This window comes from Tauraco erythrolophus, chromosome 4, assembly GCF_009769465.1.
Source record: "Tauraco erythrolophus isolate bTauEry1 chromosome 4, bTauEry1.pri, whole genome shotgun sequence".
In the NCBI taxonomy this organism is placed as follows: Eukaryota; Metazoa; Chordata; class Aves; order Musophagiformes; family Musophagidae; genus Tauraco; species Tauraco erythrolophus.
Genome location: NC_141468.1, coordinates 40,260,160 through 40,332,248, shown reverse-complemented (window position 1 = coordinate 40,332,248; position 72,089 = coordinate 40,260,160).

Below are 72,089 nucleotides of genomic sequence, written 5' to 3'. Positions count from 1 at the left end.
GCTGCCATTTGGTTGATTTAGCAGGCGGGTCCATGCCCGTTGGCCAGGTTTCAGAGCTCACTTTGCAGAGAGCTCCGTGCCACCACATCACGGCACTGCGCTCACACTGACAACTCGCCCTGGCTTGCAAGGCATAACAGAGTCTCTAGGCAAATCTGCTTTGGTGGGGACGGTGGCAAAAGGCACGCTGGTTTCTCCCCTTGTCAGATGGTGGCAAACCCATTTAGGAAGGGAGAAGATAAATGGAAAAGAGCACTTTGGTGAATGGGGCAGGAAGAAGAGGGCAGGTGTAGAGGGGAGGAGGAAGGAGGGAGAAGGTAGCAAACCATTGGTACAATGAAGGCGATGTCCTGGGAAGAGCTGAAGGTACCTTTTGGGACATCTCATGGGGAAAACACTGAAGCAAGGATGGGGAGGGGGCTGCAGCCACACTCAGCCATGATGGCGAGAGCACATGCTCCATACTGTGGAAAAAGGGTACCAGGGGGGAAAATCTGGGAATGGAAATTTGGTACCGCAAGGAATCTGGCCTGGTGTTATCTGGAAAAGGCATCAGTGCCCCTTTCTCTTTGCTGGGATTGAATTAAAGCCAACTTGTATTGATCACATGAATGGGACGGGGCAACAAAAGCTATGAAGCATCCAAAGTTATCTTCTCACACAATAAAATATAGATAAATAGCACAAGTCTAATACTTCTTCATTGGAAAGTTTCTTTTAAGGAAGCCACTGTGCTACAGATACTGACAAGCAGCTGGAAGGAAAAACTTCCAGTATCGTGGAGGCCGGTGGGAAGAGGGGCCAAGCTCCCTGTCAGAGCCTCAACTCCATATGCCTTTTCCGTTGAAATCTGCAAAAACTTGGTAGGAAGAACAAGGGATTTATTTATAATTTCATCTTGCAATTCTAGCAGTTTGTCCCCTTTTTTCATTTTCTTGCACTCTTTTAATTTGTTTGCTTATTACTGATAGATTATTTTAATGTCATTCATGACCAGAATACAAAGGATCACATAATTAAATTTAAACAAAGTAAAACCAACTACGGTTTTCTAGTCTGAAAAGGGGCATGATTTAGATTATTTCCTTGAACTAGGACCCAAAGTCCCCTTTGATGAAAGTTACAGAAAAGTTCTCAGCAGCAGCTTAAACACGCACTGCCAGGCTCATGACAGAGAAGGAGCACTCGCACACTTTCAAGAGGATGTTTTGCATCTTGTTATTCCATCAGCACGCGGCATTGCTGCTATCATGGAGGCCGAATGCTGCTTTTCATGGGAAACCTCATTTGGAGATGGGCTATAATCGTCTTTTCTGATGCATACATCGCACAGGGCTGGGACTTGCTACAAAATGAAGACCTAATCCAAAACCCTCTGTAACCAATGGTAAACTTTCTGTGATTTCTTTGGGATTTGGATCATTTTTTCTGTCTGTAATTGTTGATATGGGAGGAATGTTATTTTTGCTGTGGTGCTTGCATTAAGAATCAGAGCTATCGTTTGATCGAGCTTGTTGCAATATGCTTGCTAGCAAGGCTTAACTTCTCTGAAGGCTTTAAATCTGCTAAACCATCTGGGAAAGCAAAGATAATGCAAATGTAATTTTAATCTATGTAAATGTAATGCAAAATGTAATTTTAATCAATGTCAGGAGTGAACCACTTTCCACAATCTGATTCTCATCTACAATCCTTACGAATAATGTACTACAGCTTTTACATTTCTTGTTTTAGGACAACTACTTCCCAATGATTTTCCTTTTAAAAACATTTCAGGAGAGAGGCAAGAAAAAAAGAAGAGCTGTGATAATACACCACAGGGTACGCGTTATGTTCCTGATGCCTGCCACATTCAGCTTATTTCTGTGTGTGCCCTTCTGTGGCTGTGCTGGATAAGGTGTTATCCCTTCAGCTCAGCCCCTGCAGCTCATCACTGCCCTGCTGCAGAAGGCAACTCCAACAGATGAGTGTACCTAGCTTTTTCTTAACTCAGCAGATCTAATTTTGAGCAATTTTGGGTTGCAGGTCCTGGCTAGTGTGGGTTTTTATACAGAGCGGCTTTTTGGAGTTGCCTCCTGCAAGTGATGAGGGTTTTGGTCCCATGACCTCGTGCTTTGCCACCCCCATGAGCACCTTGGCCATGGGTTGCCTGCATGAAGCGTTATCCATCCTGGTGCTCACTGGCAAGACCAGATCCAGCTGCTACAGCTGCAGGCAGGGCTATGGTGAGGACCACTGATCAAGCTGAGCTTGGGGTGATCTCACCAGACAAAAGGTCAAAGGTGCCAACAAACTGCACCTTTTAGAAATCACTGAGATACCTAATCTGTGCCACCAGAGAAAAGTTAGATGTGAAAAAAATCTCTTGGGATCCTCACAGGGATTTTAACCCTCTACATGAGTTGAGGCAAGCGGCTGTATTCAAGCAGGGTGCCTGGAAACTAAGGTTAGAAGAAAGAAGCGTTAATTTAGGTAGAGGTTGTCAGTGCACGGACAGGCTGTAGGGTAAAATTGACAGTGCCTCCCAGAAAGAATCAGTTGCTGTATAGTGGTAGAAACCGGGGAAGGTGGAAGTCTCCTGGGAGGGCAGGGAAGGAAACTCCTGCAGCCTGCAAAGCGCGCCAGGGCAGGGAGCAGGGGAGCACCTGGTCACTATTTACTGCTTTCCTGTGCTCTTCTGCCCTCTGCTCTGTTTGGCTGTGAGCAGCGGTGGTGTTTATCGCTTTTCAAAGATGGCATTTCTTCTGCATGACACTATTTACTCTGGGTGTAGGAGGAGGTGACCCACTGATTATCCTAACGGACCGAAGGAGCAGAAAGTCAAGTTTCAAGCTATTGCTGTGACTTAAGAAACATGCAAGGCTTTTGCCTCTGGACATAATCAAGTCAACGTGTTCAGTATTGGTTTATGCTTAAAAGGCAAACTAAAAGCAGATGAAGTGTATTTATAGGTTCATCAGCCAATGAATGGATGAAAGGGAAAAAGAAATTAGTGGGAAAATGTCAGCCAGGATAGAGGAGGGACTCACTGTGAAGTTCATGTCCAGACCAACAATTTGGAGTTAATTCCAAAGACCAGGGTATCTTGATTTACAGTAGGATAAAAATTGACACTTTATCAACTCTGAATTTAAAAATAAACCATTAAAAATAGCCTAGTGCAAAGGAGATCCTTCTGCCAGACTACCTTAGGCTGGGAAAGGCTAAGGGGCACTTAGGTCTGGGCACTTGCAAATGCGTAGCTTTGATTTGAAGCTCAAAATCTTAACTAAAAAAGGGAAGAAAGCAACGTTACAGCAATGAAGCCTAGGCTCCTTTGCACTCCCCAGCTTCAGATAAATCTGGGTATAACTCTGAAAACAATGAAGAGGAAAGAAAAGTGGAGGAGTAAAATATTGTTTCTCTCTGTCTCTGTGCTTTTCTGCTCTGCAGAAATTGCTGCTTTTTGTGTAGGCAAAAAACTCATATTTAAAAGCTATTTTCGGCAACATGAAATACAGGGACAAGCAGAAAGAAACAACAGCCTTGTTAATTGAAATGTGAGGGCAGGCTAGTAACACGAGATACGATCACTGAACCATCCCTCTTTTAAAAATTATTTAGGGAGTTGAGAAGAAAACTTTACATTTCATAAAAATCTCGTTGTCTAATCTAGTCCAGTATTTAAGAGAAAGGGATATGAGGAAAGCAAGCATAATGAAACCCAGCCCAAGGAGGCCAGACTAGAACAAAGGAGTTGCTGTTGATTTCGTGTCAAGCTTTGCCATGGTTTGACTGTGTGCTCTGGAGCAAGTCTTTATGTCCATGCTGCCATCAAAGGTGTGATTGCAGCTCATATAATCATGCCCTCGAGCTCTCTTTGCATCAGTTTAGCCATCTGTACCAGAGCCATCATACACTTTTACCTCTTTTAAGGGCTGTAGCAGTGACTGACGTAATCCAAGTTCGCAAAAGCTTTTGTGGTCCTCTGATGAAAAGCATGGAAATGTAAGATGCTGTAATATTTCTGCTCGTTGAGCCTACTGATAGAGGCATGTGTCTTGCCACTGGAGGAATCCGTTAATAAAAAAAAATCCATTGCTCATCCACTTTTGTCTGGCTGCAAAACCATTGCTGTGAATTGACGCAGGCTTAAAAATGTAAGCCAGAGCACAGAACGGAGCAATAATACACATATATATGTTCTTGGCAGTGCCTTGATGCAGATCATGACCATGATCTGTTTAACGAATATATATTATTTAATGGTCTCATCCGGTGTTGATTTAAAAAAGAACAAATTGGAATATTTGTGCTCAAATGGCAACTAGGGGAAGATGACTCAAACCCAAACCATTCCCTTCATTCTAGTAGAACTCACGGCTAGAAACAGCCCCTTGAAATGGCTTTAAATGAGCCCTAGTGGAGTTTACACACCGGTGTTCATAATACAATTCATGTTCCAGAAAAGTAATAACGGAGAACACACGCACAATAGAGGCTCAGTGCACAAAACTTGTAATGTATTATTTGCGAAGAATATTTCTTTAAAAATGTAGAGCAGGAGTATCACTTATCGTTCCCACATGGACCAAGTGGTGAAAAGGTTGTGGAAATCATTTTTATTGTTATCATATGTTTTCGCTAAATGTTGCTATAGGAGTAAACTTTTTTGGATATTACTTACAATATACTATTGTTCGACATCCAACATTACACTTATGTTTAAATAGCTTACCCTTGTAGCATCCTTCTTATCCTTTGTTGATTAAGTCTGAGATAAATATACCATTGTTTTCACGAAGACTTAAAAACTATTCAGTTTCCTGCTGGGTAGCTGAATATTAAAAGAGTGGCAGGAGCAATCAGGAGGGGGAATAACCCACTCAGTAGATGGTTTTCAGACTGAGGGATCTGGGTTTGATGCTCCGATCCAGTTTCCTTCAATTCCTGTGCCCCAGGATGGTGTACCCAACTGCTAGAGTCACTGGCTGTTACCCGACTCCTTCAAGAAGGGGGAATCTGCAGTCTGAAGTGCGTCTACAGGATTTGGGGATGAGTAAAACTTTCTACAGTTGGTTTCATCTGACTTGTGTGGTCAAAATTAATCATCATGGGTCTTCTATGAAAGCTGATCAAGAAGGCTGTGCTGAAAACTGTGTGTGTAAATCTCTTGCAGAATGTATTTCAAGTTTTGGGAAAACGCAAGCAAGGGATGTAGGGGAGGATGTAGCTTTCAATGACCCATTTTTCCGATTTTCAGGGGAACACCTGAAGGTTCAGAAAAATAAATACGTATATTTTGATTTTCTGTCCATATATTGCCACTTCCATGTGAAAGGCATAGCAGGTCACGGTTTTATTCTGTGTGAAACAGCTGCAATAAGCCAGGCAGACATCCTTCGCTACATCTCAGCTGCCGAGAAAGAGTTGAGTTCTACTAATGTCGATGGATATATGATACCCAACTATATTTTTATATAAATTCACCTCTATCAAATGTTAAGTCTGGTATCACCTGACAAAACTCCTCATCACTCTTGCCAATCTGGGAACCAAAAGTGATTTTCCTATGCTTAAAGATATATGATGCATAAATACAAAGATAAACAGACATTGAGATATGCAGATATGTAAAGGAATCAGTGTTTTAAAAGCTCTGTGAGTCTCCAAGGGCTTCAATAGAAGCTGGAGCTCTCAAGATACTGGTGGGATCACAGGATGATTGAGGTTGGAAGGGATGTCTGGAGGTCATCTGGTCCAACCCCTCTGCCCAGGCAGGACCACCTACAATTGGTTGCCCAGGACTGTGTCCAGATAGCTTTTGAATATCTCCAAGGATGGAGACTCCACAACCTCTCTAGGAAACCTGTGCCAGTGCTTGGTCACTCTCACAGTAAAAAAGTGTTTCCTGATGCTCAGGAAGAACCTTCTGTGTTTTGGTTTGTGCACATTGCCTCTTGTCCTGTCACTGGGCACCACTGAAGAAACCCCGGCTGTCTTCTTTGCACTCTCTCTTCAGATATTTATATACGTTGATAAGATCCTCTTCTCTTCTTCAGGCTGAACAGTCCCAGCTCTCTCAGCTCTTCCTCATAGGAGAGATGCTCCAATCCCTTCATCATCCTTGTGGCCCTTTGCTGGACCTGATCCACTAGGTCCATGTCTCTCTTGCACTGGGGAGCCCAGAACTGAACCCAGCACTCCACGTGTAGCTTCACCAGTGCTGAGTAGAGGGAAAGGATCACCTCCCTCAATCTGCTGGAAACAGTGTCCTTTTGTTTTATTGCCATCAATATACCTTTTGATGTAATTCAGCATCTGGAGGGTTTGCAGTGTTTCATTGTTCTCACAGGTGGCTAATTCTCTGATTTGATCCGTTGATCATGCCTAGAAAAAGAACATGTCCTGGACCCACTGATACTGGTTTGCAAGTCCACCACTGGCAAAAGAAGTACCTCTTCATCTAGAAAACTTAACCAAGAGGGGAAAGAGAAGCAGAATTTCTAGATAATCTTCTAGGGGAAGCCCAGCCTGCGCAAGAAGATGGGCAGCATCCATCATCACACACAAAAAAAAAAGAGTCCTTGATTGCTCAACACCGGCTCAGCTCAGGCCAACCATCACTGGAGCACAGCTGAGACCCCCTCCAGCCTGGCAGCTGCCAGGATGTCCCAGGCACTGGGGATCAGTGCAAGGCCCAGAAAACTTTAATAAACTAGTCCTGCTGGAAAGAGCGAGCGGAGACGAGGTGATAAATATTTTCACTGGTCATCTCAGAGAGAGGCAGCGCAAGCCAGAGGAGAGAGTGATCTGTTGCATGGCCCTGCCGAGGTCTTTTTTTCCTCTCTAGCCATCCTTCTCCCTTCACACACCTCCCTTGCCCTGTGTCTGTACAAAATCCTTAGTGCCCAGTGTGCCGACGTAACGCCAAGAGTTCCACTTGGGATTGCCTGTATTTGCTGCAATTTGCAGCATTTCTTCATAGACCAGGCCTGGTAGTACAAAAATGCAAAATAGCAGGAAAAATTCCCTGGAAACTGCCCTGAGACTGCTACTTCCGCACTTTGAGGGGCACAAAGTAACTTGGTTTGGGGGCCAGCGATACAGAAGCCCACATCTCTGCAGAAGGAGCTCGCTGTTAGCTGTGAATTACCTGCTGCTCTCTGCTCTGTGGGCTACCGTCCACCGAGAAAAGGGCTCAAAACCTCCCTGAGCCCACAATCCCGTTACACCTAGCTACACGTCACGCCCTCTGAGGTCTGACGCGGATATTTGGTCAGAAAAGCAGCCCCTTGTGTTGAAGTGTATTGATTCAATAAAGTTACATCAGCCTTTAAAGGCAACTTGCTTTCAAATAATGTCAAAAATGTAAGTTGTGTAGCTTACATAAAGTTTTCATCTCATTTTCAGTAACGTTTAAGCAGAAATGTTTCATTTTAGGTAAACGTTAACATTACGTTAAGCTGTATTCTACTTCTGTGTACTAACAAAGGTCATGAATAGAGTAATAAGTGTTTGAGGTTTGTAGGATTGCTTTGATGTAAATTCTATTTGCCACTGGTATTCTCCATTTACCACATATATCCCCGGAGAACGGCTTGCCTGCATAGCTCATAAATTTGTTATAAATCATAATGCTTCTATTACATCATTTCCAACCTATCCAAGCTAAAAGCACAATGTGATTTTTTTTTCTTCCCTATGTGAATTTTCCAGTTTGGTGGCATATCTGCTCCATAATAAACTCCAGACAGTCATTCTTTCATGGTATATCTAACGTCTGTGTTTGGGACCAAATCATCTAGTTGATTATTGAAAACTGTGGGAGTTTGCCAACGGTTACAGCAGGAGCAGAATTGGGTCCTCTCTGTATCTAACTTGCCTTTGTTGGAGCAGCATGCTGGTTTGGCATCAGCTTTTAATGAGAGTGTTATCTGGAGCTGCAAATATCAGATGTGCTAATTGTCTGCTGAAATGCTGTTTTCGGTGCCAGCAGTAAGCATTGGGTTTCTAATTCAATGCTGTTTGTTTTCTCTTATGATTTAGTGCCACAAAATTAATCTGTTACACTTGGTAACAATGGCAAATGAGGAAAATGTTGGCTTTCCATGAACAGTTCTGCAATATGGCAAAATAATGACAGCAATACACCGTATTTCTGCTATGTTCCTGCTGTGCACACTCTCACTCCAAAATAGGGAAGGGAAGAAAAAAAAAAAAAAGTGATTTTATGTCACAGTATTAGCAACACTAGGTATTAAATCTTGTTGAAAGATAAGTCTGTCAGCCAAGCAAACTGTAAAGTGTAAGCCACCATTTGCGAGCATTTTCATACACAAGGTAGTCTCCAGAAATGCATATTCCATTGAATTTAGTGGAATTATCCATGTGCATCCACTTATTCAGTTGTGTGCCTGTAGTACTGGGACTTTGGTAGGAAGCAGAAAGCTGAGATAAAACTTCTGGTTTATAGTATTCAGAATTACTTTAGCCTAAGAATACAAAATGCATCAAAGTCATAGAAATCATGTGCTCTGCTTTTGACCAGGGACAGAATTTGGTGCTTACGTGTCAGTTTACCTGTTTTCTGTTTATCTCTGACAACAATATAATGAAGAATAAAACTCACTAAAACTGCCTGAATGACAAAACAGTGTTAACAGAACAATCTCGAAAAGCGAACAGATGCAGCAGAACTTGCATCTTTCATCAAGATTTTTGTACAGCTCATTAAGAAACAATCGGATTCGGGGGGGGCTTAGTTGTTTTGGTGGTAAAATGGTGGAAATCTTTTCACAGTGCTATTTATGAAAACGTCTTCTGAAAAAACGTTGACATACTAATTTTTAATTTTGTTATCTCTTCTTGTTCCATTCAGCCCCTGCAGTGCAAATGCAAAATCAAGAAGTGGGACAAGCTGCCTCAGGTAGTGAATGAAACTAGGGAAAAAACTATGACGACGGAACAAGAAGGGTGTAAAAGGCAAGGCTTTTTAATTAATCTTGTGAGGTGGTCAGGAATGTGCAAGACCTAGAGATCTTCTGGGTTTCAAGACGAGGGCAAGTTTGCAGAGCGCTCTCCAGAGATGAGTCTCTGCAATGCAACCATCAGCAGAAGGCTGCCTTATGCCCAAGGATTTTCCAGTGGACCCAGAGCGGCAACACAATAAACCATGGGGAATGCTCGTCCCCTTGTGCAAAGCATTGAAAAGATACAAGGAACCCCAAATAATCCCTTTTACACTCCCAAGAAACACCTTGCAGGAGAGTGATGTACCTGCAGAGCTGAAACAAGTCTTAATAAGACGTACGCAACAATGGGTCGGTTAGGTACGTTTTTGCCAACAATTTCCCATATATACCCAAGCTCCATTTAAAACAGAAGTCTCCTATCAAGCAATCCTTTGAAATTATTACTCTTTTATGGTTGCAAAGTATGGCAACATAATACCTTTAATGGAAACCCAAATAAACAGCATGTGCTGTGAAGTGTCTATGAACGGACTTTATGGGCTTGAAGTCTTACGTCACATGCTGGTTACAATTATGACTCCAGCAAATGCCTTGGGGATGTAGAAGAGCATATATAGAGTTTTAATGAAGGTATAAACTGATAATGTTTATTTTAAAAGTATATTATCACGCTGAGAGAGAAGGGGGGACACACGTCATAAATAATGAAAAGATTTATTGTTGCAAAGTGCTTTACAAGTGTTATAATATATTAAAATATAGTGGTCCCCAATAAAGACATTGGCTGCACAGGGCAGTCCCACCGGCTGGGCAGCAAGCACCACAAAGTCCCCATGGACTGGGGTTAAGTGGCAACGTGATGATCTTCAAGCTGACATCTTGTGATAGTGTGCACCTACCCTTGAACTATCTGTTCCAAAGGGCTGACACAGAAGTTCAGGGATTTGTGCAGATAGGGACATACGGAGCACGTTTGGGTGTATCCCTGCACCTTGTTGGGACAAACTGTTATTAACTGTGGTTACCCAGACCATGACATCCTTTCGAGCATGGTTGGTGCCAGACCGTAAGCAGTTGTTAGCCCTTGGTGGGAGCCATTTTCTGCACATATTGTCAAGTTGAGACAACAGTATGTGACTGCTTCAGCTGGAAATGTTTTAAAACCAACTCTAGTATGGCTCAGTGTTCTCATCCTTTTCCCATCCCATACTATGCTCATCTCCTTTTTTGTTGTAAAATCTTATTTTCACAGTACCAGAAACATGATTTATTTTTCCCATTAACAGTTGAAATGAAATTCCTTTACAACGTAATAACTATCCCATGTCTAACCTTCCTCTTCCCAAAACTTTAAGATCCCACACTGTTATGAGACTATTCCACAACTGACGTATTTATGATCAAGCATTTCTTGGCTATATTTGGTGTGTGTTTAGCTGTTTCAATATGTGTTCAGTCCGGATATATGCAGCAATCAAACAGTTGTTGTACGTGAAGAGAAATCACTTTATGAACAGCTTTAGTGGAGGCTTTCCAATGGCGTGAGAGAGTCAGACCACCGCTGTTTCGGTATCCTGCCCTGGTCCCACCCAGCAGAAGATGTCGGGAAGGTGGGTGAATGCTTAGGCACATGGAGATCAGGATTTACAAAGTGTCCAGAGGAGACACCAAGTAATTAGCGAGTCATGGGACGAAAAGCAGAAGTCATCTAGGACCTGAATCCAGATCTAGTCCAGGTGAACGCCATAACCTTGCTACCAGATCATATGTAGACATGTCTATGTAGACCCGTACATGTCGCCTGAGCTGTGCAGCAGCGGCTGAGACTCCACGCCACAATCCTGCTTATGTCCCCAGCAGGTCTGAGCCCCTCGGCATGACTCACTGCAGCAGGTGAGTGGGGACACACTGGGGCAGCTCTGTGGCCGAGGTAGCCGCTTTGCAGCTGGGGAGGCGAAAAGGGAGAATTTTCTCCTTCTCCAAAAGAAGTAGTCTGGCTGAGCTCGTCACTTGTCCCTGGTAGAAGGCTTGTGATCCTCACCCAGGAGGGTGTGGGCTTCGGACAGGGCGTGCGAGCAGCAGGAGAGCCTGGCAGCAACTGGAGATCGTAAAGATCAGTGCCTTCCCCTGCAGCGTAGGCTCCTAAATCATCCGGGGAAGGCATCCCACAGCTTTACCCTAACCCACCACATGTGGGATACGGCACGTGTTTCCCCAACTAACACTTCATAGGAAATACACACCAGAAAACGTTGGCCCAGTCCTGCTCTGTGCTTCTACCACTGCCCTCCCGAACGGTGCTGCCCCATGAGCCCTCGCGCCAGCCCGGCAGCCCACCGCTTCATCCCCCTGGGTGCATGAAGCACCAGCTGGCCCTGCTAACAGCACGTTTAGGCTCCCGTCACCTGGACAGTTGCAACAAACACATCCACTCCATCCTCACATGGTGAGGGTGGAGGGACTGCGTTTCAGGGATGGGCAGCTGGCAGTCCTCTCCTGGGTTTCTGAGCACAGAAGTAGGGAGAAGCCCAGGGGAAAACGGCATCCAGCACCCTTTCTTATAGCACCTTCCAACCCTGCCCGCTTCCTGCCATGCAAAAAGGCTCCCCTGTTCACCCTATATTTGGGGCTGGGCCAGTGCTCAGAACCGCTGGTGTAACGGGTACCCTTACTCTCCGCAGGGAAGGAGGAAATCCTGGCTCCGGTGAACTTACAGGCAAAACTCAGAGGCGTTTGCTTTATTCTAACAGCACTTAGCAGATGGGTTTCGCTGCTTGTACTGGAGCGCTGCACCTCCTATCAAACTGCTCTGTGATATGACTGCTGAAGTACTACAAGACCAGCTTTTACTATAAAGCTGAAATGTTAATATTTATATGCTGTGTCCATTGGGATGGAGTAACTCATTTTTTATCAAGAAGCTATTAAAGCATTTTTCTAAATTGCCCCAAATAGGTTTCCCACCTAAAACATGCTGTTCTTTTTTTCCCCATAAGTTCTTTTTCTTTTCAGCGTATGGCTTTGATCTTTTGTTTGACTTGTGCTTCACAGAAAAAATGCTCATAAACCTTCACAGAAAGATTCTCTTGGCTCATAGCTTTATTTAAGAAATACAGTGGATCTGTAGCAAAACCATTTTAGGAGCACTTAGGAAGAGAAGTCTACTTGCTGAGTACCAGAACAAAAAAGGTTTGCTTTCCCAAAGGTTTAGAAAGATGCTTCTCAATATAGAGAAGTCTATTCTGATTTTGGTTACAGATTGTACCACACTTTGTAAAGGTTGGCCCTTTAAAGTATGAGATTTCATGTACTTCAATTCTTAAAAAGCTTTCAAGAATACCACGGCAAGTCCATGCAAGTCTTTCTGAACACTTCCCTAGTTCAGACAAGCATGAACCCTGTGGCTACAAACAAGTTTCCGCCTGCCATAACTCCATGGTAGGAACCGACCGCGGAACAGGAGGGTGAGAGCAATTTGCCCTAATCCAAGATTACTACAGTTTTATTGCGTGTCTCCACAAATTACAGATGGATGTGGAACTAATGGTTTTTCTCAGTGTCGATACATGCTCTTCTCAGGGGTATGGAATTAAGGGTAGAAAGATTATTCCTCAACAATTAGCATTTAAGCTGCTATTACTGCAGTTTACTAATAAAATTCAGGAAAAGTTCACTGTATCCATATTATTCTCTCTCCCTCCTGTGCTGTTTTAATCCCTTTTTTTATAATTTCACTTTCTTCTGCTCGAAGCAAATAGGATGAAAGTAATAATGAAAACTCAGCATGTTACAATGCAGATCTGAAGCACTGTTGCTCTTTGCATTATAACTTCTAAGCTTCACAAGAGATTCTGTTTTCAGATGCAGGAGAGGGACTCACCACTCTGCAAGACCAAACCAGAACTCTGGCAAGGATAGGTGGAGTTTTTTTCTTCACTTTTATCCTACCCTAAAGCCTTTGAATCAAAGTTTGACTCGTGTCTCTGAAAGCTGAGGCGCAGCATGTCCAGGGAGGACCTCACCAAGTGCCATGCAAGCCAGCCCTCAGCCTTCCCCGCTCACAGCTTCGGCAGCTCACATTGACTAGAGAAATTAGATGTGAGAATCTCATTTGGTTGCAGTACCTAATGTAGGTTAGGGGATATAGGTGCTAAAAGGGTGCTCTTGGCCCAAGGATGAGCACCTATTCTGGGAAACACGCTGTCAAAAAGGGGCTGAAGAAAGAAAGGAAACAACCTTTAAAATAAAGTCTTCTCTTTCCCATGCAACAACTCTACGGGGTGAAATAGAAAAGTCTCTTTCCCATGTAAAGGCTTTACAAGATGAAATAGAAAAGATCTGTGTTTTTGGAGTTCCCTGGAGTTCAGAAATATTCTTCTGGAAATTAATAGAAACATTTGTGCCTCCCGCTGAGGGCCATAGTCTAATTCACAGGCACTGGAGAATGTATCTCTCTCCGTGACACTCAGCAGGTTTGCACAACACCAGGGTAAGGGCGATCTGGAGATGTGGCTATTAAATTTTGCAGGGTGCCAACACTGGTGACTTCGGGTATGTGCACAGCTGTGTGTGGTTGTAGGGGTTGTCCATGGGGGAGCTACACGAGTGTGCGAAAGGGAGCGAAGTGATCGTAGAGCACAAGTTCCTCACTGGGAAAATCCATCTCAGTGCCTTCACCCAGGAGTCAGTGCACTCAAACGTAAGGTTTGCTTTTCTCATTAAAGTAGGTGCCAACTAAGATGGGCTTCTCTAAACAGTGTAGTGAGCCATGGCAAGGTCGTGTTCACCCATGCAGGAGTTATCATTACAGCCCTGACTGCTCCTGGGCACTCGAATCCAGCAGAGATCCATCGCTGCTCTCCCAGCTCCCACCTCCCACTGCTGGTCCCTTTAGCTACTGCCTGACTGCACAATCCCTTCCATGGCTGCTCCTGAACTGCATCACAGGATGGCATCCCTACTTCTGTTGTTTTAGTTGTTTCTGATGACTACAGTGACTTAAGTCATTTCATCCAGCTCAGATTGAACAGGAAAATGGTGGAAAAGTTCAGATCTAACTTGCCTTTCTTTTCCTCTGTTTCACGTTTCCTTTCTTGCACAGCTTCCATTACTCATGCCTCACCGTTTCCTCTGTAGCCTTCACTTCCATCTCCTCTGTCTGGCCCCATCTGCTGGGTGCACACAGGGTAACCTGTTTGTGGGCATACAACTGAGCGTCTCAGCAAAGCCCAGCTTGGCAGGTGAGTCCATGGCTCTGGACGAGGCGCAGCTGTAGAAAAATATTTCTACTCTGCCTCTTCAGGCTGCATAGTGGAAAGAGCTGAAGGAGAGAGACAACAATCATTGGCAAAACATTGTGATTCATGCAGTGTGTAATCCAAAATGCCTAGAGTTCAGTGCAAATCTCTGCATTTACTCCAAGTTTTGGCCTGAGAATTGCGGGTGAGACTTGGGCCCATGAAACTCGATGGGAGGGCTCCCACTTTGCCCTCAGGCTGTTTGCTTCATGAAGAAAGGGTGCTGGGACCGGGATATGAGCCATAATGAAGCGCACAAAGAAGGCTGCTCAAGACTTTTATGTGCCCTTTGCTACACTATGTGAGCAAGGAGAAAGGAAGTGGCTGGAGATCTAAAACGGATTAAGAGAAATACATCCTTGTTTACCCTCTGCAAAGATTGCTCAGTAGGATAAAAATTTTAAACTCGTGGAAAATAGTCATATCTGAATTGCTGATTGTCCCAGTAGAGTTACAACATCTTCAGATGAAGTGTTTTCAGTACCTTGCAGCATACATGCTGACCCTCTCCCTCCTCCCCAGATAACTCTGATCCTATAAAATGAATAAGATACATTTTAGATTTGCCCTGGAAAAGTACTATTGTGCTATCCTAATGTTCGGAAGAGAAGTTGTGTTTATTTAACATACGAACATTAGCAGCCAGACAGGACATTATGATTCATGGAGATCTGCACTTTTAAACTCAGGAAGTACAAACCAACTATTTCTCATTAACCTTATCTCAAAAATCTAGTCGATGGGACATACTCTTAGTTTACTCCTTTTTCAAAAAGCCTTTCCCTCCTCCAGGACTGCTGGTGTTTGCTGCTTAGATCAAACTGCCCAAGTTGTCCATCAGGCTATCTGCTAACTACTTCTTGGATTAAGACATTCTTCTCAAATTGGTTATAGGCTGCTCCCCTCCCTTTCTGCTCAAGTCCGGACCTCCGGTTTTTAAATTACATACCATGTTAGGCATCTTATCCCATCAATCCATGAGATCTTTTCTCTGCCCTTCTGGTTTCCTTTTATTCTGAAATAGGTGGGTGCCATCCCAGCACAATTCATTTCTTGCAAACCTGTATTATTTTAGTGGGTTTCTACTGCACCTTTCTAATCTTAGCAGCATTCTTCCCATAACAATAGAGCCAGCTTCTCGCGCGCGGCGCTCAGAAGGGCTCTCATCAGTGCGCTTGACGCTGCTGGAATAGCTTCAGTGGATTTAAACATCAGGCCTCTATACCCAAAGAGCTCGCTTGGCTTTCTGACAGCTGCCTAGCATGGTGCAGATGGTTTTAGTTTATTCCCCATTTACCACCAAATGATTTCCCCCTTAAAATTAATAGAAGAAAAATATTTGGAAAGTGATAGCTGGTTGTTAGATATTACTTTTAGTGTTCCTGTTCATATTTTTCTTTTCTTTCTTTTCTTTCCCATATGCGCGTGTTCTTGTGATCTTGCAGGGTTGTAAAGTTATGATTCAGCAAAGTGCTGAAGGTGAGAGCATGGCCCCACCGATGCCATGCCCACCGCTGCAGCTGGGACCTCCTCCCTGATGTGTTTTCTGGTGGGGAGCTCAGCTGGGTCACCTCCACAACAGCGCCTCGGCTCTGGGGTCACCATTGCCTTCAGGATGCGGAGGAGGTGGTACACACGGTGCTGGGAGAACCACAGGGATGGGCTGTAGTTGGGGAGCCGGCACCGTCCCCGTGTTTGCCGCGGACATGGTTTTGGGATGCAGCATGTCGATGAGGGAGGCTTTCAAAAAGGTTTTCAAAGGGGTGTACAAAGAAACCACCCGTTGTCTGTGTTTATTGCTTTTGGGGACATCCAGCCTCTCAATCCAGACCATCCCGAGGCTGGAGAGAAGAGGAGGCTTTTGATTCGTACAGAATTGATAGCGTCTATTGAAATTAATTCCACATGGGAAAGTACACACTGTCTCTGCATAGTAACACCCAGTGTGGAGCATACTGCCGAGTGCAGGCTCTGACTCCGAAAACACTTGAAGGCAGAACATATGTTTCAGGGGGTTTTGAAGATACCACAGCCCATGAGATATCTAAGGCAGCATGAACGTGTTTGGTATAACCCATGAATGTAAAAAAACTTAAAAAAATCTCAGAAGGCTTGAAACTTTTCTCAGACATATTGTGCTCAAAAAAGTGTAACTGTGGTTCTTGCAGGGTCACTCCTCATTTATCCTCATATAATGAGAATATGCCTTCAGCTTCTAACTGGATCTTGTCGGGATCTAATCTAGGGGTTCAGATGGGCCTTAGAGCACCTGCCCCCAGCTCCAGGGAAGTGCTGTTAGATATAAGATCTGCTGCACCTGTGCACCTCCCCTCTGCTCCCTTCAGCCCTGGAGGCTCCGAAAGTGTTTTGGCCTCAGTTTGATAGGCCAGCTTCTTCAGTGGCACAATGTAGAGTGGTTTCACTGATTTCCCAGAGTTACACAGATTCACACCATCTGGGAAGCTGACAACAAAAGATTTAAAGTGAAAAAGGTACATCATGCTTTTATTATGATGTAATATCATAATAATACTATATAATAATATTATTCTAATAATAAAATAGCATTAATAATAGTATTAATAAAATAATATTCTGATATTTTATTATTAGAAGCTCAACACGAGCCGGCAATGTGCGCTGTCAGCCCAGAAAGCCAACCGTATCCTGGGCTGCATCAAAAGAAGCGTGGCCAGCAGGTTGAGGGAGGTGATTCTGCCCCTCTACTCTGCTCTTGTGAGACCCCACCTGGAAGACTGTGTTCAGCTCTGGAGGCCCCAGCACAAGAAGGACATGGAGCTGCTGGAGCGGGTCCAGAGGAGGGCCATGAACATGATCAGAGGGTTGGAACACCTTTGCTATGAAGACAGGCTGAGAGAGTTGGGGCTGTTCAGCCTGGAGAAGAGAAGGCTCCAGGGTGATCTCATAGTAGCCTTCCAGTACTTAAAGGAGGCCTACAGAAAAGCTGGAGAGGGACTTTTTGCAAGAGCATGTAGTGATAGGACAAGGGGCAATGGCTTTAAACTGAAAGAGAGTAGATTTAGATTAGATATAAGGAAGAAATTTTTTACATTGAGGGTGGTGAGGCACTGGAACAGGTTGCCCAGAGAAGTTGTGGCTGCCCCATCCCTGGAAGTGTTCAAGGCCAGGTTGGATGAGACTTTGGGCAACGTGGTGTAGTGGAGGGTTTCCCTGCCCTTGGCAGGGGGTTTGGAACTAGATGATCTTTGAGGTCCCTTCCAACCCTAACCATTCTATGATTCTGTGATTCTATGATTATTTCCTGATGTTGTTTTATTGTTATGACATCACATTCTGGACAATGATAATTCAAAAGCCTCCTTTTATAGCTTTTTTACTGGGCTGCATAGATGGAGGTTTCAGCTCCGTTCAGTGGCTCCACTGTATCGTTTTCACTCAAACTCAACCCAGCATGGGTAGAGTCGGTGCAGCAGGACCGAGCCTGACAGCAGTGTTGGTAGAAATTAACATTGACTTTAACAAAGCAATCTGAATCCCAGGAAGTGTCTGACATATTTTGATATGTTTAATTGTGAGATTGTCTATAGCTGAGGGGATCTGATCAGGTTTGGGCTTGCAGTGTCTCATGCCCTGATGCTGTCATCTGCTCTGAATCAGGAAGAGGAGCGTTGATAAACTTTCCAAGTCTCAAAAAAGCTGCTGGCTCGTATTTGAAATGTTTGTCCTTGCTATCTGTGACACAAGTGTGTTCACTGAGCAGCAGGCCTCTGCTGAGATGGTTGTTTTCCATCAGAAATTTAAAACTTTGAGCATTTTTCCTGTCACATCTTCAGCCTACAAGGAACGTGACTGAACAGAAAGAGCCTGAAGTGAAGTCGTGTAGATGCTACATTTATTGCAGTGAGACTTTTTTTTAGGGAAAGTAAGGAAGTTTGTCTTTTGTAGAAACGTGTTTTGGCAGGACTACTTGTGACACTTAGATCTTTTTAGTCTACACCTCCGATTAGACTTCCTTATTTAATGAATTGTTCTAGGTGATTTCAAGCAGAAACTATTTGAAAGAATGGAGAAAACAGATGAAGGAAGACCAGTGGACAATTATTTTACACTACACAAAGCACTTCTCACTGACTCGTCAGCTGGTGCAGCTCACCTGGCCCACCTATCCTTTGGGAGACACTGCAAGCTTCGCATTAGCTCTGGTATTTGGTGTGACCGTTGACGCTGCTCCCCCCACTTTCTGATTGCTGTACCAAGGACTGGACAAATCATAAGGAAAACATACAATGATAAAGTGTAGTGATAACATGACACTGTTTTTTTGCCATTTATTTCCACGTTTTAGATGTAGACTTATGTTTGAAACATAAGAAGTACATGGAGCTGTTGGAGCAGGTCCAGAAGAGTGTCACAAAGCTGACCAGAGGGCTTGAGCACCTCTCCTGTGAAGACAGGCTGAGAAAGTTGAGGCTGTTCAGCCTGGACAAGGCTCCGAGGACATCTTCTAGCAACTTTCCAGTACCTAAAAGGGGCCTACAAGAAAGCTGGAGAGGGACTTTTTACAAGGGTGTGTAGTGATAGAACAAGGGGAAATGGATTTAAACTGAAAGAGGGGAGATTTTTATTAGATCTAAGGAAGAAATTTTTCACTGTGAGGATGGTGAGGCACTGGAACAGGTTGCCCAGAGAAGTTGTGGATGCCCCATCCCTGGAAGTGTTCAAGGCCAGGTTGGATGAGACTTTGAGCAACCTGATCTAGTGGAAGGTGTCCCTGCCCATGGCAGAGGGATTGGACCTAGATGATCTTTAAGGTCCCTTTCAACCCAGACCATTCTATGGTTCTATGCTTCTATGTGAAGAAGACAACTGGCTTATCTCCCTTTGGAGACACAGCTGGAAGAGGAGTGCAAGGGTTAGAGCAGTTGCTCATGAGTAGGAGCTCTCAGCTCAGCAATGTAATTGGAAACGACCCATATTCCCATGTTTTTTTGAGCGAGGTTAACATCACTGTCTCAGCTTCCTGAACAGTCAGTGGGGAGGGATCAGTGATTCATCCCACCCAGCTTATACCCATATGCTAGGAAGGAATGAATTGCCCTCTGGCTGATGAAAACCTTAGATGAGACATCTAACTTTTAAATGACTAAAGCCTGGTGACACAGATCTCCTTCTAAATGCAGAAAACCTGTTTAATTTGGCTACTCTTCTGACCTTTATCTGGAAAACCCCTCACTAACTTTTCATAAACATTTAAGTTTACTTTTTTGTTTTCTACTATCCCACTGCTTCCTGGGGTCAGCCCTCCTCAGCCCATGGGTGTTTGCCCTCAATTGAAATCCTGGTGTGGCTGCTGTAGTACAATCCACTACACCTCCAAGACTACGAGGGCACCCACTCTTTTTACTGATGCTGCAAAACGTCTTTAACTGCTCTTGTGCACATGGTGGGCGAGAAGAGCTGATCCCAAAGGTTTGCACTGCTGACATTATTGCAGGCCTCTGACACAGAGAGACTCAGTCCCCTCGGAGCAGAGAAGCTTTTGGACTTTTTTCACTAGGAAACAGAGAGAACCACACACCCAAGGTGTCTGTAGCCTTACATCTCTGTGCATCGCCTTCCTAGCAGTGCAAAATCACATCTCTATCTGTCAATCACCCATTGCAAAACTGTGGGGATGGCACAGGTGCATTGAACTCACAAAAATAAGAAGTGTTTTGGAAGCTTCTCAGATGAAGGTTGGCTTTTCTCTGCTTAGTCACCACTGGATAGTTTTACTGAAACCCACAACAATGGGTGAAAGGGAAACCTCATGTAAATTGATTTAATATTCTATCATCTCAGATCCCAGAGGCAGGATGATCAGCATCATCTAGAAAGAGGCTCCTAGACTGTATCATGCTTGGTCAGCTTTCAAAGGCGCTTCAGAAGAAGTCCTGATCTCACCAGTGAGGATATTTCAAAGTGACTCCATTGTAGAGCATAATGGAGTCAGTGTGTTAGCTGTGATAGCGTGGAGCAGGCAGGGAGCACTTACTTCTGAATGGTTTATTGATCTGTTTCCTCATTTTTAATTTTCTAGAGTAACTCACAACTATGCTTAAGTAAACAGCAGAATGTTAAGTTTATTACTCACTTCCATGAGAAGATTAATTGTTGCTAACACTCATTGCCATAAGCAACTCCAGTTGAGATTTCACCCAACTCCCCAGCACTGTTTTCTTCACTGTCTGTGTCATTTGTGTGCACCCTCATCTGTGCCTATTTAGCCTCATGATTTTGCAGGTTTTGGTGTTACCAGAAAAGTCATTACTTATCCACGACAAGTTACTTTCAGGGCTGCATGTCCTAGAAGTGTTTTTAAGACCTTGATGTTCCCCATCGTGTAGAGTTCAGAAAAGTACAAAGGTAAATCTATGCTCTACAAGCTGATCTAAGTCAAGATTTCATGAGAAAAAGGCAATAGCAGAGGTCATCCTTTCCAGGTCAAGGCTAATTACTGAAAGGAATGGAAACAGCCTTGAAGTTGTTAGGGGAGAGGAGATAGACAGAAGATTATGAATGTTTCCTGTGTTCCATAGGAAATGAAAACTTCCTATTTTCCTTTCTTAAGCCTATTTCCTACCGAAACCAGGAGCTACACCATTTAATGGTGTGTATTGGTTAAGAACGATGGGGACTATTTTCACGTAGCACACTCATATTACAAAACTGAGGTGTGTTGTCTCAAATTCTGACAGAAGGAATCCAGCTTCCATTCCCAGCACGGATAACTAAGTGCTAATGAAGCAATTTAATTCTAAGGATTTTAATCAGAAATTGTGAGTTTTACCCCTGTAAAACTGTGAATAACGATGCACTGAAACTTATCTATGAAACAAATGCCCCTATTGGTCTGGATAAAACAAGACTTCTGACATTTGTTCTCATCTCACGTTTTAAATACAATAGAACTCTTTGCCGAGTGTGCCAGAGGCACATGTGATGGAGAATCACCAGAAACCTTTGACAAATCTAAAATATATATATATTTTTTTAAAGTGTTAAAAAGATACAGTCACAGTTATGGTCCTGATGTGTAGTTTCATGCACCCAAAGACAAACAGAGATGATTGCAAAGGTGAGAGTGGGGTTTTTGTTACGGCCTCCTCAAACACAAGTTCTGTGTCATGAGCTTTGCCACATTCAGTGTTTTTTAGGGCAAGACCTTGCAAAGAAGTAAAGTGACTTGTTGACCAGTCACAGTGATACCTCTGAGATCTATGGCGGCGGGACTATAACTGGACAGTGAGGTGGATCTCAAGGGCATTGCTAGTAACAGAAGAACAGCCATACGTGGTCCTGCTTTTTTCCCACTCCAGGGAGACCAAAAGCCTGGATCATGAGGAGGGGAGACACCAGTGGGTGACATTCCCCAAGTCTTGGATCTCATTGAAGTTACTGTGTTATTTGTTGGGATGTAAATGCCAAACCTAAACCATCCCAAACTGAGCATGTTGTGAACCTTTGGCAAAAATAGCCTTGCAGCAGCACCTTAGATAGAGATTAATTTGTCTTGGCCCCAAGCTGCAGTCTAGGAGTGGTAATTCATTGTAAACACCTCTAGAGCATGTCAGGCCTCATAAAACCCCTGTCTTAGACTATGATGTAGCTTTAAAGACAATACTCTGCAGTTATGTAGGGCCAAAGTAACTCCTATGCATCTGCTCAGCTGATTTGCTTTCAAATGTTGATTTAAATTTTAGGTTTTATTATGTGATATTGCTAAAACTATGGGTTTATGGCAAATGTGTTCCAATGCAATAAAAATGTGCTTATTTTTCTGCCTACTCCCTGAACTAAGAATAAAATGCCTTAAGGGACTATATATATTTAATAGATTTTCTGAATTAAAAACCCCTATGATTAAAATCATAATCTTTGGTGGTCCCACATAATATTTTGTAGCTGACATTCGTATATAATGTAATGTAATCTTGTTTTTCGATGGGACTTCTGCCTTTGCTAAGTTTCCTCTTTGGCTAATTAATGTTTCTGCCTGCCATTGATTTTTCAGATCCACCCAGCTTTCATTTGTTATTTTCTTTCACTGATTATTTTAATAGAGTGACTTAATGTAGCATATGTTTGGATTCCAGCTCCACTTTTACCCTATCCATTATTAACAATGTAAAGCTCCTCCTTTATATGACAATGTTCATGTTTTTAGCTGTGCTTGATTAGCCCCATCTTAGTAGGGGAGCACCGTTGAGGACTTGTGTCTTATCTCCTAATGTTTCAATTTCCCCTTTTGCTAGCAGATAAAACCTGACGACAATCCTGTGCCAGGTCTGGGGCACAACCATCTGCAGCCTTATTTTACAGTGTAAACAGACAGATTGCTTCCCACTTAAACTGCTACCACATTGCACCGTTATCTTCAGGCTAATCGTAATTACGTTAATGTATCTTCAGAGGATGTCAATTACAGGAAGATGCCTTCTTTTGCTTGAAAACTGGAACAAGTGCACTGCAAGTCTGAAGCAATAAAGAGGGAGGAAAGCATTAAATCACAGGTGAAAAAATTTCCAAGAGGCCAAAAGGTTGTTTAGGTGGCAAAGGGAAATAAAAAGTGAGAAGAAAAAAAAGACATAGAATCATAGAATCATAGAATGGTTTGGGTTGGAGGGGACCTTAAAGATCATCTAGTTCCAACCCCACCTGCCACAGGCAGGGACATGTCCCACTAGATCAGGTCGCTCAAAGCCTCATCCAGCCTGGCCTTGAACATCTCCAGGGATGGGCCATCCACAACTTCTCCGGGCAACCTGTTCCAGTGCCTCACCACCCTCATTGTAAAAAATTTCTTCCCTATTTCTAATGTAAATATTCTCTCGTTCAGTTTAAAGCCATGGCCCCTTGTCCTATCACTACATACCCTTGTAAAAAGCCCCTCTCCAGACACATTAAACCTTGCTGTTCCATGGAGGTGAATCAGCCTGGAGGGTAAGAGCCACAGCACAGCTCATCACACTGACTGAAGGACGTGAGGACGGTCGGAGCAGCAACTTGGCTAGGGCAGGAGCTGCACGCTGGCGACATCCCAGAGCAAGGTGGAGCGTGTGCATGGGGCAGCTTCACTCCTCATGAACCTGCGAACGAGGTGGGGTGGCAAGGGGGTCGAGGTTTCCCTGTCGACACTAGTGTCTCCTAGCATGGCACACAGCCTGTGGGTCCAGGAGCCAGCCAAGAACAGAGCATTAACCCGCATTAATTGTGCTGCCTATGAAACATCCAGACAGCAGGGATGTCTGTATTCTTCAGACAACATAGGTAACATACAGTGGCAGACATCTGTTTGACTGAGCAAGTAAATATAATAAAGCTTCAATTGGTATTATTTCTGAATCAAGAAGGCACATAGCAATTGCGCCTTTATTTGCACTAAAGGCTATATGCCACAGAACATCTGTATGTTTAAAAATCAATGAGATCTGGAAGGTGGTGGGAGATTAAAAAAAGATGACTTGAGAGACAGAAATTCTACGTCCATATATGCAAAGGTGCCGGGGTGAGAAACTTTGCTTCATTCAGGCCTCAGGTGTGACAAATCTGACTCCTCTCTTGCGATCAGAGGAACACGTTGTTGCCATTGCTCTGGATCCTGTCTCTAACAATGACCAGACCACATGTTCTGGTTTTAAAAAAAGCTACAGACAATTAAATTGCTGTGCAAGGCATTGGTAGTGCCAGCTTTCAGTAACTCCCTGCCTTTGTGTGGATGTGATGTGATGGGAGTAGAAAGCAAAAGCCAAAGTTTAATATGACCCTTGCCACAGGCATCTTGGATAAAGCACTCTGGGCCGCTAGACACAGACCTCGATCCTGCAGAAGCTGATTAGTTTTGCACACACAAATAGTCCCACTGTGGCATAAAGCGTGCAGAAGTTTATTGGAAGATGCCCTGAGAAGGGAAGTGGGAGTGAAGCAAGTTGGAGGAATGACTAATAAGAAGTAGAGGGGAGTTAAGCACAGGGTAGAAGTTCAGCCACTTTGGCTGATCCATATGGTGGGTGGGTAACAGCTGGAGCATCACATCAGATAAAATAACAGGAAGAGCTGAGTGATGGCAACCACAGGGAAGAAGACCACCAGGAAGACTGAAAAGTGGAATGATCCTTTAATACCACTGAGCAGGGTGAGAAAGGAGAGGAGAAGAGGATGCATAATGTGATGAATGCAATTACTCACATCTCTGACTCAGGAATGAATGGGTGTTACTACTTAATGTTTTTTCTGTGATTGTATTTTCGTTATTTTACAAGTAACCAAGTCCAAAGGGAACATGCCACGAAGCCCTTGGGAAAGCAGAGGTTACTAAGCCAAAAGAGATTAGGTGGAAAGTTTGCAAATGAGTGAACACAAAGAAAGTGTAAACCTATCGGCAGGGGGGAAGAGAAGGAAGGGTTGCCCTCTATGTCAAAGACCAGTTGGAGTGCATGGAGCTGCACCTGGGGACAGATGAGGTCCCAACTGAGAGCTTATGGGTTAGGATTAAAAGGTCTTCAACCACCCTGATATCTGTTGGAAGGACAACACAGCAGGGCATAGGCAATCCGGGAGGTTCCTGGAATGCATGGATGATAACTTCCTTCTCCAAGTGGTAGAGGAACCAACGAGGAGAGGTGCTACGTTGGACCTTGTTCTCACCAACAAAGAAGGGCTGGTGGGGAACGTGACGCTCAAGGACAGCCTTGGCTGCAGCGATCATGAAATGGTGGAATTCAAGATACTTAGGGAAGCAAGGAGGGTGCATAGCAGGCTCACTACCCTGGATTTCAAGAGAGCAGACTTTGTCCTCTTCAGGGATCTCCTTGCTAGAGTACAATGGGATGAAGCCCTGGAGGGAAGACGGGCACGAGAAAGCTGGTTAATATTCAAGGATCACCTCCTCCAAGCTCAGGAGCGGTGCATCTCAACAAAGAGAAACTCAGGCAGGAACACCAGGAGGCCTGCATGGATGAACAAGGAGCTCCTGGACCAACTCGGGCACAAAAAGAAGACCTACAGAGGGTGGAAGCAAGAACAGGTAGCCTGGGAAGAATACAGAGAGGTTGTCCGAGCAACCAGAGATCAGGTTAGGAAAGCTAAAGCCCTGATAGAGTTAAATCTGGCCAGGGACATCAAGAGCAACAAGAAAAACTTCTATAGATATGTCAGTGATAAAAAGAGATCTAGGGAAAATATACACCCTCTCCGGAAGGAAACGGGGGACCTGGCTACCCAGGATATGGAGAAGACTGAGGTTCTCAATGACTTCTTTGCCTCAGTCTTCACTGGCAAGAGCTCCAGCTGCACAGCCCAAGCCACAGAAGGCAAAGGCAGGGACTGGGAGAATGAAGAACCGCTCACTGTTGAAGATCAGGTTCAAGACCATCTAAAGAACCTGAAGGAGGACAAGTCCATGGGACCTGATGAGGTGCATCTGCGGGTCCTGAGGGAGCTGGCAGATGAAGTTGCTAAGCCACTATCCATCATATTTCAGAAGTCGTGGCAATCTGGTGAAGTTCCCAATGACTGGAAAAGGGGAAACATAGCCCCATTTTTAAAAAGGGAAAAAAAGAAGACCCATGGAACTACAGGCCAGTCAGCCTCACCTCTGTGCCCGGCAAGATCATGGAGCAGATCCTCCTGGTGACTATGCTAAGGCACACAGAAAATAAGGAGGTGATTGGTGACAGCCAACATGGCTTCACTAAGGGCAAATCCTGCCTGACTAATTTGGTGGCCTTCTATGATGAGGTTACAGCACTGATGGATAGGGGAAAAGCAACTGACATTGCCTACCTGGACTTATCCAAAGCATTTGATACTGTCCCACACGACATCCTTGTCTCTAAACTGGAAAGACATGATTTTGATGGATGGACCACTCGGTGGATAAGGAATTGGCTGGATGGTTGCACTCAAAGAGTTGTGGTCAATGGTTCAATGTCCAAGTGTAGGCCAGTGACGAGTGGTGCTCCTCAGGGGTCAGTGCTATTTAACATCTTTGTTGGTGACATGGACAGTGGGATCGAGTGCACCCTCGGCAAGTTTGCAGATGACACCAAGTTGTGTGGTGTTGTGGACACGCTGGAGGGAAGGGATGCCATCCAGAGGGACCTTGACAGGCTGGAGAGGTGGGCCTGTGAGAACCTCATGAAGTTCAACAAGGCCAAGTGCAAGGTCCTGCACGTGGGTCCGGGCAATCCCAAGCACAAGTACAGGCTGGGCAGAGAATGGATTGAGAGCAGCCCTGAGGAAAAGGACTTGGGAGTGCTGGTGGATGAGAAGCTCGACGTGAGCTGGCAATGTGCGCTGTCAGCCCAGAAAGCCAACCGTATCCTGGGCTGCATCAAAAGAAGCATGGCCAGCAGGTTGAGGGAGGTGATTCTGCCCCTCTACTCTGCTCTCGTGAGACCCCACCTGGAATACTGCGTTCAGCTCTGGAGGCCCCAACACAAGAAGGACATGGAGCTGCTGGAGCGGGTCCAGAGGAGGACCACAAAGATCATCAGAGGGCTGGAACACCTCTGCTATGAAGACAGGCTGAGAGAGTTGGGGCTGTTCAGCCTGGAGAAGAGAAGGCTCCAGGGTGACCTCATAGCAGCCTTCCAGTACCTAAAGGGGGCCTACAGGAAAGCTGGAGAGGGACTTTTACAAGGGCATGTAGTGACAGGACAAGGGGCAATGGATTTGAACTGAAAGAGAGGAGATTTAGATTAGATATAAGGAAGAAATTTTTCACTATGAGGGTGGTGAGGCATTGGAACAGGTTGCCCAGAGAAGTTGTGGCTGCCCCATCCCTGGAAGTGTTCAAGGCCAGGCTGGATGAGGCTTTGGGCAACGTGGTGTAGTGGAGGGTTTCCCTGCCCATGGCAGGGGGTTTGGAACTAGATGATCTTTGAGGTCCCTTCCAACCCTAACCATGCTATGATTCTATGATTCTATGATTAAATATCTGAGGAATTAAGACCTGAACAATCGTCACCTGAACAAGGTGAGAGAGGCATGGTTGCAAATATGAACGAACAGACATGCACCACAATCTTTAAATCTCATTGTAACAGGCCAGGGGACTGTGTAGGAGCAAATGAAGAGGGGAAGCCAGAAGAATCCTGTTCAACTGGCCTATCACAACTTTGGATGGGTGGGTGTTTAATGCAGAGTTTCCTCATCTCCCCAAGTTTAGCTCCAGATGGTACCCAGCCATATCCTTGTCTCTGCTGCTCTGAGTACCTGCTCATTTTAATCTATTAGCCGCATAATGTAAACTCCATGAACTTGGATGTGAACTGCAATCTTGCCTGAAAAGAAGACTCGTCAGCTCGGTGGACCCTGAAGAGGCAGGTTAGAAGCCAGGCAACAAAACCCATTTCAGCCTTGCCTGTGCTACAGTATTTCCTGTCTGGCAGGTAGGATTGCTGCTCCCCAGGGCACAGTTTAGTCCTTAGCTCGGCATGGTCCGGGAATGGGCGCCTCACCTTTAGGGGAGCCTTGTAAGATGTGTTCCTCTGCTGAGCACCCACCCTGGGGTCCCTAACAGCGAATGCACTTCTCCTCAGGCACACACCTATGGGTCCTGGGACAAAAAAAAAAAAAAAGACTACTTGCATGCAAAGCTTTTACAAATTTGGTCACTGTGACCAAACTTTATTACCCATTTTATGGAACTGTGACAAAAGTCTAGGAATCAAACAACATGGGGATCACAGAGGCTATTATGTTTATTGTGCTGAACAGACTGTGATAATCCATTAAAGGAACATTTTCAACAAGCAAGCCATTCGAAGTACAATCATAGACAGCAACTCTACATGAAGAACAAAGCAAAAAGTTAGAAGACACTCAAAAGAAAAAGTAAACTGAAGTTAAACATCTTGAAGCGGTTTTTTTTTTTTTTCCTGCAAACACACCTCTCTTGCAGAAATGGTAGAAGAGTTAAATGTCCAGTCTTAGTTATCAGTGACCAATGACAGCGAAGAACAGTCGTATAAAATTTATCTCCCACAAAAATAAACTATATATATAAAAAATTTTATGATGTTCTCACTGATTCAATGGCCACATGCAATTTTTCAGTCTGAAAAAATGAGGTATAGTAGGCCCTAAGAGGTAGTAATGTGTTTTGATTGTACTACAATATATAGAAAATACAAGATTCGGTTCATCAGAGTGGTAAGTCTCTCGGCGGTTGAAGTGTGACACACACACATCGCGTTTGTTTCTGTGTCATCCACTGAATACTGTGGTTTTTTTTTTAAAAAAAAAAAACAAACGCCAAACCCCAAAAAGGGACTTGCTAAGGCTTGATTCGATGCCCTTTGAAGTCAGTAGAATTCCTTCTACTGCCTTCAAGTGACACTGGATTTGGCCTGTTAGAGCTACTGCAATAGCGAGGATTATTTCTCTTGCACTTAATATTAACGTGTCTAGTTGTAACACTCCGATCAGCTCTTTCTCAGCGATTTCCGTCACTTAACCCTCTGTGGGCTTTCGAGGAGGTCCGCATTTCTTGACACTGCCTCTTGGAAGAAGCCAGTAAGTAGTTATCTTTAACTGCATTTGGCTCGGTACTAAAGCCATACCAACAGATGCCTTCCTGAGAAACTACCCCCGGCCCAGTTATTAATACAATGGTACAAAGTACTGCCTAGGAAAGAGAGGAAGAAGGGAAATAAAACAGTAATAGAGAAAATGAAATAGGAGGAGAGGGAGAGAGAAAGAACAGCCAAAGTGAGAGAGAGGAGAATAAAAACCTCTACATAAGAAGCATTTAAAATAAATCTGGCTGAAACATATTACAAAATCACATTTGTGTAAAATACATGAAAATACTTGTCAAGTATTTTCTTACAATCTACTAATTATTTTTTTTAAACACATATTTGTGATTGCATTATGCAAAAGCTGAGCTTGTTGCTTCCCACCTACAAAGCTTCAAGTTTCTTTGAAGGTTTTTTTTTTGTTCGTTTTTTTTTTTTTTTTTTTTAATACGAAAGTAATTTAAATTGCGTTCATTCTCCACAAGTTATTTTACAAAAATAGTTTTGAATTAGGGATTAGTTGCAGTCCTAACTGTTTCAAACGTCTCAAAACTAATGCTGAAAGTAACAAGTTCATTCCATTTAAAGTCTGGAGGTAGGTCTTTGTCAATCAATTAGTCCATTTCTTTAAACAATTCATTTGAGGTACAAACTTGGACAGTAATATTTAAACATTACAGCTAAATTTTTTTCTATGTCATGTAGTGTCATTGAAGAAAATTATCCTCACAAACCTATCAGCAATTCAGTACAAAAATATATTCAAGTTAACAGTACATTACACAGAAGTTTAGCAGAGAATAGGGTAAGTACATTAAAAAAAAAAAACAAACAAAACAAAAACAAACCAAGAGAAAGAAAAATACATAGTCATGCTGAAACACAATAAAGATATTGCTTCCTTAACTGCAATTAAGTGTTGAAGTAGAAATAAGGGGAAATGCAGATACTTACGATTATCTACCCAGTAAAAATTTCCTGCATTGAATGTGTATAGCAGCATGTATTTATCAGTCTGTTGAGTTAATTGTAAAAATCAGAGGTAGTATTGAATAGTGGGGTAATATTGCATCTGGTGCTGAAAGTGCTGCTTTGAATGAAAAGATGGAGAAATGCCACTGGCACAGAGGTGCTCAGTGAACCATCCTATGTCAAAATACATTGCTTAAAGTAATGCACGAGCTTAGCTGAGGTACATGGTGTTGGTTCTTACATCATGACTGATGAGTAATGAGGAGAGATTCAATTCTTTTCAAATACTGGTACGGGGCGAGTGGAATCAGTCAAAACTAAGCAAAACATCTGGATTATTTTTGTTCAGATAAATTGATGATTAATTTTGAGGTACCTTTCTGTATGTTTTAAAACACTTTTGTCGATAAAGATTTAGTCGTTAATGGTGTAAGAGTGTTAGGTGTCAGTCATTTTTGTTTCCATAGAAAACGCCTGGCTCTACAAAAAGCCAACTCCATCTGGCTTCCTATCGTCCAGAAGATGAGAGCTGTTCATTTTATTTACTACTACTTCTGCTGATATGTTTGTATCTATAACTATACAACGTATCTTTGTCTTTCTTCCCTTTTGTAAAATGAAAGTACCTTTTTCGTGTTGATCTCTTTCTTCCGATAACCAGCTGAATGAAGTGAAAGATCAGCTTTCAACTTTTTTCCTGAAATAACAGTAAGTCTTTAAAAAAAAATAAAAATCAAGTACAAGTCTACAAGAAGGTTACAAAAAAAAAGAGTAGTATCTATCCCTTATCTTTGGTGTTCTAAAACAGGGAGTTCACTAAGCAGGGAGTGGGTTGCTGGAAGTGTTGCAAGGCTGCGGTGTTACACACCCAGCCTTTCCTATTTCAATGCCCATTATAATGACTATGTTACAAGTTTCTTGTTTCTTTGCAGTGCAGTGAATGACATAAACCTGATTCGGAGCTCTTCTTGACCCATTCACCCTTACTTAGCAGCTCAAACAAACTATTAGTAGGTTAAGAAAAAAGAAAACAGTAATTAGAAGTTGCATCATTAATCTGTGTCCCCTTTGTGTTACAGCAGTTTTTCACTAAACCTGGGACTGTGAAGGGATTACAAAGAAGATGATTAGTCAAATCCTTTTTAAGGTTACGTGATTTTTTTTCCCCCCAGGCAAAAGTGGAAAGACCATGGCAATAGAAAATAAGTGGTCAAGGCAGTGTCTTCTCCCTTCAAAAGACCCAACTGCTGATGAGGTAGAAATTGCATGGTGCGGTCTCCTAGTCTTCCTCTGCAGACTCTTGTGAGGACGTTTCTTCAGTCTCTTCCTAGAATACACAAACAGAAAAAATGTGGTGACTGTGGGTCTTCTCATGCTGCTGAATTACCTCCTGAGCTAATAAAATGAACTTTACAGCTGCTGTGACATGTCAAGAAGCCACCCTGGGGAGGAGAGGAAGGTATCCTCCTCTGCAGTCACCCCACTTCGATTTGCCGGGCTTTCCTTCTACCCCAGGAGGTGCCACGAAAAAGTAATTTATGCCGTGCTCTTGTCATGGCCCACTTACAGCCAGCAGACACGGGCTGCTAGAAAACAGAAAACATTTTGAGCAGGTATCCGAAGTTAAGTGGATGCTCTGGGAAGCCTTCTCCTCCTCATCAGCTGTCCTCCTCTGGCCCACCGCTTCCTTCACATTTGACTTCAGCAAGCCTGCCCAAACGCGATGCTCTTACACTGCTTATCGAACAGATGTGCAGTACCTTTCAGGACACGGGCAGTAAACCGAGGGCAATAAACATTTCTGATAAAAGGGGCTGTCAGTGAAAAGTTGTTTTTTTATCAAATGCTGCACATCATCGCCTGAGACAGCATGTGAAAAAGATCTAGGAAGAAGAGGAATTTACCCCCTCAGCCAACTGAGACCTTTTAAGAATGACCAGCTTAAAATAGCTTATAACAGTCTTCATACTTTAATAGATTTGATTTTCCACATGGCTTCATTTTGTCTGGGTGGCTAACTGACACAATTTATAACTCTCTTCCTTTCCCAGGCCACTACAGTACACCATTCAGCAGAGCATGCCTTAAAGCTTGCCTGCGTTATACGACCAAACTTCCATTCATTAGTGTTTGAAACACCTCAGCTGTGAAGGGCTCCTAAATGCTACCATGTGTGACACTGCTACGGAGGAGCAGCATCAAGGAAAAACACTGGGCTTTAATCATCGGCCGCCGCTCGCTGCAATCCCCTTTCAAAAGGTTTCAACCCACCCCCCTCCCACCTCCTCGCAAGAAAAGGCCGGAAAAAAAAAAAGCTGTAAATCCAGGGAATAAACATAAGTATAAATGAATGGATGACAGCTTAAAAAATATAACCATAGCAGCATCAAGCCATGAGATTTCACACTGGTTTTGTTTAGTCTGCTTTGGGTTATGTGGGAAATGTGAAAAGCATGAAGCAAACGCTACCCCCCTCTCCCTTCATACCCCCACTCCCCACTAAAGCTCGGGCACAGATATTCCAGCCGGTAGGTTTTTACCTCTTGACTAGGAAACAGGCCATGACCCAGGGGTACCCTCTTGAGCACCAGTCACAAAGAGAGATGTAGCATGATCAAAGCCGTGGACAGAGGAAAGAGCGCAAAGCCAAGTGTCAGCTGCCCTCTGACCTTGACTTTTCAATTAATATTTAAATTCCAGAAGACGCCGATCTATCATGCAGATGAATGATTTCTTCCTCACAAGGACTCATGTCCGCTTGTAGCAGGATTACATTCACAGCGCTGCCGTGAAAACGATCCCCAACTCATGAAACGATGAAGCGAATTTTACCCCGTCCCTGGCGGCGCTGGGGGACCTGCGCTCACGCGCCATCGAACCCCATTAACACGTCCTGCATTTTTCCTGCTCACCTCCCGCAGAACAGGACTGTGACTGTTACAACATTTCAGTCGAGAAGAAAACAGACATCTACAGGCCCCTAAACAAGGGCTAATTTGGTCTGCACAGGGAGGGACAGTGAAAAATACGTTGGTTTGAGTCTTGGTAATTCAGAACTTGGGATGATCAAGGCTAACACTGGCTTTGCCTCCAAGCCAAGTATTTCAGATAAAAGTTACGACTGTGGGCTCTGTGCTCTTAACATAACACAGGTAGACATGTTTTGGTATTTGACGATGATGATCACGTGCTTAATTCCTTATAGCACCGCGGTCAGCCCTGAGCCTCTCATCACCATTTTCCAGAAGACGGCCACGCACGCGCAGGCACGGAGCGGCAGCTCCCTTTGTTTTACACTTGGCTTGTCAGGAGACTACTGAAACCTGGTAGACTCGTTCTCCATGAATTGGACTTCTGATCACAGGGTAAGAAGGACAAGGGAGAGGCATATGGAAGTATGTGGAAGGACATACATCAGAGCCCAGCCAGAGTAGCCACAAAGAGCTATTTTTTAAGAGTTGCCCACTTTAATGATTTTTACTGTGAATCTCACAATAATTTGTTTTCCTTGTAGCCCCTGCTGCAGTGACCAAGAAAATGAATAAGAAGCTCTTCCTTCATCTATATATGTGTGTTCGTGTAATAAAGGATGAGTTTCTCTCATCTGCATATGTACATGCAAATATGTGTACATGTAGTACCTGGAAGGATGAGAAACCAAAAATCAAGCTAAATCCCCCCAAATATTTAAATAATAAAGTAATTATTAGAAAATATTTGAGGCTGGCAGACTTCAAATTCACATCAGTCTTGGTAAAGACCTATTCTCATGAAGAAAAGCTGGAAAAGGGATCAGATGGTTGTGCAGCAAAAAGAAAACTTCCCTTCATTAAGTTCATTCCTTGCAAAAGCCTAAGATAGCTCAGTTACAGAGGAGCAGTTTTAAGCCAACCTATCATGTAAGTCCTTTGTCAAGACACAGATGGAGACATGATTGCTGCTCTGAAGTGCTTACAATTCAAACAAAGAGATAATACAAATCAGATATAGATGCATGGAGGGACCCAAAGGAAGAAGTGAGTAGAGGTTCTGAAAGAGAAAATGTAGATGTGTAAGACAGGAACAGAGAGGGATTTTTTGAACTAGTGAAAAACTGGTTGCAAATATCAGAAGATTGCGCAGCTGTGATCCTCAACTCACCCTTTGCCTCTACAGCACCCACAGGCACACACGCTTCTCCCCAAAAGATGGAGGGTGGGCAGGTGTTTTGAAAACTGCACTCCCTCGAAGTTGCAAACCAGCCATGTATCACAGGATCAGTCCCTGAGTCAAAAGTCAAAAGAGGAACCGGGGCCGGAGTGAAATACTTTGTAAATCCAGATGTGCTTCCGATCAAGTTGAAGAGAAGGGCAAAAATCAAGAAGGAAGGCATGGTCATTAGAGCAGACGTTAGAAATCCAAGTCACTCAGTCACAGCATGACAGCCATGCAGAGCATAAATTCAGCAACACCACCGCAGGAAGCGCTCAGCCAAGAAGGAAAGGTTTCAGGTTACATGGCAGCCTTAATTCAGGTTGTTCTCACTTTTTAGGTGCATTCAGTGTAGTTGTGGAGACAGAATGGTGACACGCGTTAATTGAGCGTAAACGTTCATCAACCCAGTTTTGCCTTGAACAGCTACTCCCCTGGTTATTTGTGTTCTGCTGCAGCAAGCTCGCAACAGTCTGGGCTAGCAGACTGCGAAGAGAAACCTGAGAAAGCTTCAAACTAACCAGGCTGGATCCGGCTAAGGGGGAAGCCACAGCAACACAGACCTCAAGGTGATTAGGATGTGCACCTGAAGGGCAGGGTAAACACACTCACACACATAGCTCAGGCTTTACTCCCTGCTGGTAAGACAATATCCCAGGTGGCTCCCCACGCATCCGTGTGCCCCGCACACACGTATCCTCAGGGGCTGAATGACACAGGGAAGCGCCGCAGAGGCAAGTTCACGTGGCACGTCCTGTCCTCAGTTGTCCCATGCATGAGTACATTCATCCTGAGTTCCTACAGGTCACAGTGTGGTATTGTAAGACAAACTGGAAGCCAGCACCCTGAACTGCTTCCACCCTTAATTGCTGTATCTGCCCCACCAAGCCAGGAGTGATGTGGAGCTGCTGTCTCTCCCGAAACAGAGCAGCAAGAAGGCTTTCTCTGCATTTCTTATGTGCGCAAAAGTTTAATAGGTCTTTTCTTGAGATGTATGACTGGCAAGCAGCTGGCAGATGCGTACACTGGACTAGAACTCACCAGTGCAGCCCTCTCACCTCTTAGTGGTGCTGGGTCTCAGCAGGAGAGAAAGGACAGATGCTTCCCATGGCTCACAGCAGGTATCTGTCCTGAGAAGGGCTACTCTGCAGCAAGCTGGCACCACTGCTGTTAGCCCTGATTTAACAGTGGTGAAGGTAGCAAAAAGGAGGCAGGACAGCAGGCTTCAGCTACTAGTGCTATCTGTAGCCAGTATGCCTATTCAGGCTTGCCTAAAACACAATTTCAAAATACGACATCCTTGGTGGGATCTGGTTGCCTGAAGATAGGAGCCCGGAGCTGTTTTAGATGCCCTGGGTATCTCATCTGGTATCCAGGAGCCAGACCAGAAGGATAATGGTCTCCTGCGTCATGCCTGCCTGCTCTGTGTGGATGTCTGCGATCCCCTGGAACACCTAAAAGGGCACAGAACATCACAGTCAAGATGCATGGATCCACTAACTCTCTCTCAAGCTATGATGCTGCATCTCTGCTTTTGAAGGTTCTGAACTGTGGAAAACCAAACTGGTGTATCCTACTGGAACACGTAAAGTGTTAACCACTAGCACATGCATGTTGTTCCTAAAGCTCAGCGGTGGGACCATTCAGAATGGAGCTGTGCAATGAACGACTGTATTTAAACTACAGTGTCTTTTCAGGTCAGAGTCACACCATGTTTCCAAGAGACTTCTTTCCCATGACATCCTGCATGGGCAAAACGCTACCCAAGACCTCCATTTGGTGATCCACATTGGGTTGGTGTGGGTTATTTTTCTGCAAGTACCAGCAGGTAGTAGCATCCTGATGTCCTCAAGACAGACAAGCTTAGTCTGGTCTTTGCATGTCCTCTGCATTCCTTTTTTTGGTGGACCCCCATGAAGTGGTCACAACAAAACCTGACAATTGTTGGTGTTTGAGAAGAGCACTCCCTTCACCTGCAGAAGAGCAACTGTTTGGCATTTTTGTAAAAATGGTTCTACTACCCTGGGGCAAAGCTCCTTTATCGTTACTTTGAGGTTATTTGTCTTTGCCTCAAGAAACTCACTGGCAACTCAGCTGCCAATTCAGTTTTTTCACCTTCTACTCATGAATTTCTGAACCACAGATTCAAAAAACTAGAAGCAATTTTGTGAGATGAACTGCAGGATCACAGTAACGCTACATACGGAGCCTCTGTGAATTTGTCAGAGCTTTTATTTTATAACAAAGTATTAGCTATTGGCACAGATTTTGCTGGCTGCTTTCTAAGCCCGAGAGGGTATGCTTGAATAGATATGTCAAAAAGAACTGCTGACAAGAGCAACTTGCAAACTGTGGGCCATTGTCTGCTGTTAACTTGTCTGAAATCCCCTGGCATGCAAGCTAATATTTTCAGAGGAGTCCCTGAAGCCAGTGGCTCCTATTGCAGAGGCAGGGGCCCAGGCTGTGCCCAGCTGAGACACAGTGCCATCTCAACGGCTCCGCAGCCAACGCACCAAACCGCTTTAGAAATTCTTACAGCACGAACAGACACTCAGAGTAGGTTTGCTCTGCTTGAAGCTTAAGGTGGGATCTGCTGCTTCGAGCTACTTCACCCCCTGCAAAGCACATTGGTGAGCTCAGTGACAGCTGTCATTCAGCAGTAAGGCAAAGTTTAATACCAGAAGCTGGATTCAGAGCTTGAACTGTTGCAGGTATTTACTTCACACATCACAATAAAAGAATTTATTAGGGCAGAAGAGATCACCATGACCCTATACAGAAAGGCCACATGACTCTTCTTACTGCTGGTTTGAAGTATTTTTTTAAGAAGGGCACCTAAGGAAATTATTTTGATACAAAAACTCTGAATCTGAACACATTTAAGTCAATCAGCCACAAGCAAGCAATGTCTGTGCACTGTCACTCCTCGCATGCAAGAAGGAGCACAATTTCTCAAGCCTGGTGGTTAAAAGCAGAGTTAAAACCTCTGCCTACAGAGCAGTTCTGAGACGCCCTGCCCTCTCCCAGCGCTGTTTCTGCAGTCATTCACTAAGGTGCGGGACAGCCCTGCGGGCAGTGTGTAGGCAGGTCCCCCAAGGAAGCAAAACTCTTGGTACTTAAATGACATTAAAGATAAACAGAGAGACAAATAGAGAGGTGGCAGCTGATAGGGCAGTTTTGGGTTGTGATTTATGGACTGGAAACCAACATTCTTGCTTTAAATGTCCAAGTCTCTACGGACTTAGCCTCTAATGGTCCACCCTGTCACCTAAGGATCTTGGTCTTCAAAAAAATACAGACCTAGCCATAGTGTGAGTCCAATATTTGGATACCAGCAAGCAGCCTTGCTGAGCTGCCGCTTAACTTTCCCAACGCCCAAGTGCATGCTGATGGGCATGTGCAGAGCTGCCTAATGCTCTTGGGAGCAGCCCAAGGGCTGTCAAGTGTCTTTAAGATAATTTTGACTTGGAGATGCCCTCAAAGTTTTCACGCTCAGGAAGGCAATGCACAACAGACAGCAAGAATAAGACTTATCTTTGAGTGTGCTTATACACAACAGCACTGGTTTGGAAACTCACCTGCAGACTTGTTTTGAAATCCCCATACTCTCTTGATTTGAAGCAGATACTTCAAGCTGGGTTTTCTATCTTATAGAAAGAAGCCTACCCACCAAGCTGTTGTGTACAGAGGATGCCTCTTTCTTATGTTGAATTCACTCCACTTTTATACAAGGAATCAAATACTCTGTGAGGGATGGAAAAGGGAGTAAAGGGAATAAAGCAAAACCCTGATGCTGTCCTGCAGGTGACCAGCCTGTGGCTTTTGAGCTGCATAGTTAGCAAGCAAATGAAGGGTGTCCTCTCCTTTCACTGCTGGAACAACACTGCTTGACTAGCAAAAGGGCTGCGCATGGGGATTACCGGATAATCCACATTTCCAGCTGTTGGAGGAAGTGAAATAGCTGGGGCAGCCAGAGTGAAGTTTCTGGGGCTGTGCTGGGACCCAGCTGCTGATGAGCATGGCCCAGGCCAACAACAGCGGCAGAAGCCAGAGAGAGCTACCATCTTTGCACACTCATGAATCCACCGCTCCTACAGATCTCCTTCCTGTGCTGCAGGAAGTGTCTCGCCTGGCTTGGCAAACTTTTGATCCCTGAGTAACAGGTTCAGATAACTGGAGGGGACCAGGACAGCGCTCAGGAGGATCCCCTCAGGACAGGGCAGGACATTCTTCTTTAAGTTATAACAGCCTTCTTTAAACATAGATTCAAGACTCTTCTTCCTGTTAGATTAAGGGGGATTCAAAAACATTTCTCTATCTCCTAGCTTATCTCCCTGTTTGATATAATGGAGTGATAATGAGTCTCTCTGGTTACTTTGAGAGAAAGGGCTTATCTAAGTTTAAATCCAGGAGGCCTCACACTGAGAACTTCCAGAGACAGGAATTAGGCTGACTGACGTTTAGATATCCTAAAAAGTACCTGCCTTAGGCTCTGTCTCTAAACGTCTCCTACAGATGGGCTTAAACGAACCTCAGCCCCAGGTACTCAACTTTGCCATGGACTTCAGAGCAGCCCTGAAGCTAACTCAGCAAGGAGGTTTCTGTAAGGCAGCAGGTCACTCAGCACTGCAGCCTGTGCTGCTTGAAGCCTTTTGAAATTGAGACTCAGCTGTCTAAATTACGTCAGGCCAGATTTCTTAAACGCGTTTTGGCATCTGAGTATAGCAAGTGCCTTTTTGACCTAAGCAGGTCAAAACACTTTGAAAAAATCTGTTCCCCACGTGATTAAAAGGAGAGTGAAAATCTCCAGCAAAATCTCGTACTGGTCAGAAGAATTTTGCAGGAAGCACCGTTTAAAGTCTGCAAAGCACAGACCTAAAGCAAAAATGGTGCTTGAAGCAATCGCGGGTGCTGTGCTAACACTGACAGAGAGGTATTTTGTCTTGGAGAGCTTCAACCTTACAAGATGTAAACAGTTCTGGTGGGAAGGAAATAAAATATTAAGGAAAAGAAGGCAGCGGTGCTGTTAGAAACATATACAACTGAGCTGGACTAACCCCAACTTTGAGAAGCTGCTCTTAGAAACCTCTTGTGGAGGCTGGAAACCAGAGGAGCGGTAGCCCGCTCTGCATTCACACAACACACCAGAGCCAAAATCCAGGCTGGAGCATAAGGCAAGCAGAGGCTCCAATAATCACCTCAAATCACTAATAGGTTTGTCCCTAGTTAGATTAAAAAGCAAAAAAAAGGTGGATGCCAATCTTTAAAAATCCCTAGGCTTGTACCGTCCACTGAAACGCCATGAGTCACTACATTAGCTCTGCTTTCTTGTGGCAGTGGAGACGGTGAAGTCCAGAAGGATGCTGGAATCCACACAGGTGAAGCTGAGGGAGTCTGCCTTCCTCCCGAGCCCCTGTGGTACTTGAAACAGCGCCGATTTCTGTGCATATTTTCTCTTGAGTGACAGAGGAAGGACCGTGGTGAAGGCCTCTCAGAATGGAGCAGGGAAAGGAACGCCAGGACAGGCTTTGAAACGGAGGTCAAACCCACATCGTTTACCTTTTGCCCCCTCCCCACTATTTTAGAACATGAAAAGGAGAATAAAGTAAGGTCTGTTAGATTTCTATTCTCCTTTTTCTCTCCCACTAAGAACGAGTGCTTGTTACAGACAGGAAGCAACTGCCAGAAGTTATTCACCTCCAATCCTTTATCACTTAAAAAAGCGTTACAACTCGGTCCGCGGAGCCGCTGGCAACTGCGGTTTGGGAACAGCTATCTATCTGTAATGATAAATAATAAAACAAAGCGTCTTCCCTTTCGAATCCCAGCTGAGGGATTTTGCCAAGTGATCAAACTTGTCTGAACCTCGGAGCAGCGGCTTTGAAGTAATAAGAACGAGATTGAAAACCTGCAGCCAAGAGCCACACACACCTCATTAGGGCCCAGCCACGCGGGAAGGCCGAGCGGCAGCCGCCGGCCGGCCCCGCATACCCGCTGGAACAGGGGCTGCAGGAAGGGAAGATAAAAGAGCCTTTCACAGTGGAAGTGCACCGGTGACGTGTTTACGAGAGCCAGCCCCGGGGCCGAGGGGCTGGCGGCCGCCCGCAGCCCGCACCTCGGGCGGGCAGGGGCTCTTCCTCGCTCTGCCTCCGTCTCCCCCAGCCTTTCTCTTCCTTTCTCTTGTCTTCTTTCCGAGGGAGAGAGTTTAGGGCAGGGCTCTACCTTCCCCAGGTTGTGCTCGGAACAGCCCCCGCCCCGCCAAATGAGAAACGTATTTCTGAGCGACAGCGCACCAGGTTCTCCCATCTGGTTCAGCAGAGTTCACGTGAGACTCCGTGGTGTAACTCAGCTTTTTTTTCTTTCAAAACACCCCAAACAAAACAAAAACACTGAAGCTTAACAGACTTGTAACACGCTTTTAAAACCACCTGAAGAGTTTAATCACAGATCTCACCACACAGACACCGGCGAGGCTGTGTGCTGGCAGCAACGCGGCGTATTTAATGTTGAGAGCCGAAGTTCTGGGTTTAATTTTCATTTTCAGACTAAACAGCAGGTCTGCAGTGAAAGGCAGGGCGACGACTCCCGAGCAAAACGGGGCAACGGACATGCTTTTCTTGCAAACCTTACTGACTGTGTAACCACGGAGCACCTCTTTGTGCAGGCGAAAGTGCAAAATCAGAGAGGTTTGTGTTGGTTTTAATAAACTCCCCACCCCGTCCCCTCCCTTTTTTACTGCAAAGAATTCTGCTGCTATTTTATTATGTAATGCTGCAGGCTAAAAATATATCCCTAATTTAAGCCATCTTGCCAATAAATCTACAAATACCAGGTAATCCAAAAAGGGTAGTTATGGTTTAATGACATACTCTTCTTGTCATGTTAATATGTTCAACTCCTAGAGGATTTAGAGTGAAGCATTTCAAGAGTTTTTCAACTTCTTGAATACCTCCACACAATCTAGTGGAAAGGGCAACAAAATATGGTCCTCTTCAGCATAGAGCAGTGACCCAACTTTTCAAGCTCCATCTGTGCTGCAATCCATGCTACTACAGGGCAAAGCTTTTTCTTTCTGTAAGCAAGATAGTCTGATTCAAAGTGAGTGGGGCTGTCCAACTTAATACACAGTGATTATTTCCTTTTGAGTATAGAACCTTTTATGGGAGTTTCTTTTCCAGTTGAACACATCTATATTCCATCATCAAATCGGTAAAGGTATCCTGGTGGAAACGTGCGTTCAAAATATGTTTTCTTTTAGGACCAAGACAGATTTACTGCAATTTATACCTCAATGTTAATCTATTCTCCTCTTCCTAAACATAAAAAAATACTATTATAAATTACAGTTAATGCCTCACTATATAACACAGTTCTCAGGAGACTATTAAAGCCATGGGCGAGACGCCTAACATACTGTAACTGTCTCTTTGCTGTTCTGATTTCAGTTTCCAGATTTTGCTTCAAAATAAGCATGAGAATCAGGGAAGTGGAAGGGGTGGAAACCATTCACTGCCCCAAATCTGATATCTCCCAGGTCCTAGAGCTCACATGTCCCTTCCTTCCAGACTCAAGTCTGGTTTCAATGGAGCCGTGAGATCAACCATTGGTAACTCTGTAAGAAATTAAATACCAGGATGCGGGAAATCTGAGATCTGAATTCGGGTAGAATGTGGCTGATTTATTTTTTTTTATTTCTCTCCTCCTTTTTTCCCATGGTTGTTGTGTGTCAAATAATTCTGCAAACCTGAGATCAGAGATTGGCCCTGAACAACGTGACTACATTGAGAGAGCAGAGGCAAAGCAAGAAGTACACTGGTTATATTACATCCCTTTTTAATATAAGCAACAGCCATTTCTAAAGCGACATTTCAGCCAACATTTTCTGAAAACATTCTGGCATTTCCAGAAATGCCTTACAATGTGATCAGCAGTAGAATTTCATCATGGTGATACTCACCATCTGCTGGAGCACACTTCATAAAGAATTTAACATTTGTGGCACCGGGATCCCAACAAAACAGGATCCGTGAGCTAGTGTGCTATAGTGATGTGAGTGCTATAATGCCCAACAGTCGTTTTGAATGGCTTTTTTCCTTCCTTGGCGTCAGAAAAGCACATTTATTTATTTAGGTTCTATAAGGATGAACTGAAGATGCTTACAATTGCTGGACTGCCCAAAGGTTCGGTCCTTCAGGCACTGCTTGGCAATGTGCTCGTATCTGAAAACCACCTATGTTCTCCTGTAGCCTTCAGCGTGAAGTACCTACGAGCGTAACTCTCACTGCATAGCCTACTGAGAGGCTGTGATACTCCCAAACTTTTTACTCTGGCTATAAACACAGCAGCATCATGCTCAAAATATCCAGTGAGCAATCGATGACCACGAGCTCTGAACAGCCCCCCCCAAAAGCAGCCTGTCTGTCACAGCCAGTGCTTGCCAGCTGGGTTGCTTCACACCATTACAGCCCTAAAGGACAGCACAGTGAGAGCACTAACAGAAGGGATACAGGATGGAAGCTCCACTGGGGAAAATAGTTTTAGAGTGTTTATCATGATTTTATTTTGTGCTTACTTTTATGAATCCTTTGCCTGAGTTGTCCTCTCTGAGCTGCAAGGGAGGTAGCATGCTCGTAGGTCCAGCCTATCCATCCCAGCTTTAACGTTTGGCACAGGTGTCACAAGCTGACGGGCTGCCCAGGGAGGCCGGATGTCGGCCCAGGGTAGCATGGCAGCACTGATTTCAAGGAACTGAATTCGCCAAATTCCACAAATGCCCCATAGTGACTGACAGAGTAGCTGTGAAATGCTTCTTATTCTTCTTCTATTCCAAGACTGTTATTTTGGGCAACAAAAGGACCTCATAAAATTCCCCAGATGTCATGGAAACCCCAGAATAAAATACGATATTGACTTCTCATTGCTTCCTTCCAGAACATGTTAAAGATGTGTATCAGTTAATAAGGGCTGAGCATACTGCTCTTTTCACTAGCCACATCTTTTTTGATAGTGCTGGTACGTAAATACTATAATTGACCGTCCTAGCAAATTATTTAACAGATTAAGAAAATGTATTGTATTTTCATTGGTCTTAACTTTGATTGTCATTGTGTTTACCTTATTCCACATCCACTGCAGCATAACTCATTTTTAACATGCAATTTGCAATAGAATTTACATGGTCCTGAACAGGCATGGCAAAGATGTAGCAATTTCTGGAAGTGGCTACGCAGAAGGTGCATGTCCCACCTTTTTCAGCACAGCAGATGAGCCGGGTTACAGCCCTGGAGTATCCATTGATACTATGTCAGAAAATAGGGCATCTTTCAGTGATTTCAGCCGGCTGTGGCAGAGCAACAACTATGCTGACTATGAAAGACACAGAGCCTTTATGAGAAGCTCAGGAACCAAGCTCTTCACGAAGAGCAGGTTCTTCATGCGCAGCCTTCTGACACACTTCATCTTTGCCGATTCACATTTTAATTATTTTTGTTGCTGTAAGTCCAGATCATTCCAGTAGTTTCAACTTTCTGGATATAATTCTGGAAACATCTTAAAATAATCCAAATTTTCAAGGGGCAGCCAAGTACTGCCTAGAATGCTGTATGTCTGTGAAGTAAGACACTCAAATGTTAGCAGCACTAACTCTTTTTACTCTTGGAAATCTTGGCCAAAATGCAGAGCACGTGCATGCTAAAGTAGCACTGTTTAATTTACTCTTGATTGACATTTTTTTAAACATTGTTCCCTGCTCAGCCATGTTCCTCAATGGTGTTTCCCAAGCACACGTCACAGTCCCTCCTCTTCTGGCTATTGTTAGTGAGATTTCAGTCCGTGACAAATTGGAGCCAAGTTCTGAACTGGATGTGGTACCTCCCTAAACACCTTACGTGGCCACAGCCATGGGGTCAAACACAAAGCCACCCTGCCCACAGTCATCACCTGCGGCTCTCACTTCTTCCCCGAGCAGGGAGAGGACAGCGAGGAGGTGGGGAGAGAGCAAGGAGGAGCACTGCAGACTTAGGGAAATGTTTTAGCTTAACGTTTCGGTCCCCAGCCTTCTACCACCAACTGCTGCCCCTGCTCCAAGTGCTACGCATGGAGTATCTCAACAGCTGTAGCCCCTGAATGTTTCTATGTAGTTTTAGGGACAGGTCTTGCCCAGCACACACAGAAAAAGCAACAACCTGAGAGCGTGTCTGTATTGAATGAACAAATGTGTGACCAGCACTGCATTCTGAAAACTGCTGCCTGCTCTAGGGCTCATCTCAAAGGAATTAAGTGTTGTACGTCTGAACAGTTAATGTAACCTTTTTTTTCTCCTGTTCAGAGCTGAAGGCTTCTCCTGTGTTGGCCTATGCTATGGCACTCCAACTCTTCCACTGACTCAGAAACTGGCTGACAAGGACGTGACATCTCCAAGTGGCATACTGCAGCAGACAAGACTCTGAATCCCCCAGACAGTCCCTGCAGACAAGCCATGAAGTAAAAACATCTTGCTAAATCTGATTGCTTTTTAGTCACATCAAATCATGAATGTATGCACTCTCATAACTCCCTTATGCAAGAAGGTAGCATCAGCATCTTAGCAGAGGGGATCTCAAGGCACTAGGAGACTTGCCTAAAATGGGACTTGCACACTGCAGCGCTCAGTGCTATTGGCTTCACACGAAGCAAGAAGCTCATCCAGCACAGTGCTGATCAGGGCACCTCTGCTTCTTAGGCAGCGTATGGGGACACAGGGACAGGCAACTCAGCCTGCCTTGCGAGCCACTGGTACGCTAAGCAAGGGGATGCAAAGCTTAGTCAGTAGGAAATCTTTTAACAGACAGGACCATTCAAAATCCTATTTCTTCTCTGAACTCCGGCATTGCCCAGCAGCACTCTGTCCGGTGCTGCTGTGAAGCTGGGATTCAATCAAACTGTCTCTCTCCTGCTTCTTCACTCAGTGGCTCTTCGACCTTTGAATCATTAGTTGCACCATGTCGTTGGTTCAGCAAGTGGCACAGAGAACACTTCTCCCTCAACAGCCTGGAGCGCTGCTGGGATGAGAAACAGGGCTGCTGCTCAGGTGACCTACTTCCGGAGCAGCTCCCGTGGCCACCACGGTTGTACGAGAAGCAGGCTGCCTCTGCTCCCCTGCGAAGCTCATTCCACTCCCACCTGCCACCCCCAAATACTGGATCCTAGCAGAGACTAAGCCTAGCAGGCTTTCTAGGTGCAAATAACGTGAGATGGCAGCCTGGGGAAGGTGGTGCCTTATGACAGTGCAGCTGCTGGGCAAGCGCCTCTTGCTCCTGTCATGAAGCTAAGGTGCCTGCTGACTGCAAGAGAGACTGGGCAGGTAGGGATCGGGATATTTTCTGATTTTCTCTATTAAAAACCCAAATTCTGCCTGCAGGGGAATGAGGCTACCTGTATATCTCCTAGTAAATCAAAAAGATTGAGAGCTGGATTACAAAGGTTATTTCAGTATCCAGTGAAGCAGTGGTTATTAGGCATGCTGAAATGCTTAACTACTTTTGTAAAAACCATCTGCGTGTTCCCTTTGTGCTCTCCATGAAATGGTGGAAATGCTGGATGAGCACTTTCCATATTTTCATTACTGGTCTATTTTTATTTCAATTGGTTCAGCTGAAGAAAATATTCAAATGAGCTGTGAGCAAAAGCAATTTTTATGAAAGAGTTTTTTAAAAAATTGATTTGTGGTAATGACCCTGTGGCTCCAGTGTTCACTGTGTGAAACACTACTTGGTGGCAAAGTCTTTGCCATTCCAACACTGAGACCAGCGTTTACCTACCACTATCAATAAAAGAAACTATAAAAATGTTTTAAAAAATTGACTCATAGAGCAGCAACCTACATCTTCAGATCACTGTATGTATTTCTGATTTTTGGCTCTTTAAAATATCTGAATATACTCCTGTCCTGAAGGTAATTTTTTTCCTTTTCTTCCCTTCCTGTGACCTGTATATGGTCACATAATATCTCAACTTATTTCTTTAATTTATTTACAGCCAAATTTCTGGAAGCAGCCATCTCAAAAATGTTACTCTATCATAGCTATGTAATGAACGACAATCATAAATACTTAAAACCTTGGAAACCTATATCTTACACTGATTTGAGTATTTAGGTGTAGCTTCATTGAATTATGTTATTCAGAGTCTATTCAGAAGTTATGTCATATAAATAACAAAATATTTGAAGTCATAAACACTCAACTTCCTCTTTAGCTCTCATTCTTTAGCACAGGTTCGTGCTTCATCTGTTCATAGAACTGGTAATTGCGACCTCTATGACAAACTATTTAGTCTCCCTGTCACAATAAACCAATTACAAAAGAAGACTGAACACGTCTTCCTTTGGAAATCACATCGTGCAGTTGCCACCGTTTTGCCTTGGAAGGAGAAAGAAGGTAAGGACGTAAAGCCCAGCACTCTCCACAAGACTCCATCTATTGCATCCATGAAGAAAGCAAGAGACTTTCCGGATTTCCTTAAAATCAAATTCAAACCTCTCCCAGAGCAATGCTAGGTCCATTCCTGCAGTTCAGGCATCCACCTAATTTCTTAATAATTCTGGCTGTAGTACACAAGTTTGATATTATTATAATTTTGGGGCTTTTTTTTCATTTTGCATCAAGCAGTCCTTATAGGTTGCTTGAAATATGAACAGCAGAACTGGTAACGACAAACCATAATTTTCAAACTGGAGCCATTTTTTCTAAGAATTCCCATGACGTTTTCATCCGTTTGTTAAAGTAATGTTTTCAAACGAGAAAAAATGTTTCGAGAACACTCAAACGCAAAATCTGGATGGATTTTGCAAAGTAAAAGTATTCAAAAACAAAAATCAATCCCTGTTTTGATTTAAAAAACTCTGTCCCCAAATGATCACAATATTGTGAAGCTTTGGAAAAACAAAAATTCCAAGGACATCTACGGAAAAGGGTCAATAAAATCAGGTTATTTCATCATGAAGCTATTTACGCAAAACCTCTGACCTGTTCCAACACGCATCTTCCCCCTGTCTGGTGGTGCTGGGAGGCAGGGCACTGAGCCGGAGGGCCTCGCAGCAGCTCCAGGGCTCAGTCCCAGTGGGAAAGCTTTGGGCAGCTTCCCTGTGACCGCGCTCCACATGGGTTGGTGTGGTGAGTCTGGGCTCACAGAGCTGTGATATACACTTGCCTGGCACATGTTCATACAGTACCAAGGGCCTCCAGCATATATAAAATGGCTCCTACCACTGTCTTTGGGAAAACATTCGGTATTTGCTTTAAAAATAACAATAATAAAAGAATGGCAACTCAGCCTTTCAGAGGACATACTGGTCTGTATGACACACATGCAGTTACCCTACTCTGAAGTATAAAATTCCCCATACTATTGGAAAATAAAGTGTTGTCCCTCTGGGACCTGACAACTTTCTGACTCTCCACGTTGGTAAACACAGAAAGAGTACACAACACACAACACAGCTTGCTGAATGCACAGGCAAGAGCCATGAAACCCTGGGGCACCACATCAACCTTCAGAGCAGAGGTTTTTCAATGTTTCTACAGCCAAGGCTGCAATATTCCTGGCTTGGCAGGACACCGGGTGGGCTCAGATAGTGGCATATGCTCTCTCAGGTGCGCATGTGCACCTGCATAGGTGCGAAGGACTTGCCACCCTGTCTGTGACACTGGAAGTTTTTTTTCAACTTGCTAAAGGGGATCTCTGGAGTATCTCTTCCACATTTCTCTCTGGGATTTCCCAGAAAGAAAAAAAACAAATCCACGTGTAGTGACTATCACGTACACAGAATGCCTGAAGCTTGTGGAAGTGCAGATTTCTTGCACGGTACGGAGAGGTGATGCAGCACATGCACCATGGGCCTGCCAGCCAGGGTGTCCCAGCGCTCTGGACCTGCCACACAACCACCACGGGTCACTTTCGGGCTGCATATTAATGCGTGAATCATCGATGTCACTGCAGAGCCTGTCTGACGCTTTTAGCATTTACTGTGTCCTACGTTGAGTAGGCATATGTGATGGATGCAGCTGGGGAACACGTATAACTTGAGGTTGTGAGGGGTATACATATTATGACTAATGAACATGCGTAACTTCAGTGACACCAAGGCTAACAAATACGTAACAGGAAAAAATACAACAAATCTCCATTTTCTTTCCTATACAAAATAACACTTTTCTTTTTGGCTTTTAATCTTGTTGGGATATGATTTTTTTGGATGTTGTTTTAAAAGTATCTAATGTGTTCAGCATTAGGTAGAAAAGTACACTTTGGGTGTACATATTCTGTACTTTTTCTGTACACTTTTCTGTGTACACTTTATGTGTACTCTTCTGACTGATGCACTGACTTTCAGACTCAGATACAAAGGATTTGCAAGGATTTCAATTTCATTTTTAATAGACCTCTCAAAGAGATTGTAAGAAGATTTTCAAAGGGCTGTTCTACACTCACAGTATTTCTTCTCTCCAGAAAAGATCAAAATAAGACATGTCCTGTTTCCAGAAAACTTTGATACCTTTCATGATCTTTTCCTAAAAATATCTGTTTTCCTTGTATTGCTTAAGAGTGTAACTCCCCCATATGGCTGAGGCTACATCTGCTATGAATAGCTTAAAAACAAGGAAACGGATAAATTTCTGTTTCTATTTGGACTGCTTATTTGTGCACCTCAGTAAGAATATTACTACATCGCGCTTCTAAGATCTAGCTGTCCATTCTTTGGAGATAGAGTGGACTTCAAAGGGGTGCCTAGTTTTTGAGGTTTAGGCACATATTTACATGAAGGTGCTAAACTAGCTGATGTCACGCAGTTAGGCTTGCTATCTTTTCCTCATTTCCCCAAGGAAATGAGGGAGTATGCGTCAGTGATCATCACAAAGATGTGTGCAGACCATAGTGTTTAAAGTTTTGTAGTAATTACATGGGTATGTAGATTTCCAGTGTATTTTAGTGTTGCATTTATCGCCTGTGTGACGGTAAATCTTCAGAGCTCTGGGGATGTTTGAAGACATTGCAGAAGTTTATAGGGGCATCTGCGTGGCCCTAAACTGGACAGCAGATATCCATAAAGAGATTTAGAGCATGGTGGAGCCCTGCACGATGCTTAAAATCTGGGCAACAGTAATGGGAACAGAGCTGTTATTCATAAAATGAGAATTTTATCTAGTCTTGCTGCTTCTGTGTTTTTAAATATGATACAAATTCAAGAGGCATAGCTACTAGAAACGGTAACAAGAATAACGGTGCTATAAACTAATGCTTATAGGAATCTCTGAGAATACACAAAAAATCCAAGGCACGACACTCACGGGTGAAACTTGACCAAAGGTTTCTGCTGCTTTTACCAAGGCCGACAGGGGTAACACACTCACCACCACACAGCAGTTCTCAACTGTAACCTCTTACAGTCCCCACTGATGAAGAAAGGATACATTTCTAACTTAATCCAGACTGCCACATGGTAAAGCCATCTGGGAGGATATTTTGAAGGAAACAGATGGAAAAGGAAGAGATTCCTCTGAATGTAGTGTAAGATTTACATTATCCTCCATGAACTTCCATGTAGTCCCCATGTTTATATAATTTATCACTATTTCCTTAGACAGCTGAGATTAGGAAGCCTGCATGAGCTCATGTTCTTGTTGTTAATTCTGAGTCTGAACCTCCCTCCTTTAAAGGGAAATTCAGTAGTGTAAAAAGAAAACGGAGAAAGGCAACCGGACTTCAGTGAAACCCAGCAGCATGAAGTTCCTGGTCATCCCGCTGTTTTACCTCCTCCTTCTTTCAGCCTCAGGAAGACACTGTCATGAGCGCTTGCTCACAGTGATAATTTTTGTTCTCTGCCATGCACCCGCTCTCAGCAAAACCACAATGTTGTGCTAGCATAAGCGTGGGAGCGGGGCATGTTAAAACCAGAAAGGGTTAAAGACAAGTCAATGATTTCACTGAACATCCCTCAGGCCAAGGATTAAAAAAAAATAAATGCTCTCCGAGTGAAGACACGGTACACAAATAATTTAAAGAGTATCGTTTCACTAGTTGTGTTGTGATGACTGGAGATATCTAAAGAGCCCTCTTTCTCCTTTCATGCATTCTTCTGTGCCTCCTCATTTTCTATACAAACATTTCCATTACTAATGGAACGGGCTTCCTTTTCTCTGTCTCTCTCTATGTCTCTGACCACGGAGATGCTGCCGAGGCACCGTGCAGCAGCTGCTGCATCCAGCTGGCTGAAACACCCTACAGCACCCCCACCACAGTCACTGCTTCAGGAAAGAACGGACGGGAAGATCCATACAGGTTCGGCACCCTGGTGCTTTGGTTCAACGCCTACATCATTTCGCCATCAATTAAATCTGTCATTACTTTGTTCTGCTACCAAAAGATGGGAGTTCCAGATCCCCTCTTTGTCTTCCTAGATCCCAGCCCAGCCTCAATCCCAGACATTTGTTCTTCTCTTGCACTAGGGCTCACGCTCGATTACTGTTCAAACAAAATACTCACAGGATTAAGTGCCCAGGGAGATTGGAGACTTTGCAGCACCACACATGCCATTGGCTGCAACAGCTTCTGCCAGGCTATGCTGCAGGCCACCAGCTCTAGACCCCTTTATCCCCCTGACCTCAGTGGAGATGAGCTCTGCTACATCCCAGAGGAGACAGAAATGTGAACGGCCTCCTGGGGGTCTTTGCCTCCCGGATTTGGCCTCCTTTGCACTGCAGGATTTAAGCTTCCCTGTCTCTCAGGTGCCATGGAGGAGATGGCTGGCTTTGTGCCCACTGGCCGATTTACTACCATGTTGTGGTAGGAATAGCCTGATGGTGGCCATAACAGCTGATGGATACAAGCAAGACCAGGGACGGGAAATATCTTTTATTATGTCTTTTGAATTGTGTGGTATAGTCAAAAAGCTATAGATGGTGAGTCCTTGGGGACTGACCATTCCTGAGGTGTGTTTCTTGCATAAGATGGCCTAATTAAAGACATTACCTCTCTTTGCAAAACTTACCTCACTTGAAAATACTACTACATTCATCCTGTATGCTACCTCCGCCATTCGGAGATGTTAATATTATTGCCAGTGCCATGGATTCATTGTTGCTACGACTGTATTGATTTCTTCTGTAGAAACCTGATTCCTGCATATGCTTTGGAGAGTTACACCATTTCACTCCTTCAGTTCACAGCTAGGATGTTTTCTGTTTCTTATGTAACAGCTCCCAATGCAGATTACAGTAGACATTACAATCATGTACACTGCACAATAACATATTAAAACCATAAGGTGGAAAACCAAAATTACTATGCCCTTCTGAAAGCAGACCTCTTTCCAGAAAAGCAACGGACCCTTTACGCTCTTGACTCAGCAATCATTTGTATTCACCGAGGTACGGCGGCACAGCTCATGCTGGGCAAGGATGGACCTGCCCCCACGCCCACAGGCTGGTGTGTATGTAATGAAGTGGCAGAGTTAGGATGTGTGGGGTTTTTTAACATGGGGTGAGCTGGGGAAAGAACATGGAAGCGATCACAAATGAATCATTTGACCAGTTTCATGACACCCCAGCTTGTGCTTTGTCCAAGGTATTAAAGAAGAATAATACCATTCAACAGAAGAAGTTCAAATGTGTTAGTCTTTATGACGGATCCAATCCAGTTACCAAGCTCAGCCTATTTTATTTTGTGCATTTAGAGACTCCTTTAGACCAGTGGAGAGGAGGGTTTTACACCTGTGCCCTCTTGTTGCTGTAAGCAGTCCCCAATTAGCCACGTTCAGGACACACAGAGACACCTATCACATGTTGGACTCGTACCAGACGTGTGTGTGCATGTGCCTGCGTTACCATCGCAAGGTGGCCGCTGCAGAAAGAGGACATTTCTGAGCAGGCACCGTTCACTGCGTCCTCCTCTCGTTCCCAAGGGCCACCATGGGAATTGTTCCGGTGGTTGTGCCTAGCAAGCCAACAGCTGTCCCCCAGCTCATATGATTATGTATTTAATTTCATTCTCTACAGTGAAGGAGATCAGTTTTAAATACCAAAGAATTATTTCATTTAAAGTAGTCTAAAGAATTTAAATTAGCTTTTCTTACCTGAGCAGGCTTCTTTTGAACCACTTGTTGAGGCTGAAAAGTAAAACAAAAGCATAATCAGAAACAAAATTTACTGAGGCCATTTAACAATGATTTCACAGATGCTGAGAAAATTGTTTTCAGCGACAGAAATAAAACACAGGCAAAGCCCACATTCATAAATGGAGTGATAAACATACCCAGGTCTCATACCCAGCCTCTCCTACATTACCTACGTGACCTTGCTCTGACGTAGTTGAGATTGCTGCGGAAGCAGAGGAATATGTTAAGTTTGTATAATATAAACCAAGGTGAATTCTAATTTTGCATGTTACAGCTGGCCTAATTTTATAACTAGATTTTGTTGTGTCCACTGATGCTGTTCACTCTCTTTCCACACTCTTTCAGCCGTGAGTGTGGTGTCTTGCTGTGGGGAAGCCCTTCCTCCTGGCCATGAGCAGGACCAATGCTCAGGCAGAGAGATGAGGGACACATAACCCCACTCCTGAGCCAGGGCTTTCCACTTGACCAAAGCCATCCCTGCTGAAGCCAGGAGGCTGGGATGGGCAGCAGCTCCAGCCCTGGGAAGGTCTGGTTTGGGAGCTCTAGCTGCACAAAAGTGATGCTGTGCTGATCCTTGTGAGCCTGTTGACATGATTTTGGGGATGCCCATCACAGGGCTGGTTGGGCACATGGGCAGGGAGAGACGGAGGCTGCGTTCACCTGCCTGTGCGGGACCTGGTGGCACAGTCATGGGCTCCTCAGCAAGTCTCCCTCCTGGCTGCTCCCACCCAGGAATGGGAAATACAGTTCCCACAGGAGTCAGGAAACCCACTGAGGTGCCAGTGCCCTTCATCCCCTCCCCAGGGAGGAGGAAGAGTACTGATTAAGGAACTAACACAGGCGCGCTTAAAACACACCACCACGGCCCAGGTGATGTGATGACCCTTGTGGGTACTAGGAGCAGCATGGAACAATAAGACCACAGATAAAGGATGAAATCCTGACACCAAGAGCACAAAAGGGCTTTTCTTACTTCAGTGGGGCAAAGCTGCTGCCTCTCCCCACCCCCCAGGAATTTCTGTTTTCAAAGTATATGAATCGCACCCAATGATTTTCTTCCTGCCCTTCCTTCCTGCCTGTTCCTAATCCTAGCCATGATTTTAGTGCCTCGCTTGGGCAGAAGCCAACACGCTGTCCCTCTGCATGGCCAAAACCCTAATTTTCATGACAGTGTAGTAGGAAATAACTGGAATATTTCTGAATAAACAGTTCAGTGTAACTGGCCTTTCAGAGCAATATTTCAGTGGGAAGGATCAATGAAAATGTAAATTAAATGTAACTGATTCAATTCAGACTGCCCACTGCAAGCATCCCAGTTTAACAAGAGATGCTTTGTTTATTTTCAGTCTTTTTCTAATTCAGCGGAATTCTATTGCTGTTATATTTTTGTATCTGTGCCTCAGGCTCCGAGTTCTGCTCTCAAATAAGTATGAGAAAAAAACTATGTGATGACTGGGTCCGTCTTTAAACTTCAGGGTGGACCCTTTTCTCTTCCATTAAATTCCCTTGCAATGGAGAAGCTATTACCAAGGCACGCATTTTATTGATGCCTTCTCCAGGTGGACCGCAAGCCCTGAACTCATTAATGGACATTTGCTGTCCTCGGACTAAGGAATGATTTGTTTCAAAGGAATCCCTTGTAATTACGGAACTCATCGAGCTCTTCAGTAATCTGCCACTAGTGCTTTTATACTTTATTTTCTTTTTTTTTTTTTGCCTGCTGATTACACCTGTACATGTGTTTGCTCCCAAACCACATGAAATCCACAGACATTCTTAGAGGCTGACTGTTTTCTCCTGCTCAGAAATCCCCGTATATTTTTGGCCAGGCACTCTGCATTCATGTGACTCTCACACACTGTAGCTCAATGAAATCTTCTGAAAGAGCTGCCAACTCACCAAATTTTCCATGAATTAGGTCTTGACACTTCAATGAGAGGAAAGACAATGTCTGAAACAAGGCCAGCTCTGGCTTTCTGCCTAGTATGTGTCACAGTAATTCTACCAGCTGCCCTTCTACACAGCACTTCATACTTTTCAGACCACCAAAAAGCCCCTTCAATGCTTTCAGTGATAGCTGGGGCTCGAGCTGCCAGCGTGTTTTCCCAGCCTCTGGCACCCAGTGGCTCCGACTGGACCTAGAAAGTTTTTTGTGTGTGTTTGTTTTGTTTTGTTGTTATTTTTATGAATGGCTTTCGCAGGGGACTCTGACTCCAGCACAATCCTATCCAGCCATTCATAAAAAGCAGAGGGAAAATATTGTACTTTGCCCAGTTGGAAACTGTCTCTGATACTGACCAAGGCTTTCAAGAATCTTAGTCATTCAAGACCTTTGCTATCGTAGTGCTTCATGTCGAGAGCTCCCTGACAGTGCTTGCTGACTGCCGGCTAGGTTTCCACTGGATTTGGGATCTGGAGTTCAGTGCCTGTTACGCTTTCTCCCTTAAAAGGAAGCAGCGCAGCTGTGAAAGCTCAAAAGCAGGGCTCAGCCCCTCGGCTGGTATTAAGGGCACACACCACTGGCACACCGGGAGCCGTGCCCACTCGTGTCGCACCGAGGGCTCCAGCTTGTGGTAGCTGAATCACTGCAAGTGCTGGTTTCCAGGGGCACTGCTTCTCCTGCTCTGTGGGAGAGCTACCTGGATGAATGCAGGCTGGATAAATCCAGTAAGGTCCAGTCCTGAGAGGACTGCAGCATCCACTCACTCCCTTAGGATACCCCAAACCAGAAGAACCGAGGCATACAGGAATAACGAGAAATTTCCTAAGCACCCTCTTTCATTTCTTTAACTGTTGTGGATGTGATGCCTTTGGAAACTTCTTGACGCACTACGGATACAAACACCCCCACTCGCTAAGCTTTGTGTTCACTCAGTTAAAGAGATCTTTTCAGGGCTTCAGAGGAGACACTTCTGATTCAAAAGAGCGTTGCAACTGCATGTTCAACTAGCTGGAAAGAAAGAGAATTTTTCTTGGTTATGGAAAAGACTGCAACCATAAAAAAGCCAAGGACAAGAGACTTTAAAGAGATGCTTTGGAGTAAAATAAAGTTGTACACAAGACACAAGAGCTCTGAACTATTCTGTATCCCCTCCAGGAGCTTGTAGGGTGAGACGGCAGACCTTCTGCTCTGCCAGGGGCTCTCTTGCTTATGTCAGCGATCATACCTAAGGGCAGACTCGTGCAACACAGAAACTTCCACATTTTATTTTTATCTTAAGTTTAACAAGACAGCTATTGCACACTGAATGTGTATCAGCTGAAACTCCATACACTTGAAAAGCAAAATTCAGGGTTTTTTCCATCATGTGCAAGTACAAGTCAACCTTAAGTAGCTTTCTTAAATCTATATGAGACAGAAAGAACAAGTGACAGTGTTGGAAAAATTCTATGATCATGTAATTTAAATGTTCGTCACACAAGGATAAACCCAAAGTACAGCAGAATTTGTTTTGCCATGTTTAAACTATTAAATATGTGAGCAAAGGCAAAAGATAACAATTTAAAACTTTATGGTAAGATAAAGAGGAAAGTACATCCACCTTTTGGTGGTATTATCTTTGCCATAATGTTTGGATGTTCAAAGCCCAACTGTTTTATCTTCTACAACACACTTCTTCCACTCCTCCTCTGTCACTTCACCTCTCGTCTTTGCCTATTTTCGAATTCTGTTACTTTACTCTTTGTCAGTGTCTTACATGCACCCTTATAGCCTATACAGGCACTGGTCAAACAACTTCTTTGCCTTCTATATGACGGCAAAAGAGCAGCCTCATGTGATGAGTGGTCAAAAGTTGTATCAAATTCAATTTGTCACACTCTTCGTCTGCTGGCAAACTCCTTCTTACCCTGTGACTTTTCATAGTACTATAAAAATAAGGAAGGATAAGGGTAAGTCTATGTCAACTAGTATGAGCAATGCTGGAACACATTTTTAACAATCAGAGATAAAAGTACTCATTCGAACACAAATCATCCCCTGACTGCTGTGCCTGAAGCTCCAGAGGCAAGCCGCACACACACACAGTGCTCCTAGATTTTGTGTTTGTGTCTTCCTCTTCAAACCAAGTATTATGAAGATGTTTGACCGATGCTTCTTGGCAACGCTGACTCTCTGTTTTATTCCCACAGCTCAACACAGACAAGACATTCGCATGGAGGTAGCTCTGCTGGTGAGACTAAATGACCATGATGGAAAATAATACCCAGTTAGGATGACACTTAAAGTGCTGACAGCTCAATGTTGTGCGGAGATCATTAAAATAATTTCACAGGTCACCCAAACACTTGTAGTTCTAAATTAAACGATGAGTAAAACCATATTTAGTCTTTTTGTCTACATATCCTCAAAAAAATCAGGAAGTTTGTATTATACCAGTTGAAACCAATATAACCCAAAATAAATCATGCCTTCCAAGCAGTTCCATATGACAGCAGAGCAACTACTGTTCTGCCCTACAGCTTTAATTGGTTTGAGTCCAGCCCTTCCCTCCCTCTCCCAGCACAGAGCAATACAATGTTGGGACCGGGGGCCCACACAGCCCACGAGAGAGCCCTCACCTCCGGGCAAAAGCCACCTTCAGCTTCATGACTGTCGGCATGGACCCACCCCAGACTGCACGGGATGGTGCCCCTGCCATTCGCTCCTCTGACCCAGGTATGCTCCTGGCTTGCGTTACAAATTATCTTCCTTTTGAGGGGGCAGGAGAAATGCTTTTTTTCCAAGTTCAATAGTGAGGGGGGATGCCCTATTTGCCCAAGCAGGATCAGCCTGCATTTTGGAAGCACTGGTCATGAGTTCTCCTGCCTCCATCGCATGCTTGCAGTCAACTGGCAACCGTGGTGTCTGTGTACGCACACTGCCGTGGGTCATTAGGATCTAACAGCAAAACCATCTGGCCCTTAGAGTTCAAAGGAGATTTCGCAGTCCTCTGTGCAGTCTCATAAATGAGGCTAACAGTAATCTGTGGAGAATTTTGGCAAAATCTGTGGAACTTTTATTCTTTATTTTCTATCCTACTTGGCACTCCTCAGAGTTTTTAATACCAAATACAAAGTCAGGTCATTCAAAAAATATTTATTAGCTTATTAAACTGACCTCCCCTAACTGCTGCTGGAAAACCCTGCAACAGCTCAGGAGCTGCACCAATAACTTTAGCTGATGACAAAGTAAACAGTACTTCTGTTCCACTTGTGGAGGAGAGCAGCGAGCATCACAGTTTTCCAAGTACACAAAGTGACTTTTAATAGTTATTTGACTGGCAACAAAATTTTATACTTCAATTGGCGAATTCAAAACACACCGCTTCGTATGACTCTTTTGGTAGCCTGAAAATTCAGGCACTGGCACGTATATCCAGTCAGGTACGTATATATCCAATGGAAGCCAAACAACTGACTTTGGCAGGGTTAGAATTTCACGCGTTTTGTTTACAGAAAGCTACCTTCGCTACAAAACGTCTGTAAGTTGCTACGTTTGCAAGGGTTTTATGTTCCGAATGGATAAAAACTGAAAGAAATGTATTAAAAATCAAATTCTATTTTCTATTATGCTCGTATAGCCCATTATTTTTCAGTTGCTTTGATCCAGCCTTCCTCACAGCAGTAGATTTTCCACCATTACAGCTCTTGGTAAGTACAAATTTAATGGTTAGAATGGGAAGGGAAAAAGCATAATTTTTCTTCATCTGCTAGCTGAACTGTTAGTGCAAGCACAACAATACCCCATTGAGTTTATCAAGGATATAATCAAAATTCAAAGCACAGTAGCTGTTAGTTCAGTGCTCTTGATACATGCTATTAATTTTTATGATGTTTCAGCCAGTATTGGTTACATTTCCATAAAATATTTAGGGTAGTGCAGCTTATGAAATACCCATTTAATGGGCCTCATATCTGCGGTTCAATACTATAAGCAAAGTTTAAATCGGCGTACTCGGCTTAAATCAATACAGTTTGGCAGCAGGAGGATCTGTTGCTGCTGACTGCTCTTTTTCAGAGTCCTCACTGCTCTGTTGGGTTCCTCTGTTACTTCATTATCATCTATGATGTATTTGATAAACTTTCCTGATGCATTTTGTTCAGGTTCAGTTCAGCACCCTGTGCATTTTTCTGCTAAAATATTAAGAAGCAATTTCTGCCTTTCAGAATAATTCTAGTACACAGTTCAGGATTGAAGTTTCCCTGATACGCAGCTAAGGAAACATGAGCTGGCTCTTTTGTCTGGCGAACGTCACACGTATCTGTCTATTTACAACTCCCTACACAGACAGACTATTGGAAAAGCCAAATGGGAGGTTCCAGTTATTCTTAGTTACAGCGTAAGGAAAAAAACCCCTACATTTTAGTAGACATAAATATACGATAAGTTATTTGCAAAGAAACCAAGTCCTCATGATTCAAGGATATAAACCAATCGTAAACTACTTAGCTTTATACCTTGCAGACTTCTCCAGACAAATAACTATTGTGCAACTGTTTATCTCCAGACTATCTTTGTTTGGATACAGCAATTCTCGTGTTCACCATGAATTTCTCCTGGCCCATGCGGAAATGATTTTTGGTCACTACTAAACAGACTAGATTTGAATTGATGACCTAGAGGTGAAAAACACCATATCGCATTACCATCCGGTTCCAACTTTTGTTTTAGAGTCTTCCTTCTTCTTGTTCAGGCACCTCCTGCTGTACAGACCCAAAAAACAGGGGCAGCTCCTGCTTCAGAGGCCATTCCCAGCGGAACCGGTGACGGTGGCTGTGTGGAGCTGATTAGAGCTGCAGGACTGTCATCAACGGGACTTATCCCTGCACCTGACTGTCAGGAGCTCCTGAATCCCCCTGACCTTTGCACTGGCCTCCAGCGAAACAACACAGTAAACAGGGCAGTAAAGTCCCAAACCAGACAACCTGCTGCAGAATCTGCTACCCTTTGGAAAGCTAACACTGAACTGCAGTGTTTTTGCTCAAAATGTAACTATTGTCAGGTAACATTTCTCTTTCTGGCCTCCTATATTAATTCTCCTCCCCTAGGTCACAAAGACCTTAACTCATGCAGTAACAACGTCCTTGTGTCATTTAGAAACTGGAAAACATGCACAGCCCATTTTCCACAATGTAGGCTTAGATACAAACAGTCAAATTCATTTCCAGGCCTATGAAAGCTTCTGCCATCAACAGGTCCAGACCTACAGGCAGGGATGGAAAAAGAACTGAAGTGGCAGTGATGGAAAACAAAGGGTAAACTGCTCCGCCGGGCAGCCCCAGGACTACGGCAGTGACCCCAGTAGTGTCAGGTGGCAATTCTGCCCCGTGCCCCACGTACGACCCCACCACAGCGCTACTGCAATGGCCGTGCCACAGCCTGGAGCTGCGCTTCTTCACAAGTGCCCATGAAGGACGATACTGGTGAAAACACAACACGCACTTCCCTCAGCCCGTGGGCACCTTCACTGCTCCAGAGAGGTGGCTATTCAAGCTACCTTGACGGTAGCCATTCAAGCCAAGGAGTCTCAGTGCCCTCCCTTGGGTACTTCCCCGTGGCAGCCCATCGCATATTTCTTCAGTTTAGCCACACACTGAAAGTGCCACTGCCTCCAGAAATTTGCACTTCATGTTTCAACAAGGCACATCTCAACCAGAGGAGGAGAGCGTCAGACCGGGCACTACGTAAAGGCAGGTGCAGAAACCAGAAGACCTGCGGGCTTCACCTACATGAGAAAACAGTCCAGTCCAGGTCTACAGCCTGGCTTGCATCTGTACCGCCTTTCCTCTTCCCATACGAAGAAGTCTCTTCAACACTCTCTAGAGAGAAGAGCCCGCGGGCTGTGTGATTTCCTTAACCACATATGGGTGTTACGTTAGGTGGCAGAGGACAAGAGGGTGAAGGAGAGAAGGGTCCCAACTGCACAGCACAGATGATGACAGGGCTGTGCTTGAAGCTGTGCCCAGGCACTGTTTCGCTCACTGAGCACACACACAACTCTAGATCCTGTTAGGCAGAGCTCTCTCTCTGTCCCTTCATCTGCACCAACGGGCATAAGGATACAAGGGATGCAGGCAGCCTCTTTTGCACAGCCATTCCTGCCCCTTCAGAGTCATAAAGCATCTTGTACAGAGCTTCTGTGGTCATCCCAAGGCCCAGCCCTAAACTCTTGCAGGAGCTTCCCCTTCCCATCCAGCCCATCGCCTCCGTGACCTCCCATTGCCCTGCGACGGCTGGGCAGGGTTTTCCCCCAAAGAAAAGGCAGGCAGCGCAGGGAAGGCCAATCGACTCTGCCTGGCTGATTTTCTGCAGCTGAGGATCTGGCCTGAGGCACTTCTCTTGAACTTCTTTGTCTGAGCAGATCCATTGGTAGCCACATGGTTGGCTGGGGATGTTTTTGTACGTCTGGGATATACAGATGTCTGATAGCTGTCTGTCGAATCAAATAGATTTGGTAATTATTACTGCCTCCAGGAAGCTGATGCTGCTAAGAGTGTCTGTCAGAGCCCGACCAGAGCCTGCTGACATCCTGGCACAGTTTCATAAAGAAGTCAGTGTCCAAAATAGAAATACATTTTCCATGTACTTGAAATATACCAGGGGTTCAGTGGCAAGTTGTATTTAATCCACTTCCTGGCTTGATATATTTTGGGATCATTCTGGTGTGTGGTATGTTAAATACTGAACTCAGTTCATACTGTTATTTTTTTAAATGGAAATTACATTCATTATGTCCAAAGGCATGATTTGTAGACACTCCTTGCAAAGCAGAAAGAAAACCATTGCATTGCATTTCTGCAATTCCATTTACCATTCACTCATTAATAACAATTTCATCATATGCATCATTGTGAAATCCACGTGACACGGTAATGAATTTTAAAAGATGGTTGCAAAACCATTTTATCTAGCTAGAATCCATTAAATAAAAAAGTGCAATGTCAGTATCTACAATATCCTGTCGTCAGCCAGAAACATGCAGAAATATGAACAGTGTCAGAAACAAAAGCAGAAATATGAATAGTGTCTGTGTACAGATGCTTCCCTCAGTCCGAAAGAGAGGGAAAGACGGGAGAAGAGAGAGATGGAGATAGAGATTCTGCTCTTGATAATCCTGATGTAATTTTGGAGTTGCTCTATTTATGTTCCTGTACAGACTCTGAATTTAGCCTGGTCCAGGAGAGAAGACCGTAATCTTTACAGGACAATTACTTGACTGTCTAGCTACAGTTAATTAATAGCCTTTTGGAAGCTATGTCTGACCTGAAAATCCTATTTGTTGCTTGGATCTAACAATGTGAACATCAAAGGTATGTGTGTTAGGTATGCATGCAAATCCCCTGCAGCTTTTTTCATAATAGTACTGAAACCCGATATCACATCAAGAATGCAGTGCCTGGAGCACCCTACTACAGCCCCGCTCCCTGGTACAGCTCAAAGTGGTTTCCTCGCTCACAGAGCTCCATCCGCCACTTGGAACACGGCCTGCTTTTAAATGTTACGGTTGCTAAGGAGTGCTTGTGAACATTTTACCAAACGCAGGTTGTTTCAGAGAATAGGACTGCTCAATATTTACTCTCAGTTCCCGATAATTCTTCCAAATTTGTTGTTTCTGTTGCTTAAGTGACAAAACCTGATTTTTCATGACACAAAAAACAAAGCTAAATCCTGTCCTTGGCTAAATTCTGCCCTTGGTACAAACCAGTTGCAGTCCACTCAAAGAGGTAAATGCTTCCATCTCCCAATTAGTCACATTTTATTGCGCTTGGAACCTATGTGGTTTGCGACGTGCCAAAAATGCACCAGTTGGTAGCATCTGTGGCTAGGTGGTCCTGGCAGCAGAGGTGAAAGCAGCTTGCTGGATGAAGGAGTAGAATAGCTGGCCTCCAAATGCTGCTGTAGTTGGCACAGAGAGATATAACCCTTTCTGGGAATTAGGTACACTGGGTGGAGAGAAGCTTGTTTTGCAGCTGAACAGAATCTGCCTCCGTGAGATCAGGTATTATATCAGCACCAGATCCCTTAATGGCAGCTGCAAGGTCATTTTAGCATTGGCAGCAATGTGGCCAAGGATACTCTGATACTCTAGATATTAACAGGTAAGGGAGCTACTGACAGTGTGGAGAAAGATTCTTCTGCTGGTGGTCAGCAGGCTGCTCCCAGGCACTAAATATCCCCATGTTCTGTGCCTGTGACTGCCCAGCCCAGCCTCATGCAAGGTTTTATCTTGAGAACGTAGCCAGGGAGTGCAAGGGCGCACCTTGACATGAGCCCCACAGATGCCAGAGCCCATTGCACTTTCAGGCAAACCCCATGGCCAGCAAGGAGGCCACCAGTGAAGGAAGGGTCCCGGCCCATGGCAGGGGGTTTGGAACTAGATGATCTTTAAGGTCTCTTCCAACCCAAACCATTCTATGATTCTACGATTTGGAGGAGGGGTGAGGAAACAATAGTATAGCTTGGGACACCATGTGTACACCCAGGTGCTTCTGGAAATCTTTGGCTGGTAGGCAACAGCGCTGGGAAGGTTTGGTTGGGTTGCACAGTGGGAAAGATCCAAAGGGATGGAATGGAGGAATGAAAGTGGCAAGGAGAGATGGTGAGGAAGAGGGGGACCAAACGCACACCACCTTCTGTGCCGGCACACAAATGGGAATGAGGTCTCTGCGCTGCCCGTTATGTGCAAGGAACTCAGAGGAAACACACAGAAATTCCTTATTGATACTTCTTTTTGTCCATCAACACGCACAAGATGGCTGTATTGTTGTCATATTTTTGGCTTCTTTTATGCTTTTAAAAGTATGTGCATTACTGACATATTTTGGGGGTTTTGTGGTGTTTTAAAGAGAGGAATTGGGAAGTTTGGTTAGAAATTGTTTTATGTACTGGTGGGTTTTTAAGATTTTAGGATCAGATGCATTTGCAGTCTTTATGGGAGTGCTTCATCTTCTCAGATCATAAAAAAGGAAGAGAGAAACAGGACAGCCCTGGGACTGTAGCGCCTCGGGGAGTGGAGGATTACACCCCTACCCACAAGCAGAGAAACAACCTGCCGTTAAAGGCTGATGACAGCAGGATCTGCAGGAGCACGTGCTCTTCCTGAAGAAGAACTCAAGCCATCTCTCAGCACAGCAATCTGTGCAGAAGTAGGTCTCCTTCAGCTCTGTGGTTAGACAGCGCTGGCAGCGGGACAGCCAGGACATTCACTGTTTGTTATACAAGCACTTCAAAAGGGTGGGGGACAGTGATGGGATGAGGAGTTGCCCATGCCTCTTCGCTCTTCATCACCTCCCTGGAATGTCTGCCTTCAGGCCTCATTTAGATGCATTTATGTTAATAAATGTATGGCCTTTTCAGCCGTGTTTTTTCATTTCAGTTCCTGTCTGCCCTTGCTGGCACATGCCCTTGGCAATTTGTGGTTATTTTGCTCATTTGGCATTGTATAATTGTCCTTTATTACTGAATATAGATTTTTTTTATAATTAAGTAAATGCAGAGCTCATGAAAGTGATATAGTCTAACTCCATTTTACTAAGCAGATACTGGGCTTTATTTTTTTTTTCTTTTCTTCTTTTCCCAAAAGTCTTTTTTCCAAAAAGACTATGTTTTGCTAACTGTAAACTCATTTGCAAGCCCAAAACTGACGATTTCATGGGTCTTCCAGATGCCTCATCACAGTTCCAGAAAGCTTCTTGACTGACAAGAAAGCCAGGACTTCTGTGAGATCTCCACATCAGGAGATTATTAATAAGCATTCCGTATCTCAGAGGCAACCCCCCAATATCACGTAAGCTCCATATGGCTCCCTGCTCAGCACTGTGAATGTCTCCTCCCTCTCCTTACTCCTAAGTGTGATGAGGCCCAACCTTTCAGGATGAGGTTGGTTGAATGGTCCCTTACGGAGGTACTCAAGGTCTCTATGCTCAACTCCAACCATGACTTAATACATGAAGAACTTCTTTCATATCCATGCTCATCCCATGACGAGATGATGTCTGTGCTTGGATCAACCGATAGACATGAGATCAGATGGATGAAAAGCAGGATCCAAACATCTTTGAAGAGAGAGCAAGCACAGTGGAAAGAAAGCTGTTGCCCCCTGACCAGGATAAGGACCTTCAGAAAAGAGGACACAGGGTAATTTTGCACTGTTGATAATTCTGGCAGGGAAGACGCAGTCCACGAGTTTTAGTTTAAGCAGCCCTGCCCTAGAAAACAATTAGTAGGTCCATTTCAAGTTTTTAACCCTGGCTTATAGCTCCGGCCAGTAATACCTGGCAGTGCACTTTTGCCTAGCTGTCTCAGCCATAGTACACTCCAAATGCAGGGCTGACAATGTCCTGGGGGAGTCTTTGGTGTGCATGAGTTATGTTCCTGGGAGAGCTTGGGATGCCAATGAACCACAGAGACTTTAGGAGCAAAATGCATAATACATTCACTGATTATCATCCCATAGTAACACAAATACAGACAAGGACATCTAGTTCCTGAACACTACTGAACTAATTCCAGTCAGAACCTGACCTATTGGTACATAGCAGACAAGGGCAGACTCCAAGCAAAAAAACTTGGGAAGTGCCTGGACACCATCACGACAAACATGTTTGTCCGTCTCCTCATCAGCATCACTTGTGGTGGATTTCTTTTTTTTTTTCCAAGTACATTTTTCTTAGCCCTCAATATTCCTTCAGAAATTGAAATCTAATTCATCACCAGATGTCCTGTGGGAGACCTGTGATGCCGTGTGATGGGTCATACCGGTACTGCTCCTCCATTCCACATAGGCTTCCATATGAAAAGCTTAATAATATATATCAGATAACTAAAACCAATCACAATATTTAAATACATAATCTCATCTGTGAATATCTTTTTTATCTCTGCAGATTCCAAAGTGATTTATACACTGGAAGTGACACGGGAACTTTATAAAGGAATCCATTTCACTCTGCACCAGAATGCAGCCATTCCAGGGATGAGGTCTGGTAGCTGTTTTAACAGCACAAGACAATGTTACATCCATTTGGAACATGAGGTGAAGAACAACATATACACAGTACGTGCCAGGGAAGGAAGGATATAATTATCCAAACTGGAATTTGGCCAAGACACTGGGGTCAAAACCCCAACTCTTTTGAAAAGTGCCATGGGAACGCTAATGGCCACAAGTGGTCAGGGCCTTGATTTTACATCTCATCTGAAAAACAACACCTCCAAAGACAGTTTTCTTGAGTACCACGCAAAGGTATTCATCCTAAGTGAATCAGAGAGAAAAGTGCATCCCAGCACAGCAGCTAAGTGTCCTTGGAGGTATTAATTTTGTTTCCCAGTTAGCCTATATAATCTGAGAGTCCAGGGGACATATACACACCCCTTTCACTGCACTGGTCTACAAAGAGAACACAACCCTGCTTGTGTTGGATGTATTTATCAGAAACTCAGATCATGACCTCATTGTTTTCAAAACACCAGTACTCCTCCCATGACTATCTCATGACTTGAATTCTGTTGTCTAAAATATGAATCACACTGAGTATTTAATCTATGAACAGCTACCAACAAACAAACAACCTTCCATTGCGGTAGTAGGGAGCTACTGCATTCTGCATGATTTAAGTACACAACCACATCACTGATTTAAAAGGCATTTTAAAAGTCACCACCAGGTAAGCAGCAATAACAAGAACACATATGGGTTTTAGCCTGCTTCAGACGTGAGGATATACAGCATCACCTCACATGTATTGTACTAAGGTGAATGAAATAGTTCTTAGCAATGAGGACAGGCTGTCCATGAGTAGTCACCAACACTTATCAAAGCTCAGCCAGGACGCTGCAACTCAGTCATGCATTAAATATCTCAGACTATAAATTATGTCCCTATCTGTTTTACAGAATTGGAGAGAGGAACTTTGCGCGAATGCACTAAGGTGGCTTATACTTTAAGACTGTTAATTTTTGATCAGTCTTAATCATAGAATATAGAATCATAGAATGGCATAGGCTGGAAGGGACCTCAGAGATCATCTAATCCAACCTCCCTGTCATGGGCAGGGACGCCTCTCAACTAGACCAGGCTACTCAAGGCACCGTCCAACCTGGCCTTGAACAACTCCAGGGAGAGGGCATCCACAACTTCTCTGAGCAATTTATTCCAAAGTCTTACCACCCTCGTACTGAAGAATTTCTTCCTAAGATCTAATCTAAATCTGTTCTCCTTCAACTTAAACCCATTTCCCCTTGTCCTATCAGTGGACGCTCTTGTAAAAAGTCCCTCCCCAGCCTTCCTATAGGTTTCCTTCAGGTATTGGAAGGCAGCTATTAGGTCCCCCCGAAGTCTTCTCTTTTCAAGGCTGAACAATCCCAGCTCCCGCAACCTGTCCTCGTAGCAGAGCTGCTCCAGCCCCTGGATCATCTTTGTGGCCCTCCTCTGAACACGCTCCAACAAATCTATGTCTCTCTTATGGTAGGGACACCAGAACTGGATGCAGTATTCAAGGAGGGGTCTCACAAGAGCAGAGTAGAAGGGGAGAATCACCTCTCTTGACCTGCTGACGACGCTTCTCTTGACACATCCCAGGATGTATCAAGATATTTTAATTATCAAGATATTTTAGTTATCAAGATATTTTTTATCACGGATATTTTAATTCTTAAAATCAAGTTCAGTGACCTACTCACCCTGAACAGATTCTGCCTGGCACAAAACATCACGCAATTCTCAACAAGCCCCTGCTGCTTCTAGGGTATTTCTTAGACTCTGTCAACTGAGAGCTGGACCTAATGGCAGATGCCTCCAGGCACTCAGATGACTGTAGCCCTCCAATAGTTCATGAACTGTTCTCATGCTGGACTATGTACCACAGCCAGCAGTGCGACCAGGAGGCATCAAATCCTGTGCTACTGGAGACAGAAAAAGACACCAAAGCTTCCATTCCCAGGCTGCCCAGCAAATGTTCACCCACCTACTCGCTCTGTTCCTGTCTCCCCATGGCACTGCACAACTCTGAGGAAACAAGCAATGAACCCAGCAAGTGAGGCAGAAACATGCTGGCAAACAAGATCTTCATACCACATTGGCAGAATCAGGGAAATTTACTGTCTCTGCATTAGATGTTGCACAGCTGATCCCTTCACGTGAAGAATGGGTGCTACAAACATGGAAGAGTGACAGAAGGTGGGCTGTGGAAAAGAGGCCCAGAGAGATGAAACGCCTCCTCTTAGAACACGTCAGTGTCAAAAATACCACTGAATGCAGGTTTCTTGGAACTGGTCTAGACCTCTATCACAGTCCTCGTTTTAAAAATATGACTCAAAAGGTTATGAGAGTTTGTCACCTGCATTCAAATGCCATCCACAGGAAGGAATCACCCTCCGGCCATAATCCTAAGCAATCTGTAGTAGACCTTCACTTGTGATGGACTCCGACGGCCCATCCTGCACAGGAGGTCACATCAGTTTATCTTATCACATGGTCCCATCTGGCCTTAGCACCTGCGAACCAAGGGTCGGATACCAATGTCACTAGTCTAACAATGGAGAGCTAGTCTGTCTCGTAAAAATACTGCCAAGATGGTTTCTTTTTCATGAGCATTTCCTTACATGGCAGGAACACACGCGCATGTGCTGCAGAGACATTAAATAGTAAATTATGACCAAGGAAAACTAAAGGAGCTGACACAAAACCCGCTAAGACCAGACGCACATAACTGGAACTCCCAAATTTGAACAATCTCACAGACATGAACCCAACTCAAATCCACCAGGTTGACAGCGTGAATAACTGCTCGCAGGAGAGAGCAGGACTGCGGTGCTTGAAGAAAACTAACCTTGGAGGTGCTACGGGGTGAGGCAAGGCATTATATAGATCCTTCAGCTATAAAGTTATATATAAGGTAAGAATATGCAGCAATGCCTGTTCAGAAGACATTTAAAATCAGTTATCAGGTCTTTGCTTTAGGTAGGTACTGGTTTTGAATGCAGTGGAGGAAACAGCCTTACATACATAAGATCACATTAGATGGCTTTTGCTCAAACGAGATACAAGCGACACTCCATGAAGTGTAGATCAGCAAACCTAATAGCTCATCTCCTTTTTACAAAATCGGAACCAAAACTGTGATTTTTGCCTGACAGTAGCCAAGCACAGATTGTCCTTTTTTCAAAGCAAAATCTAGTTAACAGAAATACAAGCATGTTTGCCTGTGATGTCACTGTTAGAAGCTCTAGTGAATGTCTGCTTTGCTGGACATATACAAATATTAGTTAGCCTGTCACTCAGCTTATTTTTACTTACTTAATAATACCAATACTGTTAATTATTCCAGATTATTTGCTTGTGTCCTTAAAAGCAATAGAACTTGAATGTTTTCTCATATTTCCTTTCTACCACTGCTTTTCCTGCAAAAAGAACGTTGCTGCATCTTAAGTGCACCCCGTGCCCCAGCATTACAGAAAACCCCAACAATAAATATACAAAATCCAAGCCTTCTCTTGCTTTTTGCTTTACTCGATTATCCTCTCGTTGTTTTACTTTAATTGCTGGAGCTTGATACCGTTGTCATTTTCTTCAGTCGGCTCATAATATCTATTTCCCTGAAGGTCAGAAACAATACTTCAGGAAATACCACCTGCTATTCAGGGATATCGCAGGAAATTTGCATTTCCACTTTGTAAAGTGTTATTATTTTGGACTGATAATCTACGTTTATTTAATTATCCCGAAGTGTTGGGATCCCTGAAAGCTAGAAAAAGAGAGAATGGGTGTCTTGGGTGGCCTCCTGCCAGCATTTCATGGTCACTGACAATCAAGAGTGAGAAGACAACTTGCTGCTGAAAGACGTGCATGCTTCACACACAGCTCTCCCTGACACTTCCACAGGAGTATGGGAGTGATTCAGCCTCTTTGCCCATCTCCCCCCGCTCTGGCTCTCTGTCGGAGCTGGGTTGCTGCCTGAGCGCATTCTTCCAGCCCCTGCAAACAGCACTGAGGAATGAGGCGGCAGATAAGCCAGAGGATTTGCTCTCTTGCAGGAATACAGGAGGCTTGATCGCAGTTTCTGTAGAGAGTCGGACGGTTTCCTTCCAGTCTCATTCATTGCGTGTGAGAAAGCAGCGTTTCGGGACCATCGGCAGGGGAAGGAAAGCTGCCCGCACTTAGGTGCTCGCAAGCCTGGCAACCCTCCCAACAGCTGTAGCGAATATCCCCAAAACAAACCTCAGCTCTTCAGCATTTTTTCCCCGGAGGGGTGTTTTCAGGCAGCCACCAACTTTATTCCCTTAGCATTCTCAGTACAATCGTGAAGGGCTGGGCAGGAAGGAGGAGACCTGTGAGACGGAAGCTGCAATCCTGCACATTTCCGATGCATTTTCTACACAACATTAAGCTTGAGTAGCCTTTTCTCCCAGCACTTCAAACCCCAACTTATCCTTGGCTGTTTTGTTTTCCCCTCCCAAGCTGACGCTGCCGGGGAAGAGCCATGCCCCGCAGTGCAGAGCAGACTACCTGCATCCAGCGGACGCGGGGCGGCGAGCGGCGAGGTTGTACGTCACATCCCTCACGCACATGTCAGGAAGCGCATACTATGCCCAGCACCAGGGGGAGAGGGATATTCACAACTGCCTATCGCTTCTCCCAGAGGCGCCACCCCGTGACCCAGAAACACACCCAATGACAAGCACAAGGCAACCAGACCGAAAGCAGAAATGTGCTTAAAAACCACTTTATTCGTAGAGGTCTGTCTGAATCCAGCTCTGTGGCTTAGGAGGAAGCGTGACTGTGGGAACTTTTTTGCGCAGTTTTTTCTTGGCTGACCGAACACATCCCAGAGATCTCACTTCTGGGAGGAATGCCTTGAAGCGATTCTTCTTTATGGCGAGGGTGTTTTCAGACATACCTCTATTTCAAGCAGCAGCACTGGAGGCTGCTGAGGGAGGGCAGCGAGCCTTACTGGATGGATTAAAGGAAACTTTCTTTTTGTCCAGCTGCACGAAAGGTCACAAATGAGGCGTCAGCGGAGGAGCGTGCTCACCGACAGCTCCCTTGAGTCGCTCCACAGCCCTGCTCACGCCAGGGAGTTGCATTGCCAACGCCACCCCTGGAGCCAGGCCAGCCCGCTGCTGGGGACCTCCACGTTACACGGAGCCAGGGCTGATGCAGGCTCCTCCGCCTCGGCGCAGGGGCAAGGCTAAAAGTTGCCAATATATCCGTGGGTCCGAGCTGCAGATGTGGCACTGGCACAAGCAGCTCCAAAGCCACCTCAAGTAACCAGAGCTTGATTTGCTCCTTTCGCCCAAGAAGAGGAAATGCAAAGAGGTATGAAGTCACCAGGCCCTTTTCCAGGCAAGAGGACTATCACAAACCAGCTGAGAAGTTCCCTCTTGGGGAGTCCTGCCCAGGTATTCGAATTTAGCAGCTGGCGTAGATGGCGAGGTCTTGCTGGCAGAAGAGAGCTTCGAGCTGGCACTGACTCAGAGGCTGTTAGCACAAGGGCTGTCTTTTAGAACTTCAGACTGATAAAACTAATAACTGTGTTGAGAGATGCTCATAAAACACTGAGTCACCCCTTATTCCATTAAGGAAGCCGTCGTTGATCTTTCAAGGAGGCCTGAATGGGTTATTCCCCTCTATGCTGTGCTGAACTCATTTCGAAATATCAATCTGTGTGACACTTTGGATGACCTGGGCTGGCAGTCAGAAAGTTCAAAAGGTAAGGAACACCTCTCAACAGGAATAAACAGTGACGCACATTTAGAAATAACCCTGAAAATTACCATTAGCCGTCTGGTACCCTCTCCTGCCTGGAAGCTTTTGTGCTGCTAAAAAGTTACCTAGGAGGGATGGCAAGAAATGACTGCAACCCAGCCCCAGCCACCTTCGAGGCTGATTTAAAAATCAGGAGGAGGAGAAACACCAATGTTTGATATTTAAACAAAGAAATGTTTAATTTTAAAACATTTATGTTCCTTTTATGATTGTTAAATCAATATTAACACAGAACATAAACAATTTAATAGCCTCCACACAGGACTCCACTGTCACTCCCTTCCCAAGAAGTCTGTTTTTTAGGCAGATGAGCGCTACCAGTAGGAGGTTCAAAAATGCTAGTCCTAATAAATAACTCCAGAGCAAGTTCTGCCGCTCTTCTTCAGGCACACTCCCTAATGACTTCGGTGAGATTTCTGCCTGAGTGAAAATACCAAGTTTTGGCCCATTACCTTCAAATGAACAGAACGGTTTATTTGTGGTTTGAGGTGCTTCCTCCTGTCTGAACTCTCAGTTTTCCAGACTGAGCAGAAGAGGTACAAAGGGGATTTCCCGTGATCCTCCAGGTTGTACATGCACTCAAAAAAGCTCCCAAATTGCTCTCTTCAGTTTTGGGACTTGAGTTTGTACCTGCAACTTGTCTTCACTGAGCAGAAGCAGCGGGCAGAGATGGGTATGTCTTGACAATGAGCTTTGACTGAGTTGAAAAATAATCTGGAACAGGTTGCCCAGAGAAGTTGTGGATGCCCCATCCCTGGAAGTGTTCAAGGCCAGGCTGGATGAGGTTTTGAGCAACCTGGTCTAGTGGAAGGTGTCCCTGCCCATGGCAGGGGCGTTGGAATCAGATGATCTTTAAGGTCCCTTCCCACCCAAATCCTTCTACAATGTTACGATTCCATGATAATCTTTTGCCAATGCCAGCCTCCAAAGACAAAAATGTTTGTTTCTCTAACATTCTTTAGCCTTCATCACCTGTACAAACTATATATGCTAAGACTTGCTGTGTTTCTAAAAAGCTCTTACAATCTATAGATGAAAACCAAGACAGTGCGGAAAAGCGGGAGTAGAAACGACAGCCAACGGCCATGCTTCCACCATCTATTTCCCTGAGTTTGCTGCAACACGACCGTTCAAAAAACAGTCAGTAAATACTGGTGAGCAAACCTCACACCAGTCCACTGCATCCTGCTAACGTCACGCAGCTGCTGCCCCCGCCCATTCACTCCCTCACA